The sequence below is a fragment of the Heloderma suspectum genome, chromosome 1 (genome assembly GCF_057233095.1).
Source record: "Heloderma suspectum isolate Gila_16-S chromosome 1, 16-S_ref, whole genome shotgun sequence".
Lineage (NCBI taxonomy): Eukaryota > Metazoa > Chordata > Lepidosauria > Squamata > Helodermatidae > Heloderma > Heloderma suspectum.
Window position 1 is genome coordinate 68,023,190 of NC_139458.1, and position 61,274 is coordinate 68,084,463.

General features: G+C 44.0%; 1 long non-coding RNA gene across 1 annotated transcript; it reads left to right on the forward strand.

Moving 5' to 3' along the window:
* Positions 1-33,669: 33,669 nt before the first annotated feature.
* LOC146357320 (uncharacterized) lies at positions 33,670-58,668 on the forward strand. Its single transcript, XR_014789297.1, has 2 exons — positions 33,670-33,739; positions 54,879-58,668. It is a non-coding gene; the product is annotated as an uncharacterized LOC146357320 (long non-coding RNA).
* The last annotated feature ends 2,606 nt before the right edge of the window (positions 58,669-61,274 follow it).

Below are 61,274 nucleotides of genomic sequence, written 5' to 3' on the forward strand. Positions count from 1 at the left end.
CCTCCCCTAAACATTTAAGGAACATGTGTGAGTACGTGCATCGGGGGGGGGGGGTCATCGCACCATGCAGGCTAGACCCATCCCTTTAGTTAACTCACCCAGCTGACATGCACATTCAGTGCACATGACAGGAGGCATGTAGGGACATAGAAAGGTGCCTTGTACCAAGTCATGCCATTGATCCATCCAACTCAGTCCTGTTGATGCTGATTGGCAGTGGTTCTCCAGGGTTTTATACAGACATCTTTCCCAGTCTGGAGATGCTGGGGATGGAACCTGGGACCTTTTGCATGCCAAGTATGTGCTCTGCCAATGAACTCTCCCCCCTACACAGAAGTTACCAAATGTGCTCTCTAGACATGTGTACAAACTTGCACACGTTCTGAGACACTTTCATTAAGGTACCTTTTCACCTTGGCAATAGCTCAACTTGGCAGAGGTTACCCAGTGTCACTCACACACACAGGTTTCTTTGAAAACGGGGAATTTCATTAAGCACACAAGAATTGGAATATATGATGACTACTTCAGGGAAATTAGCTGGTAAAAGGATAGTTACAGAATTCTAAAATATCAGTGATCAATTGCAAGTCAACTGGATGATAAAGGAGATAGGGAAGATTCCCAAACAAAGGAGGCCCAGCCACAATTCTCCCACTAGTCAACCAGAGGAAGGCTTGCACCAAACCAGCTGGGCTACTGACCAAAAACAGTGAAAAGATAGACCCAACTGAAACACACTCACACTAGAACACAATAGGAAATAGGGTACAGAGGCGGCGGCTACCATTTGTAGATGGAAAAACCTCCAGAAGACAGAAGAGGGCTTTGAAAGATACTTTTCCCTGAGCCTTGACAGAAGTTTTATTCTTGAAGCTGAAGACTGGGGAGTGCTGAAACTCCTGAGGTTTCAGCATGAAAAAATAGGTCTGTTTTTATGTTTTATTTATTTACAATATTTATATACCGCTCCACATCAAAAGACTTCGGAGTGATGAACAACATGATAAAAGAATAAAACAACAGGTTAAAAGAGTTAAAATATTTTTTTAAAAAACAAACCCCAACAAAGTGGAATTTAACAAACCACGGCTGGTCATGCAAGAAAGGCCTCTTGGAATAACAACGTCTTCAGGAGGCGCTGGAAGGAACACAATGTTGGCGCCTGCCTGACCTCTAAAGGCAGGGAATTCCACAGGAAGGGGGCCACCACACTGAAGGCTCTTTTCCTGGTGGACTCCAACTGGGCCATGGGTCCACGTGGAACCACCAGGAACATGCGCTCTGATGACCTCAGTGACCAGGCAGGTTGGTAAGGAAGGAGGCGCTCTCTCAGGTATCCTGGTCCCAAGTTGTTTAGGGCTTTGTACACTAGTACTAATACCTGAAACCTGGCCCGGTAGCAAATAGGCAGCCAGTGCAGTTCCCTCAGCAAAGGAGTTGCATGCTGAAAAGGGGCAGCTCCCGACAACAGCCGAGCTGCTGCATCCTGCACTAACTCCAGCTTCTGGACCAGCCTTGAGAGCAGCCTCACATAGAGCACATCGCAGTAATCCAGTCTTGTGGTTACTAATGCCTGTACCACCATGGTCAAGCTATCCCTGTCCAGGAGAGGCTGTAGTTGGTGAACCAGCCGAAGCTGGTAAAAGGCACTCCGAGACGCTGCGACCGCTTGGTCCTCCAGCGACAATGATGGATCTAGGGGTACCCCCAGACTACAGACCTGATCTTTCAGACTGAGTACAACCCCATCCAGAACAGGCAATGAGCCTATCTCCCAGACCCAGGAACCACTTACCCACAGGGCTTCTGTCTTGCCAGGATTCAGCTTCAATCTATTGGCCCTCATCCAGCCCATTACCGAGTCTAGGCACTGATTCAGGACTTGCACAGCCTCTCCTGATTCAGATGTCACAGGGAGATAGAGCTGCATGTCATCAGCATACCAATGGCATTTAGCTCAAAAACCCCTAATGACCGCTCCCAGCAGCTTCGTATAGATGTTAAACAAATTTGGGGACAAGATGGTACCCTGCGGAACCCCATAGCTCAATTGCCAAGGGGCTGAGGAATAGTCACCCAATGTTAATCTCTGAAATCGGCCCCGTAGGTAGGACCAGAACCACTGTAGTACAGTGCCTCCAATACCCATCCCACGGAGTTGATCCAAGAGGATACCATGGCTGATGGTATCAAAAGCCAATGAGAGATCAAGCAGAATCAACAGGGTTGCACTCCCCCTGTCCCTCTCTCGATAAAGGTCATCCATCAAGGCGACCAAGGCTGATTCAGTCCCATAACCAGGACGAAACCCAGATTGAAATGGGTCTAGATAATCAGGATCCTCCAAGAGTGCCTGCAGTTGGTCCGCCACGACCTTCTCAAGTATCTTCCCTAGAAAAGGGGTATTTGCGACTGGGCGGTAGTTGTCTAATACCATTGGGTCCAGGGTGGGCTTCTTCAGGAGTGGCCGCACTACTGCCTCCTTAAGGACAGCAGGGACCACCCCTTCCCGTAGGGAAGCATTTATCACTCCCTGGACCCACCCAGTCATACCTCCTCTGATAGCTTTTATTAGCTAGGAGGGACAGGGATTGAGAAGGCATGTGGTTGGTTGCCTTATTGCATGCATCTTGTCCACATCATCAGACTGTAACAACTGGAACTGATCCCACAAAATGGGCAGATGCTGGCATCAGTCACTTCCACTGGTACTGCACTAACAACAGCATCAAGGTTGCTGCGGAGACAAGCGATTTTGTCCTCAAAGTGCAATGAAAAAGGTCACAGTGGGTCCTTGACGGGGCCAGGGCCCCATTTACTGGGGAAGATGTTAACAACCACCGGAGCACTTGGAAGAGCTCCACTGGACAGCTACTTGAGACGCAATGGAGGCAGCAAAATAAACCTTCTTTGCTGCCCGCACAGCCACGCAGTAGGCACGATTATGCACTCTAGAGCGTGCTTGGTCATCTTCACTTCGAGTCTTGTGCCATTTGCACTCTAGCCGACGTCCAACCTGTTTCATTGACCACAGCTCCCCAGTATACGAGGGAGCAGAACGGGCTCCACAGTGCAGGACAGGGCACTCAGGTGCAATCAAGTCGATGGCCCTCCGCATCTCACTGTTCCACAGTGAGGCTAGGGCCTTGGCTGGATCACCAGCTCTCCCCACTGGAAAATCCCCAAGAGCATTCAGAAATCCATTGGATTCCATTAGTCTCCTGGGGCGGACCATCCAAATAGGTCCCCCACCCCTGCACGAGGAGAGTAACGCCATAAGTTCAAATCTCACCAGGAAATGGTCTGACCATGACAATGGGGTTACTTGGAGCCCCCCAATCTTCAGACTACCCATCTCACAAGTTGGAGCAAAAACCAAATCAAGGATGTGCCCTGCTTCATGTGTTGGGCTGATGACATACTGAGACAGCCCCATGGTTGTCATGGAGGCCATGAAGTCCTGAGCTGGAACTCCGGAGACAGCCTCAGCATGGAAGTTGAAGTCACCCAGAACCACCGTCCTGGGTTCCTCCAACACCACACTTGCGACTGCCTCTGCCAGCTCAGTCAGGGAGGATGCTGGGCAGCAGGGTGGGCGGTACACCAGCAGCATCCCCAAGCTGTCTCTATGGCCCAGTACCAGGTGCAACCCCTCAAGGCCCGCTCCAAGGTGGAGTGGTCAACTGGTGATAGAGATGGAAATTCTATGACCCACGGCAACTCCCCCCGCCCCGGCTCTCCAACCTATGTTGGTGCTACACTGAGTACCCAGGTGGGCAGAGCTGAGTCAGGTTGGCTCCACCCAGCTCACCCACCCAAGTCTCAGTAATACACGCCAGGTCGGTCCTCTCATCCACGATCGTGAATGAGTGCAGTCTTATTGCAGACCGATCTGGCGTTGAATAGCAGCACTGCAAGACAGGATGACACAGTGGAAGAGCTACCAGCTAAATGAGAGCTAGAGGAGGGGGGTAGAAGGGGAACAGTGTATAAACACCTGTAGCCCATTCTACTTTGATGACCCAACCCCCTCCTCCTGCCGTATCTCCTTCTGCCCCAAGTCACTGGAATAGTGGTGCCCCCTCCATGGGTCCCTGTATCAGAGTCTCCTAGGCACATCCTTACTGCCATAAAAATACCCACACACTCTCCACAGCCACCCACCATTCAAATATACAATCACCCATTCAACACATACACTCCACTCATCCAACAATCACTCCCAACCAAACTAACACAGTTGTAATTTGTGGCCATAACCAGCCGCTGGTCACAGTTAGGTCACAGTTTAAAACAAGGATGCAGAACCTCTAGACCACAGGCTGGATCTGGCACACAGGGAACCCTAATCCAACCTGTGGAGCCTCCCAAGGTTTCTCCAGGGGGCAGGGCTTACCCTCCAAGCCCACTGAGGAACCCTGGGAGGTTCCACAGGCAGAATCCCCTCGGAGGGATCTCAGCTTGGAGGTCATAGCAGGGATTCTCCTGCTGGTGCACCACCAAGTCCCGCTGCCCCACATCAGTACAGAATAAAGAGAAAAGAAGGGGGGCGAATGATTTCAGGGGGTGGGGCCATGTCCCCTGACATCATCTGGCCCATGGTGGGCCTGGTGGGGGACAATCTGCCCCCCCCCAAAACAGTGCTGCACTAATGGTTTAGATGTTGTAGCGGGTGTCTGCTTTGCTAAAGCAGGGACTCAGGTGGCCAGACTCTGGGAAGCCTGGGCAAAAAGGGAGTGAATCAGGATTGATGGAAATGGAGTTCCTTGGCTTAGTGATTTCCTCTGGGCAAGCAAGGGCCAATGGAAGCAAGCAGACTGATTTGGATGTCAAGCCCCTGGAACTCCAGAATTTGCCACGCACCAAGGAATGAGTATGGAACCCTGCTGAGAGCAGAGCAGCCAGGAAACCCAATGATGTCAGCAGTGTGGAGCCTCACCCTGGGATGCCGAGGAACCGCAACGAGTGATTTCAGCAGCCTGGTACTGGCTGGATTAACTGGAACACTGAGGGCTTGGAGCCTTGGTTCTTACGCCAGCTTCACAAAGGCTTCAAAGGGACGAAAAGCGCCAAACATGACAATAATGCAAAAGGCGAGAGGAAGACTCTCCTGTAGAGTCAATAGCAGTCCTGGGCTGTCAGCAAAAGGTTGGGGATGACTCTGCAAGAGCCATCGCAAATGTCAGAAGGGTGAGCTAGGATGGGCAAGACTGATCAAGGCGATGCTGCGCCTAAAGTCAATCAAAGTCATGATCTTTTCCAAAATGTTGGGAAATCCCCGGTCTGGGTCTGCAGTTGGACCTGCAATTAGATCATACCTGGGAAAGATCCCTCCAAGGCTGGAATATGCTTGCATATCTGGTAATCCGATTACCAGACCTAGGGCTCTTGATTATGGTGCAGTTCTGATCTGAGTGGTTTTGCTGATTTAGCCTTGCATATGTGACCTTTAGAAATGCTAGGCTTTGGGCAGAATTGCTTGGTCAATTGTCCTGTCATGTTTTCATGCCTTTGCCTGGCTTGGCTCTGGCTGAGTTTCTTAAAGTGACATACCAAAGGCTGCCAAGTACCATGCGGGATGGCTGTGTCTGCTCTGCTACCAAGCTGCTTGCCAACATCAAACTTATTGTGCATTTGTGATTCTTTACTCGTGGTTGTTTATGGGTTCTTTAGATGATGTTGAGAACCTAGAGTCTTGCTTCTGTTTTTAAAGAGCATTTTCCCAGGGTTTTTTAGAGCAGAGAAAATGGAGTATTGTTTCTGAAAGCAAAAAAAAAGGTATTTTCCTACTTGTGTAATTGCGATATTCTGCTATAGGACCGCGCCACCTAAAGGTTATGTAGCAGAAAAGTAGGAAGGGAAAAGCTCTTTGTGTAGGGCTCGTGTAAAGCTCACAGAGATCCTCCATGCCCTATGTGTTGTTGTTTATTCGGTCAGTCACTTCCGACTCTTCATGACTTCATGGACCAGCCCACGCCAGAGCTTTCTGTCGGCCGTCACCACCCCCAGCTCCCCTATGTAGAGATCCTCTATCCAGGAGCGGGGATTCTCATTAGGGCATCTATCTCTGTGTACTGGGATGCGCATACGGCCCTTTCTCACACGCACCAAATGTGTGGAAGGCAGAGGGGTGTGGCCACTGGGTGTATCATGGCTAGCCCACATGGCCCCATATCCACCCTTGTGTGTTCCTTGAATGTGTGAGGTGTGTGTGTGTGTGTGTGCGTGTGTGATTGAACTTGTTAAAAACAGAAGGAAACCTAGAGGGGCCATTTTGTCATTATGTAAGGGTTGCAATACAACTACCTGTCTTTTCCCCACATAAGAGCTTTGGGAATGGGGCAGAGATTCAAATAATAAAACAGCATGGGAAAGGTTAACCCTTCCCCTCCCTGATCTCCACTGCCCTGCTCCAATCCCTCCCCGCTCCTGCTTTTTAAATCTTAAAAAAAAATCCATCATTCTATCTCTCACATAAGAAGCTATAAGCAAAACCTAAAGCAACCCATTCTTTTTAAAGGGTCAGGACTCAAGAAAGATAAAAACTGTGGAGGAAGGCAGGTATATGGATGTTTATGGCACAGCAGCAGGTAGGGCCATGGTGTATCACACCGTAGTCTTGCTTGCAAATCATTATGTATTATTTTATTTATTACAATTATTTATGTGGAGGAGAGAAATCTGTGGTGAGCTTCAGGAGAACTAATTGGGGAAAAAGAGCCTATGGAAGAGCAACTATATGACAGACAAGAAGAAGGGAACAGTAAGAGGGTGATGGAAAATAAAAGACAGACAGTTAAGTGGGGTGGGTGGGGAGGCAGTAATCCTAAGGAGGGATAAAGCAGGAAAAGTGAAACACACCAGGGTCCGGGGCAGGAAGTGGGAAACAGAGGCGGAGCATGGATTTTTTAATTAGAGATAAGCCGAGCAAACAATAGCTAGATCCAGAAATGGTTGCTGGTTGGGTTGACAGATGTCCTGCATTTAAAGACTGGTTTAATGCCATCGAAATGTTGGAAGCTGGACTGACACTGCAAGTGGAAGAAATCTCATGAAATCAGAGGAGTTTATAAGATTTCCTCTCACTGATCTTGCACTGGAAAATAACCTTCTCCTTTTAAACATCAACTAGAGACAAATAGTCACTTCGGCTATTGGGCAGTATAGAAATGTAATAGATAAAATAATAAAATAAATAGTATGCTTGGTGCTATAAACCAGGGGTGGGCAGAAAGTAGTTACCTAGCTAGTTTGGACTTCAGTGCCAAGCATTCCTAATCATTGGACATGCTGGCAGTTGGGAGTTGAAATCCCAAACATCTGGATGTCTACCTTCTGCTCTGCTATAAACAATGTATAAGCGATGTGCTTGAAAGGCTCCCTGTCCACACAAGTGCAGTTTTTCACATGTATGTACATTATTTATTTATTGTTTATTTCATGCATTTCTTAGCCACCTTTCAAGACTACAGTCTTTTCAAGGTGGTCTACAGTACAGAACATACAATTGTATATCAATAAAAAAATTAACTCAGTAATTAATTTTAAAACCAATTTAAAATAAATGAGTAGCAAAAGTAACATGTATAATTTAAGAAGCCCCTTCAATTGAAAGCTAAATAAAACAAATATGTTTTAAAGAACCCTCTTAAAAACAGCAACAGATGAGGCCATTCATAGATCTCTTGGGAGGGAGTTCTACAGAGCAGGGGCCACCACTGAGAAGGCTCCATCTCTAGTGTCCACAACCTTACAGATCTTAAAGGCAGGTCAGCAAGTAGGGCCTCCCACGATTATCTTAACCTATGGACAAGTTCATAAGGGTGTAGGCTATCCTTCAAATAACCTGGGCCCAAGACATTCAAAGCATTAAAGGTCAAAACCAGCCCTTTGAATTGGGCCCAGAACTGCACCAGGAACCAGTGTGGCTACTACAGAACTGGTGTTACATAATCCTACCATCTAGCCCTAACAAGGACTCCATCGGTTGCATTCTGGACCAGCTGAAGTTTCCAAACTTTCTTCAAAGGCAGCTCCATGTACATTACTCAGCTGATGCTACATATGCATGCATCGGAATGAAGTAGTAGAATCCTGAGGTGTTAGAGTGGCCTGTACCACTTCAGATTACTTGTGAGAGGTTGTAACAGTTTTGAATGCTTCCCCAAAGAAAAGTAACTCCATGCAAATAGCAAATTAGAACAGCAGGGAAAGGGCTGGGGTTCAGATGGGTATCTGGCCTGGTCTAAAGGGCATTTGGGATCTGGATGGGCATCTGGCTTCCACCAAAAGGGAGAGGGCCTTTTAGGGTTTGGACAGTATCTGGTCTTGCTTAAAGGAATGGGTTGATGTCTGGGTTACACATTGGCCAAAAAACTGGGGTAATTTGGGGATTTCTAAAATAAATGGCTGTCTGGCCTGGGACAAATGAGAGGGATAATTTTTGAAGTTAAGATAGGTATTAGGCTTTTCACAAAGAAGTTCAGCTATATTTCAGATGTGTGTCTACCTTGGTTTAAAAACTGGAGTGACTTTTGAGGTTCAGTTGGATTGGCATTTGTCTTTGGTTGGTCAAAGGACTGGGTTACCTAGCTTTAGATAAGCAACAGGCCTTCTTGGCCTACAAAGAGGGGTGACTTTGGGGATTTGGATAGGCATTTGGCGTGGTCCAAATGCATGGAGTATCTTTTGAAGTTAGATCTGGATACAGCCATGGTTGGATGGTGCCTTTGAGGATTTGGATATGCATCTGTCCTCCCCAAAAGGTGGTGGGGTAACTTTGGGGGTTTAGATGTATGTCTGGAGGGATAACAAGAAGTTCTGCATTTCACAAATCATGGTAAGCATTGTAGTGTGATCCATACTTCATACTATCAGAGTCAACACACCCACCCTGCCCCAAATTTCATCAAATACATTAAACAGCCTTCACTTGCAGCATAATATTCCACAAAAAATAAAAACAAAACCTACATAAAACTTGCAGGAACATCTTTGCACAGGAGAGTACTCATACAACAATATGAATAACAGAGATACATTACAAGAATATAGACATTGGAAATCTGAAATTCAAAAGAAAATGATGGCCAAAATAGAAAGCTAAGTTGCAATCAATTGTTGTTTGTTACTTTGCAAACTACTGTTTTTATTTTGTGTGGTTTTAAAAGTAACATATTGGGCGACATACAACGTCATGCAAGCAGATATCTGCTCACGCAATGGGTCTTCCCTTTCCTCACCCTGCCCCCCCCCCAAATCTGCTCTGGAGGGTTCTCCTATCCTCTGGACCAGATTTCAATGGTATATGGGGGCTGCAGGGAGGAGGGAGAATTTGTTCTACTAGCCTCATCCAGTCTCTTGGCAGACACAGTTGGATACAACCCAAAAGACCCTGATGCTGGGAAAGACTGAAGGCAAAAGGAGAAGGGGACGGCAGAGGATGAGATGGCTAGATAGCATCACGGATGCAATGAATATGAACTTGAGCACGCTCTGGGAGAGAGCGCAGGACAGGAAGGCCTGGCGTGCTATGGTCCATGGGGTCACGAAGAGTCGGACACGACTGAACGACTGAACAACAACAATGAGTTCAATGGGGCTTACTCCCAGGTGCGTATAGGATTTCAGCCTAAATAATTAAATGGGCCACATATGCATGCGCAGGGTACAAACCCTTTTATTTAAAAAAATACTGACTGTTCGATCTGGGCTGATAGGATTGCTATAGTTATTCTGAGGTATGAAAACATAACCAAAACAAATGCTCTAAGATTGTTTTTGGCTTTTTTGCAGTTTAATCTCAAAAATGTAAAGAATCTCTCCACCCCCCGCCCCCAGGAATCTTAAGTAATGCTCCTAGATGAGCAAATTACGTAAGTCACTTTCCATGCCAAAGGTGCCCCATCCATTTGGGTCAGCAACGTTGGTACAGAAAGTGGCCATGTCTATCACTTTTACGACATGTAAGTCAGTGACATGTCAGTCATTTCCTGTGTTAGGAAAAATTTGGTGAGATAGTCATTTAGCTGAATATCAAACATTACTTTCTGTTGTAGATTTTATTGTTGGCCTTGGCCATTTTTTATGGAAAGGCGGGGTATAAATGTAAACAGATACAATGAACATACCCAGTCCACATGTCTGCTTGATAGAGATGCTGTCGCTGGAATGGCATGGAAAACTGCCCCCACACTGCTCAGGTAATGAATGAAATAGCTTATTAGCTCTGTACTTCACACATTTTATATGGATCTATACCAGGGATGACCAGAAAGTAGATATTCAGATGTTTGGGGCTTCAACTCTCAGAATTGTTGAGCGCTGGTCATGCTGGCAGGAGCTTCGAGGAGTGGAAGTCCAAACTAACTGGAGATCTACGTTCTGCTCACCCCTGATCTATACTGCCTCCCACAACATATTTAAATTCCATATACACACACATACAGTTGCAGAAGGTGTTCACAAAAATTCCTTCAGAAGAAAGAACTTTTACTTCCTTTGAGATTTGTGTTGCAATTTTAGTTAGAAATTGACTTTTGTTTTGTTCTTCTACCTGCATTTCATATATCATCTGTGTGATTCACTGGGAAAATGCATTGGATGTTGGCCACTAGCAGGTTCATAAATTAAGTTAAAACTTCAAATACATGTGTAGGTTCCTTTCTCCTGTGCATTTCTATGTGTTCTGTTAATGATTCCTAATGTGTTCTCACTTTCTCCATGTTTATGACACTGTTTCTAAAGGGCCATGCCTTCTGGTGATCATTTTTCAGCTGTGGCAGGCAGGAAGTGCTCCTTTTCAAGGAGTCAGAGAGGACCACTACAAATCAGCATAATATATTTCCTTCCCCAAGTCTTTAGGCCAGGTGCCTAGATTCCAGCGTTTCATGTCCCAGCCAGGGCCCTACAGAGCAAAACGCTATTCCCTATGTAACCTTTCATTATAAATATGGAACTTCATCATCTTTGCTTCCCCATAAAAATAGAATCAAATGTTCCTGCAGTATGACTGAGGGGTTATAGATTGTTCCTCTCCAATATTCAAAAGATAAAAATAGAATATTTTACAAGCACTTGGAATACAATCCACAGCCATGAAAACCAATGGATGTTTTGCCATGGACCTCAATTAGATGCAGATGATAGCTACCCATGTGCCAACTTTCCCACTTAGAGGAGAAGACTATCCATTTTTATGACAATATGTCATCCTCATATTTTGTATTTTAATCTTCTATACTCACCACCTGTCATTTTGTTTGGAGGGTTGCCCGCTTGCTAACCAGTGTGTTCTTAACAGCGCATGTACAGAGTGCCACCATGTTTGTTTATGTGTGGTGGCCATTCTGCTGAACTGCACATGCATGGTAAGATTTAAAAAACATAGTGGGCAGTATTAGGGTCTGATCAGCAGGGCAGATTATCTATGTATTAAGCCATTGAAGGCAATAACAATTGTGCTAGGGGCAGCAGGGCAGAGGGCTCGGCACTGGAGGATGCCAAGGAGTTGAATCAAAAGGTCCTTATTTTATATTTTCAGGGTGTTGACAAGTATGTATCCCAAGGCTAGTAGAATGAGAGTGAGTTACTCCACAATGTTCTGGTGCTATGTGCAGACCTGTTAATTTCTAAATATTTAGTGCTATGCACATTTAAAAGGATGTTCTTATGATTAGGCTGGAATCCAGAGGGTCGTGCACAGATGATCCTCCCCCACTCCTCAATTTAGAAAGGTACTGTTTGCAGGATCCCCGCTGCAGATTATCTGCAATATCTTTTAAACACACATAAAAAGCAGTTTGGAGGGTTGGTTTTACAAAGAGGAAATGCAAGGCATATACAATGACTAAGGCGGACAGGATCTCTGTGCCTTTAACAGTTGTGTAGTAGGATGTTTTGGTAACTTGTCATGCAGGGATGCAAAAAGCCGCACTGGCTCAAATTCTTACACTGCTTGTTACAATGCAGCCGCATGTCATGTCTGTCTAACTGCCGCTTCTCTTCTGCAAAGCATCTGGGGAGAGGGTCATTTGCAATGGAGCACTGGCAGCATGGTTATGCTGAACTCTTCTCCAAGCTACTGCTTTTCCCTTGAAATTCCCCCTCCCTGACGCTGCGCCCCCTCCTCTCCACGGGGTTCTAGACCTGCCTTTCCTAGGTAAATAAAGGTCTGGTACCTCAATGAGGGTAAAATCAGCTGGAAGAGGGGTTTCACGGCAAGAACAGCAGACAAAGGAAGTGCTAGGCATCCCCTCTCCCTGCTCTTCTTCACTGCAAATGAACATTTTCTGGAGATGCTTTGCAGTGAATAAGCTGTTGTCAAGCTCACGTTGCACATGGCTGCATTGCAGTGTGTAGTTTGGCTCTAAAGATAGAAGCCGAGTCTTTCTTTTCTTCTGGTCATGAGTCTGGTCACCCTACCAGTCCATACTCTGTACTTTGGACCCCAGTCTTAGCTGCTGCAAGCTTTCATGCTCACTCTGTGTCCCAACAAATCACTCACCATATTGCAATGAAGAAACAGGTACAGCTGGAAAACAGGCCACACAGTTTTCAGTTCACACCAACTGGGAGGCTTCTAGACCAAGGGCTCCTTATGCTACCAATTAGAAGGCACTGTGCAGCTATTGTCTTTTTCTCCTCAATGGATTTTCTGCGGTAAGAAAAAAAATGGAAGAAGCGATGGGAAATCGCGGAAGAGTTACAAGTGAAAGATGGCGATGTTGGTCCCATCCCCACCCCAAAATTAAGGAGAATGAGGCAGGGTGATGACACAATAAAAGCTTCATCTGGAAGTACCTCTGGGCTTAGAAAATAGTTACCGTGCCTACAAAGTTAGCATGTCATCAGAGGATGCACTGAAAATTTGGTGGCCACCTACACATCACCAAAAACTAGGGCAAAAGAAGACACACATTTGCCTAAAATGCGCATGTGCTAATGTACTGTTGGAAAATAATGGCTGTAAATTATACACCTTACCATAGTGGGAAAGGCTGTGACCAGGTGACTTGCTCAGTCTGCTGTCCAGGTGCTAACTTGGGCAACTTCAAGGCTCCTGCTCTCCCTTCGCATGGTTTTCAATCTTTAAACCAGCATTGGCTGGACAGCCCTTCAATAGAGGATGCCTTCAAACAGAGGTCTGTCCTCTGTAGAGGAGGACACATGGCCACTCTAATTGAAAATGAACCTTTATATAAAGGTAATGACCACATTACCCATTTCCTATGGATTTTCCCCAGGAAGCTCAGAAGTGCCAAATGTAACTTAATTGAATCTGAAACCAAACTATCACCTGAGAAGTGCAAAGCATACGCTGGCAAGCATTTCCAATGTCACTTCAGTTTGCTGGAGATAAATTGCTGGTGTAAGCACCCCACAGTGCATGGAAGAACAGATCCCTTTCCTTATAAAAAAGAAAGAAAAGAAAATTGCGGCTGTTACAGGCTGTACTGCTGCGCGTTACGGAGGTAATGTGTGCGTGCAGCTCTGAGCTTTAGAAACAGAATTTTGACCCTCTCTTCAGGCACAATGGCCAACACCCTGGCAGCTCTCTGAGCGCTCCGACTCTGTTACCTAATCTCCAGCTGTGGGCCCTGCTTCGTGCCAAGTCTCCTTTGGCTCCGTCTAGTAATAATAGTTTCTGGAGTCCAGCCAGGGACTCCTGCCAGTTCCAGTCACAGTCTGCTAATGCGAGAGGCAGAGTTTATTAATTCATCGCCAAGGCCCATTGTCTGGGACACTGCTTGGCTGTTTATTTACTCCAATATGGGCTGCATTTATGCCGAAACAGCAAGCAAGCAAGGAGACACTGTTTAAGATTGTGGGCCCTTCTGCTGGGGGAGACCTGTTTGCAGAGCTATAGAAAATATTCAGAGGGTGTTTTCTCTTTCTCTTTCTTCTCTCTCTCTCTCTCTCTCTCTCTCTCCAGGAGTTCCTTTTGTATCAGAACATAGGGAAATGGGTAATCTCATCATCATGTCCCTATCCAAAGTGGCTTTGTGTCTTTCCTGAGCTGCAGTGATAAAAATAATAATAGGGATAAGTATAAAATGGAAGTTCTGACATTCCAGTCTGCAAAAAGAAGAAGATAAGTAAAAGCTGCAGCAGATAAAACCAGGGACTTTGAAGAATCTGGCTCCAGCAGTCTCCCAGAGGTCTTACAAGGAGGGGGATGGTACAGGATATTAAACAGACAACAATGCATTGGGGCATATTGGGGCTGGGTTGGGCTGGGACCAAATGTAAGATTGTTTACATAGATGCCTCAACTCCATGATTTCATACAGGTGAAGAAGAATCACAAGCAAGGGGAAGCAGCCCTGTGTATAGTCTTCATACAGTATTGGCACTCCTACAAAATGCATGTATGGTTGGGGGCACAGCCTGCATCTGCAATTGAATACAGAGAGGAGTCCCAAGCACCTGAAGAGGGCTGCATGCTATGTGCTATGAGCTGCCTCTTCAACTGAAACAAATGGGGAAGCAGACGGAAGCAAGTGAGCACCCCTGCGCTCATTGACAATCAGTTCAAAGGTAGTAACAGAACAAAGCACAGAGTACTGAAATGGAGACTGAAAATCAAAGGCCCAAATTAAACTCAACCTGATTTTAAACAATACTATCATTTAAAGCAGGGGTGAGGAAGCTCTGTCCCCTGGGCAGGATGTGGCCCACAGTGCCTTTAAATCCAGACAGCAGCATCTCCTTGCCCCTCCACGGCAATTAGGAAAAAAGGCCCCATTCACTTTTTTTCCTAAGCCTAATCGCTGCAGAGGGGGTGATTTTCATCAGGGGAGGGAAGGACAGAGGAAAAGAGAGAGAAAGAGAAGAGGGGAGAAATAAGGGGAAGAGAGAGGGAGTGGGGGCTTTTCTGCATGAGGCATTTATAAACACCTTACTCACAGTTGTTGCAGGTTCCTTAGACAATGTGACTCTCCAGTTCCACTTCTGTGTCTAACCAGCACTTCGGGGGAGTTTTTTTTTAGAGCAGGGAAAATGTGGCATTTAATTGTGAAAGTGAAAGAAAGTGCTATTTTCTCTTGTTTGTTTGTGGTATTCTGCTATACCACAGTGCCACCTAGAGGTTATGTATCAGAAAAGCAGGAAAGGAAATGCTACTTGGGTAGTGCTCCAATCTCAATTCTGCAAGGAAAATCAAAAGTAGATGCAGCCAATTAATAGCTGATTAACAGCCTTGTGTAGAGAAGCTCTGGGGGAAACAGAAGGGAGAGAAAGAGAAGGGAGAAAGTAAAGAAGGGTGACAGAGAGGAAGGGGGTGGCAGAAAGAAAATGGGTGGCCCTACCCCAGCTCTGGCCCTGCCCATGTTTGGTTTCACCCAGCCCACTGCCACCCCCACCCCCATTCCTTGTACATGGGCTCTGAGATACTCCCCTGAGGGAATGCAGCCCTTGACATAAGGAAGTTTCTCCATCCCCGCTTTAAAGTCACATTACAGATGTCTGCATCAGGAGTCCCCAATAACCCTCAATGTGACACTTTTGTGCTGCAGCTGGAAGTGTGAGAAAACAGAGCCTGACAAAGCAGACGCAATACAGTTAGCAAGGATATGGGAGAATCATGCCTTCAGGGGACCAGACCTGGCAGAGATCTTTGACTGAAGAGGAATCCTATGTCCTATAGAAGAGTTGCCATATTTTTTTTCTGGCAGGAGTCTTTTTCCTGCATGACAAGCTGAAATTCAATAGGCAAAACCTTTTATAGCATTTACTGACTGCTGAGGGAAACTGCACCTGTTCAATTTCTGCCTGTTATGTAATTGTTGAAGATATGGGACCCTGCCAGAAAAAGATGCCAACTTTCAACTGAACAGAGGCATGGGGTATGGAAATGGCTACTACAGATGCGGTTCAGGGCCAGCCCTTCTCACCAAGATGCCCAAGTTGAGGTCAAGCTTTGTGTCCTCCTTTGATATTCAGAGCTCTGTGCTTTCCCTCCGTTCCACAGCATCTTCACCATTATTGCCTCTCCATCCCATTCAGTTGATCATCCCCATACCTTCTGCCCTCTCAGTGGGCCCTCCCAGCCTGGATGGGGAACAAAATGTGTTACAGTGTGCTTCCCCTACCTGGTACAGCCATACAAAAGTAAGGCAAAGGCACAGTAAAGTTCTTCTTCACACAGCACATAAACTATGGAAAATGCTACCATAAAATGTGGTACCAGCTTAGGCAGCTTTAAAAAGAGTTGAGGCACATTTTTGGAGGATAAGGCTTTCAATGGCTACTAGCCATGATAGCTGTATGTTACTCCAGTATCAGAAACAGTATGCTTCTGAACATAAACAGAAGGTGCTATTGTAGTCCCATCTTGCTTGTGGGCTTCCCATTGGCATTTGGGTGGCTACTATGAGAAACAGGATCCTAGATGATACAGGCCCTTGTTCTGATCCAACACGGCTCTTCTCGTGTTCTTATGATATTAGTGGACTTGGAATGATATGGGAAGGCAATGGGGAGAGATAAGGGTGTTGATGAGAGACAAATGCCCCAGCTGTCCAATAACATGTATTCAAGTGCTATGTTAATCTGTGTTAAATAGAATTTTTTGAAATCCATAACCAGTTGACTCGCATTCTTCATGTAGACAAATTGTAATGTGCGAGGGAGGGACATTTTATGTGCCCTTATTTGGGTTGATCTGTGTCTGATTCTTTCAGCTATTGTAACCTAGTGTTGCATTTAATTTCCTGTGTTTGTCATTCTAGACATAGACTTCCAGTGTTGCATGTGAGCTTGTTTGGGTTTTTGAAAGAGCCTTTCCGTTGTTTGAAACTATATGAGGATTTTTAAAAGAGCTGTTATCGCTAGACCATTCCTGCTAATGAAGAGGCTCAAAGGAAGAAGAAGAAGAGGAAGTGCTCTTTGGTCAATAAGGAGCAGAAAGTGATTTGTGAAGATAGCAAATCGACTGAAGCATCTTTCCTACCCTCCACCTCAGCCTTCTCCAACCTGGCCCCCTCTGGAGGTGTTGGACTACAACTCCCATTACCCCAGACATCTGGAGGGCACCAGGTTGGGAAAGGCTGTTCTATTTCCTTACAAGAGCATTGCTGGAATTATCAGTCTTAAATGTGTGACCAGACCCCATGCAGCAACTTAGCAAAAGTCTCCACATCTTCAAGACAATGAATGGATCAGGAAAATTAGAAGTGCCCCAAATGGAGCACACGCAACCCCAGTGTAAATGTGGGAGTCTGTCTCCTTCCATCACAATTGAGTTTGCATGAGCAGAGTGGAAGGCACAAATACACATTGTTCTGGGGGGAACAGAAGGAGCATGGTGGCAGGGGAGGGGGGCTCAGACAGAGCACAGGCCCCTTGTGCATAAAGTCTTTGATTCACTCCATAGCACCCCTGGTTAAAGAATCTCCAACAGCAGGGCTTGGAAAGACCCCTTTCTGAGATGCTGAAGAAGTGTTGCTTATCTGTCAGAATGGGTTAAATGGACCAGTAGCATGTGACAGATTTGTATGAGTGGAGAGCAAGGGTGTTGATGAAGTGGATGGAAAAACAGAATGATCACTGCTTGGCAATCTGGATGGAAGATCAAAGGAGGATGAAAGAGGCATTGGAAAGGGGTCATGGTGACCCAGGGAAGCTCCACAGGCCCTGGGAACTCTGGCAGGCTGGAGGTTCCCCTCTCCTGCCCTAGATCCAAGAGCAACACACACACACATTTCTCAGCTGAGGGTCTCTCAAGAGGACTCAAGACACTTTGTTGCACAACATGGCAGCTGAATCATATCACCCAAGTGCTGTGCTCCAGCATCTTTTGTGACACTGAACAGGATTCAGACCTCCTGGGGTACACTGACATGCTGCTATATTAGCATATCTGAAAACAGGAGCCTCTGTCACTCTTTGGATTGCCTAGATATCAAGTTCATAGAATCATAGAATAGTAGGGTTGGAAGGGGCCTACAAGGCCATCGAGTCCAACCCCCTGCTCAATGCAGGAATCCAAGTCACAGCGTCCCTGACAGGTGGCTGTCCAGCCTCGTCTTGAATGCCTCCAGTATGGGAGAGCCCACCACCTCCCTAAGTAATTGGTTCCATTGTCGTATTGCTCTAACAGTCTGGAAGTTTTTCCTGATGTTCAGACGGAATCTGGCTAAAGTTCTCTTTAGGAGAGGTGTGAATAGACATATGGCTCAGGTAGAATGACTGATCACTTCAAATGGAATATGTCTGCCTTACTTGCATCTCCAAACACATAATATTGAGGGGATCAGTTGATACTCAACCCACCCAGTGAACAACCTTACATTTTATTGTTTAATTGTTGCGTTCATGATGCAACCACATTTCTAGATATGAAGGAAAAAATTCTTGGATTTTGTTTATTTTAAAGTTATTGTATTATTTTCAATGGTATAAATCGGCAGAGAATAAATATTGAATTAAGAAGAAAATTGTGGTCAAGGATTTTTTTAAGGCACTAAGAACTGAGAAGTTGTATGAGAAAGGAGGAAACATATTGAAATAACATAAATTGTAAGAAAATAACTGAGTAATAGTACAGGAAACATAGAATTGTTTAAACATTATTTTATAGAGGCTTGTGACTCCATGAATTGAATTACCATCCATGCTGAATGACATATACCCTGATATATATGACGTAGGTGGTGCTGGTTCCAAGATTTGGGGGGGGGGGCCCTTGGGCATGGCACCCTTAGTGGACCCCCTAATTTAGAAAAGATTGGAGGTGCAATGAGAATTATCTTAGCCTACATCTGGTTGCCCTGGATTCTTTGTGTAAAATGGAAATGGTAGCATTGTTAGGGCAGTGGGACCTCTGTTGGTTCAGGGGCCCTAGCAAATGCCCAAATGTGCCACCCTCTGGAGCCCTAATTGCAGGCTCTACCACATAGCCACCTTGGGTTCCTTGCAAGAGGAAAAAAGGCGGGGTATAAATGCAATCAATCAATCAAACATGCCATTTTGAAGCTGAAGGAACAACTGATTGAAAATTAGGGATGTGCACCGATCACAAGATTCAGTTCAGAACCTGATGGTCTGATCCAGCTTGGACTGATTCAAAGGCTGCCTGAATCCGAATCTCAATTTGGAAATCCAAATCTTCATGCTTCCTATTGACTGTCATTAGAAATCAACAAATGGATATAACTTGTTTTCTGTTTGTCAGAATTGGATAAATTTGTAGGTATAGCAATCCTTTATGAGTGGACTATGCCTGCTGAACTTCAGACAAATAGGTGTAGGGGTTTTGTACTACATGTATTCAAATTTATAGATTTTTTTAAAGAAAGGGAACTCCTGATAACTTTTTTATTTCTTAGCAGAATTGGATGAAATTTGCAGGGATAGTTTCCCCTTCCGAGGGGATCAAGCCCACCAAATTTCAGATAAACAGATGCAGGGAGCTTTGTGTATTTAAATGGCTTTTGGGATGTAATAAATTGGATGTTCAGAATGTTAGAGAGGAATGGAATAAGGAATTAGAATGCCCATAAAGCCTAATCAATGCAACTCTGCCCTAGTTTCTATATGTACTATTTCTATAGATTTAAAATTGAGGCTGATTCAATAAAAAATGATGTTTCGTGTATATTAGACACCACAAATGCTTGTTAAGAAGATGTTGGCTAGCTCTGTTCAATGCTGATGATGTAATATGGGCAATACCTCATTGAGGCATATGATGTAGGTGTGCCCTGTGATGGCTTCTTTTTGGTTGGAAGGCATTGCTCATATAAATTTTGTTCTTGAAAGATCTATGATAATTGTGGGTGTTCATAAGTTTTTATATTCCCGTGATGTGGGGATTAACAGATGAACAGCAAAAGTGGACTTTGAGAGCCCTTACAGTTGCAAGGATACTCATATTACAAGCTTGCAAAGATAAACACCCACCTCCTATCATCCAAGGGTCTGAAGATCTTACTAATCTTGCTGCATTTGAGGTCAATGTTGTAAGGATGCTTATTGAGATACAGTCAGGGCCAGTAATAATGGAAAGGATAACTGCTTCAGCAGTTGGCCTCTGCACACCACCACATTGAAGTGGAAAGGAAACACACCCAGATGGGAACAAAGTCAGGACTTTCAGCTGTGATTCAAGGGGTTTGATGAAAGTGGGGCACTAACCATTCAGGAAGGACAACCAGTGGCATACACACACACACCCATTGTTGGTGGCTCATAAGTAATGGAACGAATGGCTGACAAGCAGCTGCATGGCCAGGTGTGGCCTGTTTCCTGGGTACGCCCTGACCAATCAAGCAGATAAAAGGCCTGGAGCTGGTTCTGAGTGTTACATTTGCATTTAGTAGCTGTTCACTGGAATTCCCAACACGAGGTCCAAAGAGGTGTCCATGCGAGTGAAGGAGGCCATCATTTGGCTGAGGAAACAAAATAAACCCATCAGAGATAGCAAAAACAATGGGAGTAGCCGACACAACAGTTTGGAACATCCTAAAAAAGAAGGAATCAACTGGCAAGCTCAGCAACAGCAAAAGGCCTGGCAGACCACGGAAGACAACTAAAGGGGATGACCGCAGAATTCTGCTCATGGTGGAGAGGAACCCTTTCACAACATCTAGCCAGGTCAAGAACGCTCTTGCAGAGGTAGGCATGCCATTGTCATCATCTACAGTCAAGAGACAGCTTTATGAATGTAAATACAGAGGCTTCACAACAAGGTTCAAACCACTGGTAACGCTCAAGAACCGAAAAGCCAGATTAGCCTTTGCCAGCAAACACCTAAAAAAGCCTGCCCAGTTCTGGAATAAGATTCTTTGGACTGATGAAACCAAGATTAACTTGTGCCAGAATGATGTGAAAAGTATGGCGAAGGAAAGGAGCAGCTCATGATCCAAAGCATATGACATCATCTGTCAAACATGGTGGAGGTAGTGTTATGGCATGGGCATGTATGGCTGCCAATGGAACCGGGCCACTGGTGTTTATTGCTGACCTGACTGCTGATAAAAGCAGCAGGATGAATTCTGAAGTGTAGAGGGCTATACTTTCTGCTCAGATTCGGCCGAATGCTGCCAAACTGATAAGACGCTGCTTCATATTGCAGATGGATAATGACCCAAAACATACAGCAAAAGCTACCCAAGAGTTTCTCCAGGCAAAGAAGTGGGATGTTCTTCAATGGCCAAGTCAGCCACCTGATCTCCACCCAATAGAGCATGCTTTTCACTTACTGAAGACAAGACTGAAGGCAGAAAGACCCACAAACAAGCAGCAGCTGAAGGCAGCTGCAGTAAAGGCCTGGCAAAGCATCTCGAGGGAGGAAACTCAGCATTCGGTCATGTCCATGGGTTCCAGACTTCAGGCAGTCATTGACTGCAAAGGATTTTCATCCAGGTATTAAAGGCAATCCTTAAGTTTGAAATGATGTTGGTTTGTTCCATTACTTATGAGCCACCAATGCTGGGTGTGCGTGTATGCCACTGGCTGTACTTCCTGAATGGATAGTGCCCCACGTTTGTCAAACCCCTTGAATCACAGCTGAAAGTTCTGACTTCACTCCCATCTGGGTGTGTTTCCTTTCGACTTCAATGTGGTGGTGTGCAGAGGCCAACTGCCAAAACAGTTATCCTTGTTCCAATATTTCTGGCCCTGACTGTATATGGACTGCTTATATTAAAGTATATATTTGAAAAAGAAGTGCAGAATTCTTTTTTTCTTCTGTTTCTTCAGTTTTTATTATTGATATTAATAATATCAATATTTTATTTTTATTATGATATTTTATTATTGATATTGTCAAATGGTATTGTGAATGGATAGCCCTTTTTTGCTATGTGTTGTTGCTGTTGTAATTGCTGTCCCCCCCCTTTTTGTTTCTGTTATAATTGAAATTAAAAAGAGAGCAGCATTTTATTTTGCGGGCTTCTGCACAAAGGACGTGCTTATTTCCTTACATTTTTTGTGGACAACTGTTATGAAAATGACATATATCATAAACCTGGCCCTTGTTTAAAAAAAAAAAACAGCAAAATTTCAGAAGGATAGGTGCAGCATTTGCGGGGGGGGGGTTCAAATTGGGAGGGGTAAGTGATTCACTTCCCCTCCCCCCTTCATGTTCTTTTTTCCTGGGGGGGTCATTTCCATGAAAATGGCATATGCCCCCCCCCCCACCTCCTCGCAGCCAGTGAGGATAGAAACATGTCGGCTTCCTTTCTGAGGTAGGAAAATTAATGTCGGAGAGGGGGCAGGGAGGGGAGGAGGCCGGAGGGTCCAGGATATGATTTATCCTGAGCCACCTCTAGCCTCCTTCCCTCCCCCTCCAAAATCAACTCGCTCCCTCATCTTTTCCTCCCAGTCCCCAGCTGCACCCCTTTTTTGGATATATCACAAAGTAAGATTCTAAGAGCAAACCTCCTGCTGCTGATGCTTGCTTCAGATTGCAACAACCCAGACTTCACCTGAGCGAGCAATTTTCATCAAAGTTTGGGCACTGAGCAGGTGGTTTGTGACGAGACAGATCGTTGCTGTGACTATTGGCCCAGCCGCTGCCTGGATAAGCTATTATTTTGGATTCAAAATCCCAACTTTTTAAGGGGTGGGGATTAGTGAATAATGTTAGTCTAGGTTTCCGTTCAGATTTCTGTGTGTAGTAGGGCTATTAGGGCTGTAACCTGAGACAATACCTGGCCAGCTCCACAGACAACTTGACCAAACAAAAGAGTGACTCTTGTTTGTAGATGTGAATAAGGCCTGGGGGAAAACTTGTGATGGGAGGGAAACCAGAAATTGTTTTTATTTTAAATCCGTTTTCCCTGCTTTTTCCCAGGGAGTTTTGGAAAATTTGGGAGGCGGAAGAGCCCCCCCCCCCTTTTTCCTGTGTTTTTCCCAAGCCTTCACATCTCTACTCTTAGCCTATTTCCCTCAAGTATCTCTCTCTCTCTTACTTGTATCAGCTTATTTGGTGGGTTTCTTTCTGAGAAAGGCTTAAGTTATCGGGCATGCAGTGCAGAAGATTAGCAAATAGTGCTCCAGGAGATGACTCATCCTCCCTGCTGTAAAAACAAACAAACAAACAAGGAAGGAAGGAATTAGTGGCAGTGCTCCACTACGCCATTACTCTTGAGTAATCCACAATGGCTTCAAGATCTTTCTTGAAGGCACTAGCTAGAGCTCAACAAAGGAGCCCACAAATGTTTCTGACAGTGCAATTCTGTGCATTTCTACTAAGAAGTAAGTCTGTTTGAGTTTAATAGAGCTTACTCCCAGGTAAGTGGGTATAGGGTTGATGCCTACAATGCATATCATCAGAAATTATGAATTCAAACATGCACCTTTATGTTTGAGGGGGAGAAGGGCAGACATTGCTCCCACTTGCACAGCAAAAATACAATATTTAGGCCCCAAAGCTATACTCACTTTCCTCACAGCAGACCCATTAAACTCAATAGAACTTATTTCTTTTTTTTCTTTTAATTGTTCTTTATTTCATTTCCATTACAATACATGTAAATTATCTGTACAACTTTATTCAACAAATGCATAATAAATTGTAAATTGATTTACAAGTTATCCATGCTATTAACAATAAGACGTACATATTTTATTCTTAAGAACAAGTATATAAGCTAAACTAAACTTTTGCTGCGATATTTATGTTTAAAAACATGCATTACAGTTTGTTAATAAATATACCTTATTTGATATTTTAGGAAGCAGTCCTATGGCCGCTAGACAGCGGCTAGACGGCCATAGGATATGGTGTTTTCCGTGGATCTCCACCCACTTCCACACTGCCTCTGAGGCAGCGTGAAACAGCCCCGTCCTCCACGCTCGCAAGAGAAGCGCGGAGTGGCTGGAAAGGGACGTGGCTAGGGGCGTTCTGGGGCAGGGAGAACGTAGCTGCCTGTATGACACATCCTATGTGTCATACAGCAGCCTCCTTCCCTGCTCTGTGCTCCTGTGGCTAGACAGCCACAGTCAGCTGTCTAGCTGAAAAAGCAGGGCAGGAGGAGCACGGAGCAACGATCCCCTCTGTGCTTCTCCTGCCCTGCTTTGGATAGGCAAGTCACCTCTGAGTTCGGAGGTGGCTGTCTATCTCAGTAGGATTGTGCCCTTCATCGTACCTTCTTGTGTTCTTATGATAACCACAGAGTTTTGTAGTAGGAGGGAACACTCCATTGTTTCTCTGCATTTGTATAAACAATAAAATTGTACCATTCTTCCATAAAACTGTAATTTTTTCTTTGTCCTTTTGCTAATTTAATATTATTTGTCAATTTTTCTATTAACACATACTCTGTTCAAGCGAGATTCCTTTTAGGTATTTCCATTTGCTGACTATCAACAATTTAGCTGCAGTTGTTAGAAATCTGATAAGTGTTTTATATAATAAATTCTCATTATTACCTTGAAATATTCCAAGTAATGCTAATTCTGGTGTTTTTGATATGCTTTATCCTGTTATTTTACTAATTTCTAGAAAAACAACGTCCCATATTTTCTTCACTTTCTCACATTCCCACCACATGTGTTGTGTAGTGCCTAGTTCTTTACATCCCCTCCAGCAAAAGTTATTGTTGTCTGAATTAATATAAGTGCACTAGTGTGAGATACCAACCTTGTATCATTTTAATTGTTTGTTCCTTGATTTTAGAGGATAGTGTTTTAATTGGAAATCTCTGCCAAATTTTATTCCATTCTTCTTCAGTAATTTGAATTTTCCAGTTTAGTTCCCAAACTGGGCACAGGTTTCCCGATGTTCCCATATCCATTTCTAATAATATTTTACAAATTTTAGAGATAACACCCTTAGTTTGGTATGTTTGATGAAGTATTACATTGTCAAAACCGGATAATGGTCTAGTAGCTTGTTAATGGAACTTATTTCTGAGTAGACATGTATAGGATTGTGCTGTTAGTGTTGGGATCCCAACTGTGGCACCCATGCGTGCCCCAGACATCTCCACTAGCACCACCCAAGTCTCCCTGCCTCTCTGGGTTTTTTTAAAAAAAATATTATTACTGCCTTTGAAAGACAAGCTCCATATTTCAAGAATGCAGACATCCATCCATCTTCCTTCCTTTTTCCCATAATGTTTCTGGGCCCTGCATAGGCCTTTTCCTCTTAGAAAAGGAAAGGAAGAGGATGGGAGGGGTAAAGTTTTATACCAGAGAGCTTCAGCTATTGGGATGAGAAATAAATAAATAAATAAATTTATCCTTTGTTTTCTAGTAAGCTCAGCCAAACTGCCTTTGAAGAAGGAGGAGGAGGGCAAGAAAAGTCTGCCTGGTAAGGGTGTAGGGGCCTGGGGAGAGTTTGGGAGAGTATCCTGCGGGTATTGTCTATTGTTTAAATTTGGGGGAGTATGTGTTTTTGCCTGTTCTGGGCAGGGAAGTAATGTATGTGTGTGTGCCTGAGTGTTTTTCTGGATCTGAGAGTGAGGTTTTTACCTGGTTGTGTTTATGTGGATTTTGGAGGTGCTGCTGCTTGGGTGTGTGTTTCTCTGAGTATCACCCATAGCTATTTTAATATTATCAAATATATCGTTTCACATTTCTAGCTCAGACCTATCCTTGTTTTCAGTTTCTTGGGCAAGTTACTTGTCTTTGTGACTAGCCAGGCCCCCATGGCAGCCATTTTGTGGTGATGCCAACAACAATTTCTCATATTTCATAAAGTCCCCTTGGGCCCAAAAAGGTTGGGCACCCCGGTGCTAGTGTGATAAGTGAAATCTACCAATTTCACAGACAAATCTACCAATATAGATGTGATTATTTTAAACTCTGCAAAATTAATGTCACCTGTCATTTTTTTGTCCACTTCCCCAAAGTTCTCATCAAATCCTTCTTAAATGCTTACTATTCCATGCTTCAGAATGTTTCATCAGCAGTTTTTGACATTTCTCTGGTCAAGCCCTTTATAAAGCCATGAAGTTTATGGCATTAATAAATATATCCCCTTCCAGCCCACAAAAGAGCACAGGTTCTTTCCTATAAAGATTCTGGGCCACATTGCACTCTCACAATGCAGTAAAATAGAAGAGTGTAGCAGAGTGTGTTGAATAACATGTGGTAGAATGAACAGTTGATATGGGACTTCTTAGATTCACTTCAGGCCAAAGGAATTACCAGGTTTCTTTAAAGCGATTAGAGGAGGCATGACATTTCTTCTTGTTTCTTGTCTGCCATGTCAGCCAGAAGCCAGTTGTTTCTAAAGGTAAAGGTTGAATATTGTTGTAGTTTCTCTGCTACAAAGATTGAAAATACTGCTTGAGCTTCCATTCCCTTCAGTGCAAAATGTGACCGCACGGAACAAAGGGTAGAGTTCTAAGGTAAAGGGTGCCATTCTGAATGTGGGAACACTGTTGGGGTGCTCAGTCAGAAACCAAGACTTTTAAGTAAATACACTATTTGAAGAGAAAGCAGAGTATGGTTACCTAAAAATATTTACTTTTAAGTAAATATTCAGGCTGCAGTCCTATACATAACTTGCTAGGAAGTAAGCCCCATTGAGCTCAGTCAGATTTACTTCTCTGTAAACATGCATGGGATTGCAGTGTAAATCTTTTAAAATGAAAGCAAGTGTCTCGGGGTTTTCTGACCCATCAACAAAAGCTTGATCCCAACATTCTGTCCCACTTTAGCATGAACAAAAAGACAGCATCCAGGATGGGACTATGCAGACAGATGAAGGCTTGATTCTCAGTGATTGGAGTTGAGAAGAGAAGGGAGCAAATTTAGCCTCCACCGTAGTGGTGTCCATGAGTGCACCCCTGTACTTTCTTTCATAAGAGGGAGTGGTTGCCATTCACTCCTGTGGGGAAAAATAAAGAGCTGTTTTTTGAAACACTATTTTACTGAAGGGCAAATCCCACCTGAGAATGGCTGGCACAGCTTGCACTGACAGGGATTCCTGGGGGAGATGCAGTCTGTCTCCCTGCACTCCCAGAGAGACTCAGTTATCAGTTATCACACTAGTCTGCCTTCCACTCGACATAATGATGGACACTTTGCTTGTAATTAATATTCTGGGGTGATAGTGTATTCTTAGGAATTGCCATTCTTAAAGAAGAACAAGAAAGTTGGATTTGGAAAATAGAAACTTTGTTATCCTTTGCATTCTCCAAATCCAACTTTCTGGTTGTTTAAGGATCCCAATGATGTTACTGGGAATTGTAGTAGGGCTCCCTCCATGATCTTTTAAACTGGCATAGAGGGCCAAACAGACATTATTTTAAATGTATGTCTAGCACGTAGGGATGTCAGAGGAATCCAAAACAGATTCAAATGACTTCAGATTTCTATGAATCAGATCCATGGATTCCTCAGCGGGCTGGCATCTTCCAAGTTGCATGGATTTTGTGGATTTCCAGACCATTTTTTAACTTTTCAGAATTGTATGTATGAAAATACAAAAGCTACTGGAAAATACCCTAAAATATACACCATTTAAAACACACACACACACACACAATATTTTATACATCTCTGATTTCTCTTCAACCTCTGCTGTGTAGCACACTTTTTTGTGCACTCTGCTCATTGATTGTACACTGAGCTAAGAAAAATATGCAAAATGTTACATGCCAGTGGAAGTTATGCAAATTGCGGTGGACTTTTCCAAAGGGTGAAAAAAACCATTTCCATCAATGAGCAGACAACAGAAAGAAAGACGCCTGACAAGCCATGAAACATAGACAGAATGGATTAAATGAAATCCATACATCACTACTAACAGCTACATCATTTTTCACTTTTACTCTAGGGTAGATGTAGGATTTGGCCCAGTTTGGATCAGGACCTTAGTGTGCAGACTTTTAAAATCCAGATTGGGCCCCCTGTGCCTGCTAGAGTGAAAACTTTAAAAAAGACATAGCTGCTGTAATGTCTGTTTTGGCCCATAGCGTCTTATTAATGCATATGAACGCAGACCCAAGCTGTATACACTGTCATGTCTGGGTTACTTTTGAAAAAGGCCTTCTGTTTCTATGGTTATAAGATCAACATTTTGAAAAGTAAGGAAAAGTCAGCAGCTGCAGTTTTACCAAAGAAAGTGGAAGGGAGTGTGGGCTCATTTCCCTCCACAGGTACGTTTTGACGTTACTTTTCACTTCCAAATGGGTTTCTATCCCCTGTTATCAGCTCAACCTGATTAGAGGTATTAGCTCCACCACATATGAACCTGCCTGATATGGAGTCAGACCATTGGTCCATCTACCTCAGTATTGGGTATCCCAAATGGAGGCAGCTGTCTGAAGGCAACTGGAGGCAGCTGTCTGAAGGCAAATGGAGGCAGCTGTCTGAAGGCTTGGGCAAAGATATTTTTCCCAGCCCTGCTACTAGAGATTCTGTCACTAGACTGAGATATGACAGATTGGCCCTGGGACCTTCTGCATGTAGGGCAAATGAGCTATGGCCCTTCCCACAAAGTCTTCCACACATCAACACTAAATTAGAGGACTCCATCTCTGAGTCACGGCAGGCAGGGAGCAAAGCCTTCCCTGAGTCATTTTCTCAGTTCATAGAGAATCACAGAATCATAGGGTTGGAAGGGGCCTACAAAACCACCGAGTCCAACCCCCTGCTCCGTGCAGGAAGCCTGATTCCCAGGCAGTCTCCCATCCAAGTACTAACCAGGGCTGACCCTGCTTAGCTTCTGAGATCAGACAAGATTAGGCGCACCCAGCCCTTTGCTCACGTGACTATCTTTGAAAGACAACCCATCCAATGAAAAGTAGATTAAAACTTCAGTCTATAGACTAGGATGGCCACTTACACATTGCCAAAAAAGAGGACAAAAGAGGCCACACATTTGCATAAAATTTGCATGTGCTAATTTATATGTATAGATGCACATTTAGGAATAATCGCAATAATTTAAATAGAAATGCTGTACATCTCACCACAGTGGGGAAGATGGTGACCTGTGCACTTATCTGCTGTCCAAGTGGTAACTGTTGATGGGCAACTTCAAGGCCCCTTCTGTTCTCCCTTCTTATGGTTCTTTATGTTTAAACAGGAATTGGACAGCCTGTCAAACAGAGGATGCCTTCAAAGAGAGGACTGTGCTCAGAACAACACTTCAAAGAGAGGACTGCCCTCCATAAGTAGGACACATGGCCACCCTACTTTGGACACAGAGAAAACCAAACTACCTGATTTGAACTTAAGAAAAGGATCCACCATTGGTGGTCCAGAGTCCTTGGACTGACTGGGAGAGAGGAAGCCCTTGGATGTGTAACAAAGTAGTGGAAATCGTGGTCCAAAAGACTGGAGGTCACACATGTTTGGAGGATTGGGTAAAGCACTTCAGTCATGCATGAGGTTGCTCTCCTTAGAGAAGAACAACATCTCCAAAATGGTGGCACACATATATATACATATAAGACGCGGCCTCTGGGTGGGGTGGTTCTGCCTTCAAGGCGGCCTCCATGCAAGGGTTACACAGCCAATAGCAACATTTGGTGACAACTTACAACCAATCATATTAAGATAACACAGCAAAGGTTCTGCACATGCTCAGTTATACCTTACTCACGTGGGCATGATGATCTCATCATGGCTCTTGGCACATACGCAATGGTATCTGTTATCAGTGACCTGAGTACTTCAAGGCACTTCCTTGCTTGAACACAATAGAATTGCGAATTTGCTCTGTCCATTTCCAGCTATTGGAGATAGTCTCTTACTGTTCGCCCACAGAGGCTTGTTTGCTTGTGTGAAGTATTTTTATCCTGTCCCTCAGCCAAAAAGGTTTCCAGAGAAGCTTACATATAATCAGTAAAAAAAGATATTCCCTGCCCCACAGGCTGACAATCTGATCTAATCTAATCTTTTGCTAACATGATCTGGAGAAATCAGCAAGGTGAAACTTTCCAGGGCATGGAGATAAGCATTACCACTTGCTGAAAACTACAGATCATCAAGCTGCTTTTAAGGGCACAGGAGCCAGTTGGGAAATTGGCAACTCCTGATTTTCTAGGCCATTCTAGTCTTTTACTGCTTCCCCCACAATTAACAGCAGATGGGAGAAAGGATGGGCCTGATGGATCTGACTACAGGTGTGAGGGTTTCAGGACAACCTTAGTGGGGCCTCCAACTTGGCTTTGAGGGGTGGTTGGTCTTTCTTCTAAAGCCTTTAGAAGGCACATCCATGATGCTCTTTTTCAATATCTTACCAATGCCAACAGCCCTTTAAATGTTAAAGAGAATTTTTAAAGGGGAAATATATCACCCATATCTGTATCCCAGCTTTTCTGAATAGGCGTCATGTGGCAAACTGATCCAGTGTATTTGGGGTTAGCTCCCAATGCATTACTTTTTCCTGTGCCTCTTTTTTGCTGATGTACCATTTCGACACTTGAACACTCTCTTAAATAATGTGCACAGTTCCAAGCCAAGAGAAAATGCACTACCCAGGGAGATGTACTTTATTTGTTCCAGTGATGAGGGCAATCATCTATTCGGTCCTTTAGATTTACAATTCTTTCAACATCTCCTGATGTTCATTTTCTTTTGTGGTTCCAGTCAGTTAACCCTTTGACCAAATCATTAGTTTATCTTGTTTCTTTCTCTCTAGTTGCTCTGTGCCACTGAGTCCCAAGCTGTAGGTCAAACTAGATGTGGCATTATTAATGTTGTTTGGCCTTGTATGGTTAGTTTTTAAAAAACAAATTGGCTGTGTGGGAAGGGGGCAAGTTGGATTCAGACTGTGTGTGTGGGAGGGAGGCTTTGAACTTTTCCCCCTCCCACATTCCTGATCTGAATCAAGCCCTACCCCTGCACCATGCCTGCTATTCACAGTGGGAGGAAAGTTCCCATTGGTACCAATGGGATCACTTGTCCGATTGGGAATAGCAGGCGCAGGGAGCCTCGGGTTCAGACTGGGACTGTGGGAGGGGGATATTAAAGCCCCCTCCTCCCATACCATAGTCCTGATCCAGCTTGTCCCCACCCTCCAATGCCAGCTATTTGTCTAAGAAGAACAACTATGTAAGGCCAAACAAATAACAGGTTTAGGACACATTGGAGTAGAGGGTATGTGGCATACTGGTGGGCTGCGATGGAAATGAAGTCTGCTTTCAAAAAGTTGAACCACTGTATTGGATGCATCCACAACTGTATGCCCCTCAGGGCAGGATAGCCCAATTAATATGGCTTCCGGGCCTCCTGCCCCTCAGACCAAGCAGGCTGTATGTGATTTCTTTCTGCCAATATACTGGCACAGGGACATCATTCCAAACAAGAGAGCAGGAATTCCCTGCGTCACAACTGACAGGTTGCAGGGGAATTCCATGGGTATAAAGACATTGCTCCAAAAGCACCATTCCATCCCAGAGCTTTGACTGACTGGGTAAATGGGAGGGCAGGATGCCAGATGGGAATATTAACTGGGCTGCCCCTCAGCTACAAGGATGATTCTTGCTCATTGTACCAGGCCACACATTGTTCTGATAGGGAAGGCTTCAAGCTTCCCATTCCTTTTGTTAGGCAGATTGCCATTAATAGCCCAGAATGGTTTGCTGATGGGAGCTAATGGTTAGTTGCAAATTTCACCAAACAGCTATTCATAGGATCTTGTCCTTTTCTCCAGTTAATATTTGGTTCTGCTTCATGTATTTTCTTCCATTAGAGCTGTAGTTCCCAATTTTAAAGCTTGCATTTCAAGACCATGCCAGTTTGTCTAAGTTTTCTTAAATTCTCATTTCCTCTGGTGCTTGCTTCTTGCTTAAAGTTACACTAACTTGGGGGAAAAAAGATGTCCAGATTGAAATTTCCACTCTGTAATCTTCATTTTTAATATTGTTTTATTCTCATGTTTCTCCTAGCTGCACGTGTACCTGCTTTGCTTTGAAAACGTTAATTCACTTCAAAGCCTGATCCATATAGATCTGTTCTGGCACTTCTGAAAATTTTCCTTGCTGTTCAATGGCTTACATTTCTCTTTGCTGGTTTTCGCTGTTTCTTTTGGTATTGCATGTTCTAGTCTACCCAGGGGACAACTCTTTCTCCCAAACCCCTCAATTTGTTTTCTGTAGCATTCTGATTCTGCACAGAATTTATTCACTTTCTCTAATGAGGTTTACTTTTTGTTAATAATGAACCGAATTCCTGCTGTTGATTGCAGAAGTCCCACTAGGTCCCATTGCTTTCATGCTGGCTGAGGATGATGGGGGTTGCAGCCTAACACCAGGGCACCAGGTTGGGTGAGGCTGCCCTAGTTCTTGCAGTCACATTCAAAATCCTTCAAGCTCTCAAGTCTTGCAAGCAGAACAAATGTTGCAAACTATGTTTGCCTGTATTGCTCATCCTAAATAAAGAATCAGTGTTTATACTTCATCCTGAATAAAGAGCCATTCTTTTCCTCCCACGTGTACACACAGTTCTACCTCTGGTTCATGGGGCACTTGAAAAAGCTGATCCCAGGAGAAAGCATAAGAATGAAGATAGCCAACCCATTGAGAAGGGGAGACTTCATAGGCTGTTGACAGGAATAAATGGCTTCTTGGTAACCCTGAAGAGGAGCCCTCTTAATCTCCCAGCTCTTAACAGAGATAGGCAGTTTCCATGAGGCTCAAGGTTTTTGAGGGGGAGAAGAAGAAAGTGGCTTCATATTAAGTTCATGGGAGTTTGGTCTCAGTCAGGTTTCCTCACATGCGCTCTGGACAGAGTCTTGGCAGATTTTCAGGGTATGGAAAACACACTGAAGGCTTGGGAAAAGAAACAAGCAGGAAAAAGAATTGTGATACAACAAGATTATAGGGGGGAAAAGAAAGAATAAGCAATTTCACAATTTTTGCTTCTTTCTGTTATGGGCCTACAAATCCCACTACCATTCAATGCCTGCCTTGCTTGCAATGCTTGCAATAAGTGACGTAAGCTGCAGTACTAAACACACTTACTAGGGAGCTCCGTTAAACACAATTCAAAGTTCCATATTTATGCAATATCTTTATTAGGTCAATGAAAAGATCAGAAAAAATTTGCAAGCTTTTGAGATTTACAGGTTTCCATTCCAAGATGTTAAACATGCATAGGATTGTGCTGTTAACAGCTTCCTTTCAAAGTAATTAGTGCCAACAAGGTTATCACTAGGGGGTATTCTCTCTCTCATTCATATATATATATATATATATACACACACACACACACACACACACACACAGAGAGAGAGAGAGAGAGAGAGTTTTGTAGGTGTTAACAGAATTCAAAACAAAAGGAGAGATCACTGAGTGCAAATAATACATTCTGTGTGACCATGTGTCCTCTTTTACAGACTACAGCCCTCTTTTTGAAGAGCTGCCAAAGGACTGCCCTTTATTTTGAAGGTGTCCTCTATTTGAAGGGCTCAAGCCCAGTTCAAGCCCAGAACCATCAGAAGGGAGAGCTGGGCCTTGAAGTTGCTCATCAACAGCACCTGGACAGCAGACTGCACAAGGCACACAGGTCACCTAGTCACAGTCTTTCCCACTATGGTGAGATGTACTGTATTTCTATTTAAATTATAATCATTATTTCTAAATTTGCATCTATACATATCAATTAGCATTGCAAATTTTATGCAAATTAGTGTCCTGTTTTGTCCTCACTTTTGGTTATGCATACCCTCTTTTTTAGAAATTCACATGTGGCCACCCTAAATACATCACATTTGCCACTTTCACAGTCACGATATCCATGGACTTTTTATTCTAGGCCATCTTTCCAGAAAAGCATCTGAGGTTACAGTGGTCTAGGAACAAAGGGATCACCATTCACACTGGAGGTAGGGATGCTACGTTGTATAGAAATAAGCGGGTTAGCCACATTTCTTGACAACTTTAGCCCCCTTCACCTGTTATATGGATGAATAGGCATTGTCTAGAAAAGGGCAGTGGGGCCCCACCCCCGAGGTCATGTGGCTTCCTCCACCCCAGCATCCAGGCTTTAGGGGTAGGCATCTGCAGGGGGAACACCTATGCAAGTAGATCTCTATGCATGCAGGCTTCCCCAGGAACTGGAACTCTGATCACACAGGGATCCAACTCCCAGGGATGCCTACATGTGTAGACTTTCTCCTGCAGATGTCCATGTCTGATGCATGAACATTTCCATGCCTAATGCATGGACACTGGAGCAGGGGAAGCCACGTCACCTCTGGGGTGGGGTCAGCGGCACAGCCTTGTTGCCCATTTCTATGCACGATTTGACTTCATGCATGTAGTTAGTGAAGGGGGCTTTCGATTCAGGAGTCAGTTTTTCTAATTAGGTCACATCCCATACATAGGTGTACCATGTAAAGAGTCCGAGTCTCTCCCAGCCTAATCATCATCACGTCTGTCTTCCCAGCAACTAAGCAAGTGCTCGGGATAATGGTAAGAAAACTGACCTTAATCTCTACAGACAGCAGTGGAAAATAGAGATCCTTTACACAAATCTGAAAAGCATCCAAAATAAACATATATGATCTGGAATAATTATGGCTGTACATCTCAACGTTTATATATAAACTGATGCCAAAAGCTGATCCTTTTCAACTGTGGAATACATACAAAGATGAACTGATAACTGAGGTGTAAGGGCATCTGCTTGTACACTTAGATGTCGGAAGCAAAAGGTTTCAGTAGAAATAAAAGGGCTACAGACACAAAGGTCTGTATGTCTGTAGAGCATTCACATATGCAGTGATGCCACTTGGCTATAGATGTGCCAAAATCTCTCGCTAATTGTAACTGCAATGTCCTTTTGTTTGGTCCTTACTCCAAATACATATTCAGGATTATTTATATTCTGAGCTTAAAATGTATAATTATGTGCCAAGAAAAGCAGAGTTCTCTATAAATTTTGCAAGTTGAGCAAATTTGTATATTTTTTCTTGCATTTTGTTCTGCGTTTGTTGCTATTTTGTATAATTTAGACTGTAAACCTATGGACACTTACCTGGGAATAAGTCCTACTGAACTTAATGGGCCTTACTTCTGGGTAGCTATGTATAGGACTGTGCTGTTATTCTAGTTTTGCTGGCTATGGCACTGGGCAAGGGCAATGAACCCCATTCCCAAGCAGTGGAAAAATTACTCACCCATTCCTTTGGCTTCTGTGATTTCAGTATGCATTGTCACATATTTTCAAGAATACCTCTGCATGAAGAAGGACTAGAAACTTAGTAATTTAAAAAAAAATGAAAACTGAGATTCTCAAGAAGTTTAATTCTGTGCTCAGTATCTCAGCCTGTGCTGTTTCTTATGCTCTTATGGAATTTGAGCATACAATAACTCTGTATACATTGCACCAGTGATCACATTTTGGAATGTCTTCATGGTCTTTTTCTGTTACTTCTGCAACTAATACTAACTTCTATAGCTCTTTTAATTTGAGAAAAAAAGGGAAATGAAAGTCACTGATTACTATCATTCATACACCATGGGTAGGCTTAAGGGCCAGTCAGAATAAAACAGCCTTGAGAGAGACTAATTAACTATTGAGGAAGTTTGGATGTGTAAGTCATGTAGCTGAATCATAGTCCACAAAAGCCTAGGCCAAAAGAAATGTATTAGTCCTCAAGATGCCCCAAGACTCTTCATTGTTTTTTCTGCAATAGACTAACAAGGCTGTCCCTCTGGAGAATAATATGTGCATCTGTATTTGGAATGCTTGAAGAGCTTCCACATAGGAGGTAAATGGAAACCATGGTAGCCATACTCTCCCTCACTTGAATTTCCTCTTACTGTCTGGCAACCATATAATTATACTGAACCCTGTTTTTCGGGTGGGGTGGGGGGCAGTAATCCCCCTCAAAAGATGGAGAAAATTCTTCTCTTTGTAGGGAGAGAGCAAATTTCACCAAACGTTTTGGAGTGAGGGAGGGTTTAGCTTATAAGGTGTCAAGGCTCCCCTGTCCCCATATTTTTAACTTTTGAAAAACAAGTCTCTCAAGGCTGCTTGGAGTGGGTGCGAGGCGTACCAGAGCCTCCTAACCATGCCACATTTCCTGCTGGGCCTGGAGTGGGCCCGAATGCCCATAGCAACATTTACCTGCCCCATCTTTGGAAGCTCTGCTTTTGCAACCCTTCCCCCACCAATGTATGAAAAAGGAGAAAACCAGGAGAAAATTTCATTTCAGCACTGCCATATGCCTTGGTGGGTAGGGTGGTGACTTACACATCATCGAAAAGAAAGGAAAAGAAGAGGAAATGAATCACCAAAAGGAAGGACTCAGATGTGCATATGCTTATATGTGCAGGTGGAAAATAGTTGCTGTAATTTAAAAACAAATATGATACACCTCACCGTAGTGGGAAAGGCTGTGACCTCTACAGAACCTCTACAGAAAATAGAGGAAGGAACTAGAGGATCGGCTACCCTTGACTTGATCCTAACCAACAGAGATGACTTAGTGGATAAAGTAGCAGTTACAGGAATTCTGGGGGAAAGTGACCATGTTATACTTGAGTTCTTGGTTCTAAGGGAAGCAAAAGCTGAGTGTAGTCAAACGCGTACCCTGGATTTTAGGAAAGCTGATTTTAATAAACTCAGAACAATGATCAGTAAGGTCCCATGGCAAGCGACGCTAATGAGAAAAGGAGTCCAAGCTGGGTGGGAGTTTTTAAAAAAGGAAATTCTTAAGGCACAATCACAAACAATTCCAACAAGAAGAAAAGGTGGAAGACAACAGAAGCCATTGTGGCTTCACAAAAAGCTTAGAGATGACCTGAAAACAAAAAAGGACACATATAGGAAGTGGAAAGAAGGCCAAGCAACAAAGGAAGAGTACAGGCAGATAGCACAGAATTGCAGGGATGGCATCAGAAAGGCTAAAGCTGAGAACGAGCTGAGGTGAGCGAGGGATGCTAAAAGCAACAAAAAGGCTTTCTTCAGCTATGTGCATAGTAAAAGACAGAGGAAAGAAGTGGTGGTTCAGCTATTAAATAAGGATGGCAAAATGATATCAGATGACAAAGAAAAGGCAGAGGTGCACAATTCCTACTTTGGCTCAGTCTTCTCCCAAAAGAGGTTCTATGACCCCTCTGGCAAAGGCGAAGTACAGGCTGAAGGGGCAGGATTGCAGCTCGAGATTGATAGGCATATGGTCAAGGAACACCTAATTACTTTGAATGAGTTCAAATCACCAGGGCCAGATGAACTGCATCCTAGAGTAATAAAGGAACTGGCAGAAGAACTCTCAGAACCGCTGTCTGTTCTCTTTGAGAAATCATGGAGGATGGGTGAAGGGATGACTGGAGGAGGGCTAATGTTGTCCCTATCTTCAAAAAGGGTAAAAAGGAGGAACCTGGGAACTACAGACCAATCAGTCTGACATCAATCCCTGGGAAAATCCTGGAGCAGATGATAAAGCAATTCATCTGTAAGCACCTTGAAAACAATGCAATGATGACTCGAAGCCAACATGGATTTGTCAAGAACAAATCCTGCCAGACGAATCTGATCTCATTTTTTGATCAAGTAACCTCCCTTGTGGACTGTGGGAATGCTGTAGACATAATATACCTCGACTTCACCAAAGCTTTCAACAAAGTGTCCAATGATATCCTGATTAGCAAGCTAGCTCAAAGTGGGCTAGATGAAACAGTGATCCGGTGGATCCACAGTTGGCTAGAGAATCGGACTCAAAGAGTGCTTATCAATGGGACCTTCTCAAACTGGGGAGAGGCAACGAGTGGGGTACTGCAGGGCTCAGTCCTGGGCCCAGCGCTCTTCAGCATTTTTATTAATGACTTGGAGGAGGAGGTGCAGGGAATGCTGATCCATTGCAGATGACACCAAATTGGGCGGGATAGCTAATACTTTGGAAGACAGAAACAAAATTCAAAGTGATCTTGACAGACTGGAGCGCTGGGCAGAAAACAACAGAATGACATTTAATAGGGATAAATGCCAAATTCTGCACCTAGGAAAAAGAAACCAAATGCATAGTTACAAGATGGGGGATACGTGGCTCAACAACACTACAAGCGAGAAGGATCTTGGAATTGTTGTCGATCACAAGCTGAATATGAGCCAACAATGTGATGTGGCTGCAAAAAAGGCAAATGCCATTTTGGGCTGCATTAATAGAAGCATAGCTTCCAAATCCCGGGAAGTACACGTTCCCCTACTCAGCACTGGTTAGGTCTCATCTGGAGTACTGTGTCCAGTTCTGGGCGCTACACTTTAAGAAGGATGCAGACAAACTGGAGAGGGTTCAGAGGAGGGCAACAAAGATGATCAGGGGACTGGAAACAAAGCCCTGTGAAGAGAAACTGAAAGAAATGGGCACGTTAAGCCTTGAGAAGAGAAGACTGAGGGGAGATATGATAGCGCTCTTCAAGTACTTGAAAGGCTGTCACAGAGAGGAAGGCCAGGATCTCTTCTCGATCATCCCAGAGTACAGGACACAGTACAGTGGGCTCAAGTTACAGGAAGCCAGATTCCGGCTAAACATCAGGAAAAACTTCCTGACTGTTAGAGCAATCCAACAATGGAACCAATTCCCTAGGGAGGTGGTGGGCTCTCCCACACTGGAGGCCTTCAAGACGTGGCTTGACAGCCATCTGTCAGGGATGCTCTGACTTGGATTCCTGCCTTGAGCAGGGGGTTGGACTCGATGGCCTTGTAGGCCCCTTCCAACCCTACTATTCTATGATTCTATGACCAGGTGATCTGCTCAGTCTGCTGTCCAGGTGCTAACCTTGGCAACTTCAAGGCCCTTGCTCTTCCTTTGTATGGTTTTTAGACTTTAAACCAGACTTGGATGGACAGCCCATCAGATCGAGGATGCCTTCAAATATATGACTGTCCTTTGACAACCCTTCAAAGAGAGGGCTGTCCTCTGTAAAGGAGGACATATGACCACCTTATGGTGGGACTATACCGCTGTGACTCCCCCAGTGGAGAGTAACGGTTGAAGTCCACTTCATGTTTCCTAGCAGATCTAGCATACAAGAATCTGGAGCTGTTCCTAGACAGATTTTACTTAAGACTTACATTCTCTCTCTACAAAAGCTGGCACCTGGTGAGGCAGTGATGAAAGATTCTGGTAGGCTCCCATCTAAGTAACTGTTCGATATTACAGTGGTTGCAATGAACCCATATTCTACTGGGATCACTTCTCTGTATTTTCCTGAGTCCTTGAAGAATCATACATTCAGTTATATAAAGGTTTGTCATTTATTTATTATTTATTGTCATTATAATGAAATAATTGGCCTACTTATTTCATGACACTAACTCAGAAGTAGCTCCCATGGAATTCAGTTGGTATTACTTGGGAGCCCTGTGTAGCTCACCTCCCACTAGGCTAGTGTGACAGAGAGTGTGGGGCTGAGCTTGCTGCCACCCCGCCCCCCACTGTTGCATCCCTGTTGCTTGGTTCTGCCACCTTCCACGTGTTGGGGGGTGAAGGTCTGAAGCAGGGAGCTTGCTTGACATAGGCAGATTCCCTGCGTGACTTAGAGCTCCCTGCTTCAGATCTTTTCCCTCCAATGTGTGGAGGGTGATGGAGCTGAACAACAGGGGGCCAGCAAGGTGGTGGTTCAGACACTCTCCCTCGCACAATTCAAATTGTGTGGGGGGTGAATGCCTGCACAGGGCTCCAGGAATGCATGTATAGGAATGGGCTGCAATCCTATGCACACTTTGAGGGTAAGCCTCATTGAACACAACTGCTAAGTAAACATGCCTGGGAGCACACTGCACCTGTGCTTCCTGTACCTGTGTTTATAGCCTGAAGTCTCTTGGAAGCTTCTGGCTCTAGCCTTATTGGAGCTCTGGACAGAAATTTAAAAGCTGAGGAGTGGCCACAGAGAATACCTGCTATGTACCTGCCCTGTTCAAACGTGCAGTATGGAGGGAACACCCACAGGGCTGCTTTCAGCAGATTGTTGAAAGGCATAGGGAAAGAGCTCATGGGGTCCAATATGTCATAAGCAGTTTGTGTATTTTCTTAAGCTTTGTAAGTTTAATCAAAGCCCTCCAAGAGCGATTCTGGAAGGGACAAGGCAGGCGGTTCATCTAGAGTTGCCTCTGGGATTGTTTGTGGCACAGCTAAGAGAAACTAGATTTTTGCAAAGGAAGGGGAAATTGATGCATAAAATACACTGTCTAAATTCATAATCAAGCTATTTAACTGCATGTGCACCTCCATCGTCTCTGGTAAGTGTACAGGAAACTGCTGAACCTGCAGTACAGCTGCTTAATCAGTACCTGGCAAGGTGAAGAAGGGCTCCACGGTGCCAGCGAGTTAAACTGCTGCCAGCACAGGAAACAAAACCCTGCAAATCAAGCCCACATCTCAGAATGCATGATTTGCAAAGCACAACACATCACATGTTTACATGTAGCAACACTGCCATAACAATGGATGCACATAGTTATTTATTTTTGCAGGGTTAATATCTATTGAGGGGCTCCTTTTCTCCAGGCTTCCCCCGCCCCCACTTTGTATACTCATAATGATTTTAGATTCGTCACATGTAACTCATGACATGTATCCCACTACATGTGTGTGTGTGTGTGTCTGTCTATCTATCATGGAGGTTCTTTCTCAGTGCTGCTAATTAGACCCTCTTCCTTTATCACTGTATGAAACCCACACTTAAGTTTGTCAACTTGACCAGAAAAAAATGTGCTTGATGTGCAGAACTTAGAGGAGCATGATCACCTGCTAATATTGATTAGACCACACTGCTGCTAAAGGCATAGCTACACAAGCTGGCAGAAATGTTGGCAGAAATGCATATGTGTGCTCACCTGGAAATTACCACTAAGCCTTCCCATACTAGAACAGTATGAGCTGTTGAGTAGGGTGGGGTTGCTCACCCATGTTGAGCAGGGTGGGGTTCAGGCTGACTTGGGTGTCATGAGAGATTTGGATTAGATCCATCTATCTTCTTATATGACAGAGATAAACTATGCATGCAAATTGTGCATCAAAGTCATGAAATGGGCTATGAACGAGTTTTCTTTTTAAAATAACTTATTCAAAAGTAACATAAATGCAAGCTGAGGTGCATTGAAGATCCTCCGGTCTGGGTCTGGCTGTAATATTGGGTGCTTGGTCACCACCCACCAAGTATGTTTTTCTCTCTCTGTCTTGCAGACTTGGCCTGAGCTGCCTGACTATAGGGATGTATTAAACACCAAAACTCAAGTTTTCCAAAGTCCTCTGAATTCCATCTCGAAGCTCATTCTGACTTGAGTCCATATTGGATTGTGAGCATTTTTCTTTTCGCATGAAACTGCATATTTTTCCAAATGTACACATCAGTTGTGCACATCTTTGAAATGTATGCATTCTTCTCCCATTGCTTAAAGAGTATTTATGTGCATTTTTCTAAAGTACACATTTTTTCATGCACATTTTTCCAGTGTATGCGTGCTGTCGAATACTTTTTTTTTTTCCAGTCCACAAATCACATTGCAAGCTCAGAAATGTACAGACTTCAACCATAGATTGCATCCTAATCCTTGCTCAGTCTGGAAGGTGGGAAATGGGTAATCCTGACCAAAAACAAACTGAAATGAATTTCTCATACATCCCTACCTGACACAGAGAATTGAGAGTGGGGGTGTTTCTACATTAAGCAAAACCCCTGCAAAAACCCACATCCTTTCCAGAGCTTCCTGCTTTCGGTTTCTTTGCAGGATTAGGAAGGGCTTCTTTGCACTGTAGACAGGTGGTTTGAACTGAAGGAGTGCTTTCCTCCTTCCCTGGCATGTGTGCAAAGGAGTGGGGGGAATCTTGTTTTCGTAGCTTAACTTCTGCTGTACTGTTTTCTCGCAGCCCCCAGGAAACCTCTGACTTACTTCTGAGTAGACATAAAACGTAAGATTGTGCTGTAAGTCTGCAACCCTTGGCACACTTATGTGGGAGTAAGTCACATTGAACTCAATGGACTTACTTCTGAGTAGACATAAGATCACCCTGTAAGTCTGCAACCCTTGGCACAGTTACTTGGGAATAAGCCCCATTGAGCTTAATAGGGTGCTCTGAAACAACAGAGGACGTTGCTTCTGAGCTTGGTGGGGTGGGGGATCAGATGTGTCTCCCTTCGTTGCATTTACCCTCTTCTTCCTCCAACTGAGAAATGCAGAGGCAGGAGACGCAATTGGCAGGCGATTCTTGCCCTCGCTTCTGTCAGATCTCATCCAGACTGCGCACCCAGCAACTGAAAACAAACGCCCACAGCAGGCATACACAGCAGTTTCTTCCACTATTGGAGAATTTCACAGGGAGGTCATGGCACTCCTGTTCTGTGGGCTGGAAGAAATACCACATTTTTTCTGTTTGGGGAAAACACAGGATAGGATGGGGGAAATGGAGTGAGACAGCCTGGAGGGTAACAGCGTCATCTAAAGAGCTCACAAACGTCCAAGAGAGAGCCATCTCGATAGCAGGATAAAAGCTCTGTGTGATGAACCCCTAAGAGAAATCTGCATTGTGAGGCAACTGCAGCTGAGCAGACCAATGTTGGGGTCAGCCCAGCTGGATCACTACTACTGGCCCTTTGCTAACATTTTTCAGATAGCTGCTTATTTTTAAGAACCTAAGAATAGCCCTGCTGGATCAAACAAAAGGCCTATCTAGTCCAGAGTACTATTCACACAACATTGGGAGATGTTGCATGTCTCCGTTTTTAAGAGAATATCAGAATTTGTGTATGCAACAATTAACAGGAATTACCAGAAAGGTGGAATCAGTAATTAGAGCAGTTAGTGTGGTCCCTAATTTCCTTATGTTTCCTGCTAGATTTTCCAGCTGAAGCAGTGACCTATAGAATTTCATAAGAGAAATTGTACTCTGTGTTGGATCTTACTTACTTACTTACTTACCTACTTATATACTGCCCAATAGCTGGAGCTCTCTGGGCGGTTTGTGGCCCCTTGGCCAGATCACTGGAAATCTTATTCTCATATACATGGGCACCTTATTCCATTCTGTGTTCTGGCTGCACACTTCCTTATCTGGATGATGGGGGCTACTATCTAGGTGGTGTGAGGGAGCATGTAATTTGGATTAATGCCTAGAGAATACTCATATAGTGTGAGAATCAGATGAGGGTGAATATATATGTATCTTAGGGGTAATGTGAGTTGAACAGCTAACTTGCTTAACAACCGGCCATTGTGCACATACCTCACACCTCATGGAGAATGTGCATACTCTATCCTTGAAGAGGGAATTGTGCACATTTCCTGGTCAATAATATATATTGTGGAGCCAGTGTGGTATAGTGGCAAGAGTGTTGGACTAAGAGCTGGGAGATCCGGGTTCTAGTCCCCACTCACCAAGGAAGCTCACTGGGTGACTTTGGGCCAGTCACACACTCTCAGCCCAACCCACCTCACAGGGTTGTTGTTGTGAGGATAAAATGGAGAGGAGGAGGAGGAGAATGTAAGCCGCCTTTGGTTCCTTGCAAGAGGAAAAAAGGCGGGGTATAAATGCAATCAATCAATCAATCAATCAATAATCTCCTTGGGGAATGTGCATATTTCGCTAGGGCTTTGTACACCCTCCAGTCATTATGCATAATATCCAACAGGGATTTGCGGAATGTGCATATCTTGAATGTATTCTGTATATTTTCTAGGGAATATGCATAATAGCCAACAGGGAATGTGCATATCTCAACAGCTGTATATTCTCCAGATAATATTTATAATCTCCAGATAATATGTATATTCTCCAGATAGTATTATAATCTCCAAGATTTTGGAGAATGTGCATAGCTTGGCAGAATTATGTACACTGCCCAGTCAATATGCACATTCTCCGTTCAATATGCATAGTCTCCAAGAAACATGCCCTTGATTTCTATCTCTAGTTGCTGCAGTCTTTTCAAGGCTTCAGTACTGGATGTAGGCCAGTCAGAAATCTTTCCAGATAGGCTATATGCATAGTCTCTGAAGTGATGTCAAAGAATATGAAGTTCTAAAGTTTCACAAACTTCAGTTTCAAAACAGGGAAATAATGAACCATTGTGACAATTACCCCCGCCCCCAAGATATTAGTGGTCCTGAGAACATTTCTTAAGCTATCATTTCAAATTTAAATAATAAATACTTTATTCTTTCATTCATTCAGTGCATTTCCTAGCCATCTTTCAAGAGTGGAGTCTTCCCAAGATGGATTACAATATAAAATATTCAGTATCAATATAACACGTTCATAAAATCATAAATCAATTTTAAACAAATTTAAGAATGAACCAGTTAAAAAACAAGCCAAATCCAAAACTGTGCCAGTAGATAAACATTTGTGACATAAACTATCGTTTTTAGGATTTCTGAATAACAAGAAAAACTCAGAAACATTGCAGAGGCCACAAGCAATGGGCCCCTCCTGAGTTCCGTTCTAAAGATGAAAAGCTCCCGCAAGCTCAAATGCTGGGTGTTCAGGAAGGGAACTTGCTCCTGGCAGGAGTAATGTTTTGAAGAAGATAATCCCATCACTCTAACAGAGGAAATGTTTGAAAATTACTGTGCCACAGGATGGGGAAAAGATACCTATGCTGCTTGGACTTTGTGGAATATGTGCCTGTGAAATATTGCTTGAAAATAAAAGTTCAGGACCAACAGAAGGAATACTTGCGTGTGCATATGGAGGAGTACTAGCAAGAGCAAAGCAACCTTATAGCTGATTTCAAAATCTGTATTAGGGCAATACCTTTATTAGGCCAACTCAAAGGTCACAAAATACTGTGCAAGTTTTTGAGAGCTCCGGATCTCTTCATTGGACAAGATGTTACAAAAAGGAGGGGAGGTGGGAAGAGGAGAACAAAACGCTGACTTGCTGTTGGCAGTCATGAAGTCTGCATAGTCAGAGCCTTAAGATGGTATGTGGGAGCAGGTTGCAGACATTCAAATTAGGCTCTGTTGTAGTAGGTGTTAAGCTTAGCTACCCCTTTGAAAAGTGCACTGGAGGAAAGTGTAAAAATAAAAGTGTTTGCAGAAAAGTCCAAAGAAGAGTGGAGGGTGGTGGAGAGTGGAAATGGGGACTCAGAGAAAGCATGAATACATGGACTACAACTCCCATAAACTCAAACCAGTATGGCAATGATTAGGAATTATGGGACTTGTAGTCCAAATTATCTGGAGGGCACTGGGTTGCCTACCGCTGTCCTAGCGCAGTTGAACTACAGTAACTTTCCCCCAGTTATTTGCATTCTGGTAGGGCTCCTTCCCTGAACACAGAGAAGTAGTTGCAGACATGTATAGCGACACATATCCCAACAAGCAAGCTACACAGTAACACAAACAAGAAATTACTTATGTTCATGTACAGATTTGACAGTGCTTACTTTACAGTATTGCCCTCATGTCCTGTTTGTGGGCTTCCCATAGACAGCTGGTTGGCCACTGTGGGAAAGGATACTGGACTAGATAGGCCTTTGGTTTGATCCTGCACAGCTCTTTTTATATAATTATATATTGCAGGCTTTGGGCACAGCATGCCAGTTTGCTTGGTTTCATTCCAGCCTGCTGCTCATGTGTATTGGCGAGTCATTGTTGCCAAGAAATGACTTGCTTCATGCTGTCATAATTCGTATCACTACATGTCATGTTGTCATGATTAGCATCATCTGAGGAATGAATGCAGTCACTCCAGAAGTTGACTGCTGATGTGTTGGGGGCTGGTAGGGTGGCCAGATTCAAAGGTGGAGAAGAATCCTCCCTAATGTTGTATGGAAAGGGGATTTTCATCGTGCAACTTGCATACACGGATGAAGAATTTTCTCTACTGTGTAACTGCACCCTACCTTACCAAAATTCACTCTTCCATAAAATTTCTAAAAGTACAGGAGAGTCTCCTCCTCCTTTATACCTGGCCACACTAATAGATGGTGTGTCTGAAACATTGCTTTAGACAACTGCCAATCTGAGTGGAATTATGCTGTATGAGGAAAACATAGGGTTCCCAAAACTATGTTTGCGTCATAATACAAACATGGAAATGTGGGATATTGGTGGGTGGTAGGAGGGTGGAGAAAGAACCCGTTCCCCACAACCACTTGTTTTCCCTGTTGTGCCGAGGTTGGAAAGCAGCCAAGCTCAGAGAAAACATCCGGGCTTGGGGAAAACAGCTAGGCTCAAAGAAAACAGCCGGGCTCAGAAAAAAATGAACTTGGGACAAGGTTATGAGCGGAGTGGGAATAGTAAGTGTGGAAGAGGTTATGCAACCCCCCCTTGTTGTCATCTTTTCCCTGTAAATGCCCACTGCCTTACATTCATGTTAACTCAGCAAACATGGGGCACACGTTCGCTTAGGCAGTGTGCGGTTTCACCTTTAGCTGTAGAGCAGGGGTTCAGAACCTCAGGCCCAGGGCCTAAACTTGGCGATCTGGTTTCCCAGAATTTCACAACAGCTTCCCCTGGTCTCACTGCCTTTTCCCCAACCACTGATCTCTTGGTGGTTTCCTGGTTTTTGTGCAGCTCCCCCGCCCTGCCCCGCCCCGCCATTCTAAAAGGTTGAAATGCCTCTTCTAAGGCTTAGTTACTGGCAGTAAAAGCTTGAAGCTCAAATATGCTGGTGTTTTGGCCCCACCCCTTTTGTCTTTGCCCACCACTGGAATGCGGCCCCTGAGAGCTTCTCCAAAATGGAATTTGGCACTTGGGCTGAAAGAGGTTCTGCACCCCTGATTTAGAGAATCTCTCTCTTTCAACCTGATGCTGCAGCTCTTTGTAGGGTAACCAGATGCAAAAGAGGATAGGGCTCCTACACCAGCAGAAATGCCCTTTTCTACTCAACTATTAAAACCCCAAGGGCCCTGCCCGTGTGTGTGTGTGTGTGTGTGTGTGTGTGTGTATCTAGCCACCTTAGCTTTGTGGCATCAGTGGCTATCTTTCCAATAGCATATTCCGATTGAGCTACACAAATCGGTTGTAAAAACTTCATTTTTATTCTACTTGAGGCACAGTTAATGATATCCTGTGAGAAAGCTGTATATGTATGTATTTGCCCAAGCTATTTACATAAGATATACATATTATTTTTCATACCACTGAAGCAAAGAAACAGTGGAATTTTATTTATCCCCCAAATTAGTATACATTTTAGTTCCTATTTGCACATTGATGGCATTGCACCAAACAGCTCCTTTTCTGCCATCTCCAGTATCAATCCTGTGCATACTTACCTGGGAGTAACCCCATTAGAAGACAGTGAGACTCAGTTCTGAGTTAAATGTATTGGGTTGGAGTTGTACATGAATAAGCCTCTCTTTTTCTGTTCCTTTTCATTGTCTGTTGTATTATTAACTCACTGCCATAAACATATAGATATCTGCTCTGACCCAGCAAGTGTTTATAGCAGGAGTTCTGAGGCACACAGAGTTCTTGTACCTGCAAGAGCTTTCCACTCCTGGTGCTGCGCCAAGTAGATGTATAGGCGAGCGTACACATATACATATACCAGATGTGTGTGTAGAATATCTAAGTGCCTCTGGATCTCTGGGTCAAGTTCAAGCTCACAAAACAGTGTGCATGTGCAAAGAAGGCGGGGAGAAACAATTTCTAAACATAAGAGATGACTGCTCTGAAAGAGAAGATAACATTTTAAGTAAATACATAGAAGAATGACCTACAGTGATACCAGACATGAAGCTAAGGCTTTCTTGTTGCAGCTCTTCCAATAGCTTTATGTGGAACAGTTTGAGCTGCAGGGATAGGTGAACTCTTCCATGCTATTTTTTTTAACAGCTCATCCAAAAATATATACATAGTGGCCTGGTTCACACATACAAGAAGCCACCATGGTGAATTTCCCTGTGGGGGTTCTTGTTGTGGTGATGGCTGCCATTTTGAATATTTGAGCTGCAGTGGGGGAACACCATAACTTGGTGTTTTCCCTGTTGTGCTGAGGTTGGAAAGCAGCCAAGCTCAGAGAAAACATCCGGGCTTGGGGAAAACAGCTAGGCTCAAAGAAAACAGCCGGGCTCAGAAAAAAATGAACTTGGGACAAGGTTATGAGCGGACCTCATATGTACAACATGTGAACCTGGCATGGGTTGTTTGGGTAGTTGACAAGCTACCTGCAATCCTAAAACTGCCCATGGCTATAAATAGTCAGTTTATAGCAGGCTTGGGAATAGCCAGTCACCTGCTCACCTGTGGCAAGTAGGGATCTCCAGGTAGATAGGCAGGGAAGCTTAAGAAAATCTTTTCTTTCTTGTGGGTACACTTTGTCTATCTATCTGATTTTTACACTGCCCTTTACTATGCAAGTACCAGGTTGATTTACAAAAGTTAAAAAATAGTGTAAAAATACAGTAAGATCAGTAGAACCTTTAAAAGAGCAAGATAAAAGCAGAAGCAATGTTCTATGGTAAAAAAGACTCCTTCAGATAGTAAAAGCCTGGAAAAATAAAGAAGGTCTTTGCCTAGAGCTGAAAAGGCATTAAAATAGGCACCAGGTGAGCCTCCCTGGGGAGAGAATTCCCTCAAATGCAGGGCTAACAGAGAGCATCCTCTCCCTGGTTGCGGAGGCATGGGTGGGCAGAAATGCCAGCAATCGTTCTTGTGGGCTTGTCACTTTTGTAAAGCTATGGGTAAAGACAATCACCCTCTTCAGGCATTAAAATTAAAAATGAATATGTGAAGCAGGCAGTGAGACCCCAAGCTCTCTGCCCTCAACATCCCCATCGGATGCAGCTTATTTATTTATTCAAAACAATTGTATCCCGCACCACATCATTAAGCTCCCAGGGTGGCGTACAGCTTCAGACGTTCCTCATGATGATTTGAAGACACGTGTTCAGCTGGCCATTCCCGATCACATGGAGACTTCTACATGCATTCAATTGAACGCACATAGGAGCTACCTTCAGACCTTTCTGCAGAACCTCAGGCCTCAGGTCAAATCCAGCCCTCCGGGGTTCCCCAGAGGGCCATATCCCCCTTTCCCTGGCCCCATCCCCTTTCCCCCAACCATCGATGACGTGATGGTTTCCTGGCTTTTCTGCAGTATTTTCTCATTCTAAAAGTTTGAAATGCTTCTCCTAAGGCTTAGCTATGGCACGAAGAGCTTTAAGCTAAAATATGCTTAATATACAGTCGGGGTTCAGGCTGGGTTTTGGCATGGAAACAGCCTTGATCGCCCTGTATGATGACCTATGTTGAGAAAGAGGCAGGGGGAGTATGGTCCTGTTGATACTCCTGGACCTGTCAGAGGCTTTCGATACCATTGACCATGGTATCCTTCTGGGGTGACTGTCTCACCTAGGAGTGGCTTTGCATCTATGTACTTGGATGATAGGCTCCAGAAGGTAGTGGTTGGGGAATATTGCTTCGCCCATGGTTTCTGAAGTGTGGGGTTCCTCAGAGGTCGGTTTGGTCCCCCATGCTATTTAACGACTACATCAAACTGTTGAGTGGGGTCATCTGGAGAGTGTGTAGCCATCAGAATGCTGATGATACGCAACTCTGCTTCTCTTTTTTATATTCTTCAGGTGAGGCTGTGGATGTGCGAGATCAGTGCTTGGCTGTAACAATGGACTGGATGAGGGCTAATAAACTGAAGCTCAATCCAGACAAGAGTGAGATGCTATTAGTGGCTGGTTCTTCTGATTGGATAGATGGTGCTCATTCTGTCCTGGATGAGGTTGCACTCCCCCTGAAGGAGCAGATTCATAACATGGGGGTTCTCCTGGAGCCATCTCTGTCACTTGAAGTTCAGGTGGCCTCAGTGAAACAGAGTGCCTTCTACCAGCTTTGGCTGGTGGCCAAGCTATGCCCCTATCTGGTCAGGGATAATCTGGCTTCAGTAGTCTGTGCTCTGATAGCTTCCAAGTTAGATTACTGCAATGCATTCTATGTGGCGCTGTTGAAGACTGTTCAGAAGCTGCTGTTTGTGCAAAATGCGGCAGCCAGATTAAAAACAGGGATCAGAAGGTCTTTGCATGTAATACCAATTCCAGCCCACTTGCATTGGTTGCCTGTATGTTTCTGAGCCCGAATAAAGGCACTAGTGTTAACCTATAAAGCCTTACATGGTATGAACCTACCCGGAAACTTCACTCAGCATCTGAGGCCTTCCTCCAAGTGCCTCCTCTGAGGGAGATTCGGAAGGTGGGAACAAGGGAGAGGACCTTCTCGATGGTGGTCCCTCGATTATGTTCCCCCCACTGAGGTCAGCCTGGGGCCAACATTGTCATCTTTTTGGCACTGTCATCTACTCCAAGGCTTTTGATGGCATATGATGGGGCTTTTAATGTCAGCGATTTTTATCAGTTCCCATATTTTACTGTAACTGTTTTAGTTGTTCATATTGTTTTTAAATTTTATATGTTAAAGATTTTTATACTATCTTTTTATTATCTTGTGGTTGTGCTCTGTAATTTTTGTGAACCACCCAGAGCACTTCAGCTATTGAGTAGTGTAGAAATGAAATAAATAATTATTATTCTAATTTTGGGTATTCTTGGTCCTGCCCCCTTTTGCCTTTGACCCCACCTGTCACTCGAATGCAGCCCCTGAAAGTGTCTCTGAAATGGAATTCGGCCCTTCAGCTGAAAGAGGGTCTGTACTAAATGCACCAGAGATACTGCAAGCAGGGCTAATGTGTGCAACCATGCGTCCTCCCTTTTCACATTTATTTTGATTGCCTGAAGGTGGTTAATGATTTTGTGATGTCTGAAAACAACATAGGGCATTAGCGCAATTAGATTTAGGCTTCATTGTGTGATATGTGTGAGGTTGCAGGCAAAACTACATGGGCTAGCACCATTACAGTTGGGTGCTGGTCCCAATCCTTCTCCAAGCTTGTCATGCCAGCAATGTTTGCTTTGGATGCATGACATAATTTAAAATGCAGGTTTTCAACACCATTCTCCTACGCCATGCTGTTCCTTTGCATTTTGAATATGAATGAAGTAGCCATAGAAGGAAAATAAGTTACAAAGCCCTTTTGTGAAATTGCCCAACATTTCCTAGAGGGACACACTTGTAACATTCATAACAAGGATTACTGCTTGGGCTGGGTATACTGCCCTCCACTAAACATAGCTGACGAATTTATTCTGCAACTATCAGCCTCCACTGTGTTAAGATCCAAGACTGTATGTGTGTTTTTTTTATTAAAGATCTTGGGCTTCTTCACAGGAGCGTTGATCCTGCTATTGAGATTGCTCACTCATGGAAGTTTGTGGGTCCTTTATTTATTTATTTATTTATTTAATTTCTATACCGCCCAATAGCCAAAGCTCTCTGGGCGGTTCACAAGATGACATCGTCAACCTCCAGGGTGTCTCCCACACTAAATGACCTTTATTCCGTTTTTTTTTTTAAAGATAGGAGATCATGAGCTATCAGATTACCCCACTTGTGTTCCGCTTGATTTCCCTTGTGCAAAAGGAACAGCCACAATAAGAAGAGCTAGACCAATGAGACATATGGAAGACTCAGGCTGCCTTTACATTAAAGAAAAACCCTGCAGCCCTCCCGTTATGGAGCCTTTCTGCATTTACAGCAGACTCCCAGACAGAGACCACATGATTGCTGAGAGGGGAAGTTTTTAATGTTCAAGGTTCCACAGAGCTCAATGAAACAGTGCCATCTAGGGGCTGTTTTAATAGCGCAACAATCCAACTTAATTTCATATTGCATTATTTCTGGATCTTTTTAAGATGGAATAACTCGGAAATACCTCTGGATGTGCCCTGGAGGTTGATGACGTCATGAAAAGTGCCCACAAACCTCTGTGAGTGGGCAATTATAATAGCAGGATAAAAGTGCTGTATGAAGAAGCCTTCAGATAAAGGGGAAAAGGAGGGGGGAAAGGGGGGGGAGGCAGCATGTGTAAAGGGAGTCCGTCATGATCCTGCATTTAAAATGGAAGCAGAAAACCCCATTTTAAATGTGAGGTTTTAGGCTGGTGTAGAGATGCTCATAGCAGAAAAAGCATAATTGTCCTATGTGACTGAGAAGCTCAGACATGATGGCTTTATCATGTGTAGTGCATATTTTGTGTTCTTGTTGGTGTTACCCCAGCATCTTGTCTGGTATTATAGTTGCTTTGGGAAAGACTGCATACCAGTTTCCAGGGAGCATGAACAGGAGGGTGCTGTTGTGCTTATGTCCTGCTTGTGAGCTTCCCATAAGCATCTGGTTGGCCACTGAGGGAACAGAATGCTGAACTAAAAAGGCCTTTGGCTGGATCCAGCATGGATGTTCTTATACATGGGCAAGAGACTCACTTTAGCTAGGAGCAAGATGATCCTGAGGCTAGTGTCTGACTATTGTGTAATTCGTAATTAATTGACTTGTGTGTCCTCAGTCAACTAGGCAGGAACCTCCTTGAGGTTCTCTCTCAGTCCCCAGAGTCAAGCTATTGATCCTTTTGTTCCACCCCATCCCAAGACCACCCAAAGTTGTTGCACCTTTGTTTGTAGTCTATAACTGCTCTTGAGTTTGGGCACCCAGAATGTTCTTTGATCATGAGACTTAAAGACACTCTGTTACACAGCTCCAAGAACTGCCCCTGGTTCACTTGGCTCTTAGTCCATTCCCCATGATCTCTCCTAGCAGTCTTTCTCTCTCTTCCTCTGGCACTTAGCCCATGGTTCCCGAGCCAGAGTTCCTTTTGCCTTCTTGCTTGGACCACCTCACTGCCTTGTATGTCCAGATAGAGCTTCACTTCCTGGTGAAGCATCACACTGTGAACTCTGTATTTCTGTGTGGGACACTCATGGGCCACCAGCTGTTCTCTCACTACGGCAAATGCCATGGCAGGAGAGCAGCTGGCAAGGCTCTCCAGAGGCACCCGCTGGAGGTGGCGGTGCCAGGCCCTCCTGGCAGGAGCGGGGGTGGGGTGGGGGATGCGGCACAATTCACTGTTCCTCCCTCTCTGCTGCCTGATATGGGCACCTCACTGTGCTTCATGGGTGGGCTGGCCCTGAATAGGGTCAAAACTGGTATATTAACCTTGTTTCAGAGTAAGGGGAACACACTCACTTCCTGGTTGGTCATGAATACTTGGAAACTCACAGCTAGCACAGGCTACCCTCTGGTGTACAAGATTTTGGTCACAAATTCAAAATGGGGTAATAGCCCACCCATATCTGATATATCCAAATGTGTTTCTGAGATGACCCAGGCCAGGCTAATATGGCTAGACTTTCAATCACAGAAGCATAGGTGATGATAGAGAGACCAAACAGGTGGCCATTATAAGGGAAGCTGGAGCCCCACTATAAAGTATGGCATCAAGCTGACAAATAAAATTTTGAATGGAGAGCCTAAAAAATGAGTTCCCTCCTTGGACCCAGACTAATCCAAGGAAAACAACGAACATGGAGAACTGAGGGGAAGGAGGTAAGGAAGGGAAACTAGCTAGTCACATGAGGGGTATAGGTAGTTGTGTTTGACTCAAGACCCTGAAAATCTCAATAGAGTGCCCTCAGCTCCCAGTACATCCACCAAATCAGCAAGCCGGTAGTATTAGAATTGGCAACTCATAAGAAGTGGTGCTCCTTTCACTCACTGTGTAGGAAAGGCTCCCTAGAATTTCAAGGGGCCCACAATACGGTCAGTGACCCCAAGGTTTATCACATTCCCTGAGCGGGAAAGCCCATGAGTGTCCCACACAGAAAGGATGTGCATTACATGGTACATTCATGTTCATGCATGTCAATTTACATTCAAATGCACCAGAGGCAAGAGTCATTCCCCACCACTGCTCAGAATTTAATTTATAAGGGGGATATCCATGACCCTCCTCCATGCGCTGAATGAACATGCAGAGGGGGTTGCAGGGCACACACGCTCTCTGCCATACCCATGTATTGCTACCATACCCCCATCCTCCGAATATCCACTTGACATTTGTTGGAAAGAATGTGTGAAGAGCTCCTACACATGGAGGGACCCTGACTGGCCAGGGTCCCACCTCGCATGTAGGATCTCTCCATGCATACAGCTGTATGCGCAGAGAACTCTCTCCAATGAACACCAAATGGACATTCATCAGGGAAGTGTGATAGCAGCACAGAGTTGACAGTGGCTGGGGCTGGCCTGCACAGCCCCACAGCCCCCTCCGAGCATTCATTCCCCACATGAATGGGATTGTGCATACACAACCCCTGGGGGAGGAGCTGAACCCTGAACCATCTCACACAATAATCTTAAAAGGCATCCCCTAAAGGAAAAATATAGGGACAGGGATTGAACAGGGGCAGATACAGCAAACGCTGTTGTTTCTGACAGAATTCCCAACCCCCATGACTTTCAGAGTTTAGCAGGGAAAACTCTGTCAGAAACAACAGGCAACCAATGACTTGTGGGTCATACTGGCCCTATTTTCTTGTATCTGCCCCTGTTCAATGCCTGTCCCTATTTTTGTGCAGAAATCAAAAATTGTTGCCTGTTTACTGAAAGGCTCACAAAAGGAGGGCAGATACCCCCTCTTTTTTGTGTTTCTTGGTGGGTGTGGCCCTCTGTTTCTACTTGACCTAGTTACTGAAAGCCAATTATCGCGGCTGAATGTAGGGTTCTCTTTTTCTCCCACAATTGTTGTTTGGATTTGAGTGTCAGATGCAAACAGGGTCTCTCTAGCAACAGAAGGACAGCATTTAGTTTGGATTCTCTTAAGGTTAGAGTGAAAGCATGTGACAGTGAGGGGCAGCGGGACACAGATGCTTTTGTATACATCATGAAGCCTGAGGCAAAATAGGGCAAGGCAGAAAATATACAGAAATCTCTGTTGGTGGACAAGGGGAAGACTGAAAACTATTTTACAACCATTCATAAGGGAAACCTACATTTGACTTGGACATATTTTAATGAGCAAGATATTTAATTTAAAAACAAAACAATACAGAAAGCAAGCCAATGGTTTCCCATTCTAAGTGACAGTCAATAATTCATTAAGCAGAAAGAGCAAGGGAGGAAAAGGTGAAAAATAACTTTGCATGTTGTCTTTCTTTCTATTCCAGCTTAAAGAAAAATGCTGAGAAAAACTGCATGGCAGCCTCCATTCGCTTTGGAATATCTGTGGTTATGGTGATTGACGGCAACTCACTTGAGACTTATATGTGGCGAAATTATAATGGTGCAAGTCTCACCATCATGTTTCATGCTCCCCTGCTTCAGTATTTGGCACTTCAAGAATGACTGTTACGACTTTGTGGCAAACGGGAAGAATCTGGTGATGCCTTAAAAACTAACCATGGGGGGTGGGGGAGGTGACTTGAGCTTTCATCAGATACAGCCTACTCTGGAAATGGGTGTCTGTGTATCTCACTTATATTACTAAAACTGAGGGAAAAGTTTATACACAGTGTGGGTAAGAGGCAAAGAATATGGAAACGATTACAGTCCTTGTGGTTAAGTCAGTGTTAGGAATGTCCCAATCCTACTGGAGCCCAAGGATTTCTTGTCTCCATCTATTTTGTACTGTAGAAGGTTGTGGTAGAAAAACGTAGCACTGTTCAAAGTGGTTCAGCTTGAACTGCACTACCAAGGTTCTACTGTGCATATAGAACCCTAAAGACATTTCAGTGTGCAAACAGTGGCTGCAATCAAGCTAAAGTTAGCTGCACCTACATGCCGTTGAAAGTAATGGAATGGGGCTTAGGTGCAATTAACTGAAGCCCCCTCAATTTCAATGGGAGTTAGTTGTGACTAAGGGTCAAACTACACATTACCTTGTCATTCCATGACAGGAAGTCTTCATGTTTTTCTTTCTTAAAAGTGTGTGTGTGAGGGGTGGACAGGTACCGTGATATGAGGACTAACCTTTTGCCCCCGCACCTATTCTTCAACTTAAATCACCCCGCCATAAAACTGTTAGCTGCTTTTGTACCTGCAAGGGGGATTTGGACTAGAGCCACAACCCAGGGGCAAAGGGTTAGATTCATTACCCCACACTGTAGTCCTGATCTAAAAGGGCGGGTGTGTGTGCGTGTCATAGCTATTTAAGATTGAAAGGTTACAGGGAGTTTCAACCACAGAACCCCCTTTTAATGCCTACTTTGCCCCTAATGTTTGCTGAATAGTACCCGCTGTATATTAGTTGTGCATTAGATCTAGTTCAACTCAGTGCTACAAACACAGGCAACTTCTGGATAGGAGTATTACCACTTCTTGCAACCATATTTGATTAGTCCTATATTTCAGTTCATTTTTATCTGGTACTGTATTTTATATCTTTTGCTGCTAGCTTCTGTTTATTTTTATTTTTATATTGTAGTTTTAAGCTTTTAAACATTTATATTGTATTTTATCATCTGTATTTTATGGTTTTAATTGTTGTGAACCACCCAGACAGCTTCGGCTATTGGGTGGTATAAAAATGTAATAAATAAATAAATAAATTGGGGCCTTTTTGAATGTGACAAAATTATTAACTGTTTCAGTATAATTGACGGATACTAAATATACATACATACATACACACACTTCATTAAGTCAATGGGGAAAAGGATTTTAAAGGGGTGTCATTAAGATCAGTATTTTTGAATACTACTATGATTTCAGAATTTAGCTTTCTACTTTATATTAAGCACAACTCTTAAAGAGGACTACTTTGCTCCTGTGAATTAAGTATCCCAATCAAATATCAACCGTTAATTATATGTGATGCACTCGATAAGATGTTACTGTGACCAACAATTATAATGAATGCATGGGGGGGAGCAGGAATCATGGTGCCAGGCCCTGAGACTGACCTGCAAGTCTTCATTGACTTCTGCACAGACCCTTTGCACATATGAACTATCCCATTTGGCTGTGTGAACAAAGACCTGAGTTCAAATTTCCCCTTAGCCATGAAATGCCCTGAAGCCAATCAGACTGGCTGCTGAATCTTACCTCAGCACTGGCATCATCCACTACAGCTGAGTGTGCAGGCTAGCTTAGGGAGTGCAGGACAGGCCATGTGGCACTAACAGCTCTGTCCTCAGAGGGGAGTGGACGGAAGAGCTCAGGAGGAACAACTAGGGTGCCCCTCCCCAGCATCCGCCGCCAGAGGTGGTCATCTCAATTTGCCTAATGGGAGGGTTGGTCCTGGGCCAGTTGCTATCTACTCTGATAGTACCATTCTCATAGCACAATCCTATGCATATTTACTTGGAAGCACATCACCTTGTGTTCAATGGGGCTAATTCCCCCAAAGTGGACATAGGATTGCACTGTAATAGAGACAACCCCACTGCTATGGGTTTGTGCAGTGAAGAAAAAGCTTTAAATAATGAACACTGTTTTTCCATTGCACAAATCCTAGAGTAGGATCCAATGTGTACCTCCTGCTGGTGGTGAGCAGCACTGGTTCCCAGTGCGCACATGGCCCCTACCACCAGCAGCGGCAATGTCGTGCTTTCAGGGGCAAACCTCCAAACAACCAGAAATGCAACTTTCTGAAAGGTGCAACCTGCCCCTCCCGGAAATTAGCATTTCCAGTCGTTTGGGGCTTGCCCTCAGAAATGCAACATCGTCGCCACTGGCGGTAGTGGCCATAGGCAGGCCGGCAGCAGGGTCAGTCACGTGCGCTCCAGGAACTGGCAGCGCTCTCCACCAGCAGTAGGTACACATTGGATCCTAGCCCTAGTAGCTTCTTGTATTTACTACATAAGGCTTAATAGGGAAAGAACACAAGATTAAAACAATCCTATAGAACAGTGACATCCATGCCACCCCAGGGTATAAATGGTAGTTTCCTCACTCTAAATTATAACACAAAGGAGAATGGCAACAGATGGGCTAATTGCACTGAATGCTGACGTGTTCAGATCTGAATTTCATAATGCATGAAGAACAACCTCCGCTTGAATTTATCCTCTATTGATTTAAAGAGATCCTTTCAAAATAGAAGACTTTGCATGGTTGACATTTTGCGTAGTGATAATATTGCAGCACATGAAGGGAGTCCAGGCTGTGGTTTTGCTTATCTGATCATCTCAGGTTCTACTGAGTAATACTTAAAAAACAAACAAAACATGTCTGTACTCATATGAGCACAACCTGTGATAACATCTAGTTCTTCCAATTGAGTAAAGATGGGCTTAGTCCATTCAGGGTAGAATTGTTTATTATTACAATGCTTGCTAAGTATGCCAGAACCCATTCTGGATCTAGGGGAAGGACTGTCATCAATTTCCATTGCGTTTTCCCCCCTGTACTAACACCTTCATACTCACCCCTTAAATACATTTTTATCACACACATTTGGCTATCTTGTCATTTTAAAGTCCATATTAAGATTATAATTTTCAAAGGCATTTGGAAACCCAGATTAAGGCTCCAATCACTGGGAAGTAAGTCCTACTGACTATTTCTGAGTAGACATACATAGGATTACACTGTAAATGCCTTACAATCAGCATCAGTTCTACTTCTTTCTCCTTCTGCCATCAGGATTACAGTCAGGACTTTCATTTAATAGTGGGCACAAATCAGGGAGTGCAAAGTAGAAGCAACCCTTCTTAGAACATCTGACAGAGAGATGCCCCCTCCTTCTGTGATTTTAAAAACAGGAGATAGGCGCCAGCTAAAATGAAGCCCTATTCAGTCACACTGATTTCAGTGCAAGAAATGGAGGCAGATACTTAATGCTTCCATAGAAGAAATGGGACTTCCATTCGTGCTTCAATTTGCCTAGATTGTGCCCTGCTCCCTGTTCAGTTATTGACTACAACACCTGCATTTTAAAAAATCAAGCCATTATGGGGCCAGTTCATGTTACCATTGTGGTATGGGAGCTGGATTTCATGCCCATCACACTGATAACAGCTTCTTAAAAACATAGGATGAGTGAATAATGGTTTTGCTTCCCAAACCAGCACTGTAGGAGTTTCTGGTAGGCTATATAAACCAGTCACCAACATTTCCTAGGTAATCAGGCCCTGCCACTGTATCCTGAAGGCATCAGGATAGGGAAGGCTGCCCTAGGGGTACAAAACCTAGGAGACTTAATCTAGGGCTACACAACACTTCATTTATCCCTAGTGCTTTTTAACACCTACATGCACCTGTACACTACACTGTTGAAGCCTACTTATATATTCATTTTCATCAAATCCAGAAGCAGTAGCCCAGTCCTTGAACTAATGCGTGGATTCGATATGGGCTGGATGAGGGGTAACAAACTGAAGCTTAATGCAGATAAGATAGAAATGCTGATATATTGGGCCAACCAGGGGTGGAGGGCTGCAAGTGCTACCTGTATAGTGGTGAGAAAAAGTTTGTGAGCCCTAATATCATTCCATAGTTTTACCATGATAGCCTTTGTGAATCAAAACCAGTCCTTTTCTAAATACCCAACAGGGTTTATATATTAACCAATTCCATGTCATGTGAAATGAAACAATGTATAATTAGGCAAACAACGAGTTCTTCAGAGTCAGGGTATGTGCAAGAAGAGTAAGTGAGCCCCTGGTTGCATCACCTCAATTGAAGGCAATAATTAGAATCAGGTGTTTAAGTAATTAGGTAGATCTGCAGGGGTGAGTTTGGGTGGCCCCACCCTATAAAAGGATAAGAAACTTTGTGAGTTTGGTCTTCACCATATGGTTGTATGGAAGCATGTCATGCCCCTATCAAAATACATCTCTGAGGACCTCAGAAAAGCAGTTATTGCTGCTCATCAGTCTAGAAAGGGTTACGAAACCATTTCTAAGGATTTGTGGGCAACACCAATCCACTGTCAGACAAATAGTCTACAAATGAAGAAGGTTCAAGACCAGTGTCCCTCTACCCAGGAGCGGTTGTCTTACCAAAATCACTCAAAGAACAAACCGGCGCATCATCCTGGAAGTCAAAAAGAACCCCAGAGTAACATCCAGGGATCTGCAGGCACTCTCGCCTTGGCTAATGTGAGTGCTCATGACTCAACAATCAGAAAAAGACTGAACAAGAATGGTGTTCATGGGAGGATAGCTGGGAGGAAACCACTGCTCTCTAAAAAGAACACTGCTGCCTGTCTGAAATTCGCTAAGATCACATTGATGATTTCCAAGTCCTCTGGAACAATGTTCTCTGGACAGACGAGTCAAAGGTAAAACTTTTTGGCCTCAATGAGAAAAGTTATGTTTGGCAACGAACACTTGAGTTTGAACGGAAGAACCTCATCCCAACTGTCGAGCATAGTGGTAGGAATGTGATAGTTTGGGCCTGCTTTGCTGCCTCAGGATGTAAATGGCTTGCCGTCATTGACGCAAACATGAATTCTGTAGTTTATCAGAAGATTCTAGAGGAGAATGTCAGGCCATCTGACTGTGAGGTGAAGTTGAACCAAAAGTGGGTCACACAACAAGACAATGTTCCTAAACATACAAGCAGATCTACAAAAGAATGGCTGCGGAAAAAGATATTCTATGGCCTACTCAAATCCAGACCGAAACCCCATCAAAATGTTGTGGCAGGACCTGAAGCGAGCTGTTCACGAAGGAAGCCCTCAAATGTCACAGAGTTGAAGCAGTTCTGTAAGGAGGAATGGGCCGAAATTCTTCAAACTGATGTAAGAGACTGACCAACAGTTACAGGAAATGCTTACTTGAAGTCACTGCCGCTCAAGGGGATGCCACCAGGTACTGAATCTAAAGGTTCACAGACCTTTTCATACATGGATATTGAACGTTGAGTCAGTTGTGCACAAATAAATGTTGCAAAAGCAACATGTTTGTCCCAGTTGTTTAATCAGGTTATCTCTTGTTCTTTATCTAGGATTATGGGGTTAGATTACGATCTAATAACATTTTAGGCTGGAAATATGTGACAATCCTAAGGGGTTCACAAACCTTTTCTCGCCACTGTTTGCAGTGAAGTTACATTGCCCCTAAAGGGCAAGTTGACTGGCTCTTGGAGGCTCAAGTGGTAGCAGTGGCCCAGTATGCCTTTCATAGCAGTGTAGGCTGGTTAGCTGGCTGAGAGTGCTTCAGGCAAGGATTTGTCAGGCAAGCATTTGGCCTTGAGTCACCCACACTTTGGGCAACCTCTCAAATAGATTACTGCAACCTGGTACCTTCCAGATCTGTTGGACTGCAATTCCTAGAATTCTTACCCAGCATGGCCAGTGGCTGGGAATTATGGGAGTTGCAGTCCAACACAACTGGAGGGCATGAGGCTGAGGAAGGCTGCTCTACATGGAGCTGCCTTTCAAGCTAGTTGAGAAGCATGTTGCACACAATGCCCAATTCAAAGTGTCAGTGATGCCCGTTGTGGTCTGGACCATAAGGAGTGCCTGCTTCTGCGTGCCCCCCACCCCTCAGATCTGCAGAGGAAGTGCTGCTCCACCTCCCTTCCTTTACAAAGGCGAGAACTATAAGAGCTCTGGAGCAGCTGTCAACACACAGAACGAGAGAGTTTTTTATTTAACCATTTTATTAACAATTGTA